This window comes from Aedes albopictus, chromosome 1 (assembly GCF_035046485.1).
Source record: "Aedes albopictus strain Foshan chromosome 1, AalbF5, whole genome shotgun sequence".
NCBI classification, from domain to species: Eukaryota; Metazoa; Arthropoda; class Insecta; order Diptera; family Culicidae; genus Aedes; species Aedes albopictus.
The window spans coordinates 313,009,286-313,081,374 of NC_085136.1; the positions used below are offsets into that span (position 1 = coordinate 313,009,286).

The 72,089-nt window shown below is 38.8% G+C and overlaps 2 protein-coding genes across 2 annotated transcripts; one reads left to right on the top strand and one right to left on the bottom strand.

The window, feature by feature from the left end:
* Positions 1-12,695: 12,695 nt before the first annotated feature.
* On the bottom strand, positions 12,696-15,721 carry LOC109423550 (phenoloxidase-activating factor 3). The gene is made up of 4 exons (XM_029867405.2): positions 15,523-15,721; positions 15,153-15,451; positions 14,325-14,406; positions 12,696-14,264 (listed from the first exon to the last, which is right to left on the bottom strand). The coding sequence occupies exons 1-4, from the start codon at positions 15,575-15,577 to the stop codon at positions 13,252-13,254; spliced, it is 1,449 nt and encodes a 482-aa protein (XP_029723265.2). The 5' UTR covers positions 15,578-15,721; the 3' UTR covers positions 12,696-13,251.
* A 33,433-nt stretch (positions 15,722-49,154) lies between these two features.
* On the top strand, positions 49,155-57,250 carry LOC109402468 (phenoloxidase-activating factor 3). Its single transcript, XM_029867404.2, has 4 exons — positions 49,155-49,450; positions 49,520-49,860; positions 55,982-56,075; positions 56,188-57,250. Exons 1-4 carry the CDS (start codon positions 49,393-49,395, stop codon positions 57,183-57,185), a joined length of 1,491 nt encoding a protein of 496 aa, XP_029723264.2. The 5' UTR covers positions 49,155-49,392; the 3' UTR covers positions 57,186-57,250.
* Positions 57,251-72,089: the final 14,839 nt, after the last annotated feature.

Genomic DNA, 72,089 nt, shown 5'->3' on the forward strand with positions numbered 1-72,089 from the left:
CACCAATGACTCATTATGGAAATGCTTTTTTCTATCCTTTTAAAAAATCCTTCATAAATTCCTCTCCAAGGGAATATTTCTGCAAGAATTTGCGGTGGATATTCCTACTGAAACATTCATCACTTAAGCGCCATAATACTACTGAACAACTTTGCAGAAGGAATATCATTAATTAATAATAATGAAATAAAACATGCCAAAAAACGCTTTAAACATTTAAATAAACGCTGGCGCAACTAGTGCTTAGTTACACACTTTTCACTATGTGAGAGACATTAGCTATCTGTTGGACTTAGTTAATAACACGAAGATATAATAGTAAGAAATCAAAGCTTGTTTTTCTCAGAGATGGCACCACCACATTAAAAGTAAAATCATTTTCCTTGTATGGACAAATCGCTGGCTTGCACTTGTTCCGCATCGCAACGATTTGTACCCTGGGGTAAAAAGTTGCAAATTAGAAACAAAATCATTATACCTATGCGTTTCTTCCGGATTCATTACAGTAACAGAGAATTTATTACGCCACCATACAAATTTCAAGTTGTTTACTTCTTTTTTCTGACTGGCATTTTCCACCCGTGCTGCGCATGATGTTTCCGAGTGGATAGGTGCAGGCGGCGCCGCTGTATATGTGAAAAACACGTGGAGCACGAGCGCCATCTACGATCGCATAGCGTAACCTTCGCCGTTACTTTACACTGTTATCACGTTTACCGCATTTATCAGAAAAGCGCCTCTACCGGCACTCTAGCAAAAACGCAGCTGATTGCTTCCTATTGCTATCAACTGCATTAAAAACAGTTTCGTGTGACGTCCATTCGCGTAGGTACAGCGATGTGGGCTCCAGCTCCGAAGTAGTGAACGCTGGCTCTAGTGCACAACGAGCGCACACGACATTGAAGCTGAGGGACTAAATGGGCTGTAGTAACGTGCATGGTGACGTCATAACTGGGTATGGTGACGTCATACTTTCCCTCTCCGCGGTATGTTGGATCAGCGAGTCTATTTATAGAGGAGCTACCAATATGAAGAACTATGTCAGCATATATTGCCCCTCACTTCAAGTGCTGCGATGGCCTCACTGGTAAAAACGACGAGCTCCTGTTTTAGGTTCTAGCCGTCCTAGGTTCGAATCCGTGGGTTTTATGTATACTATGTGGAGAAGTTTTTTAATGCCAGTAACTTTTTACTAAAAATAAAATTTCACTCTAATAATTGATTATCCAAAACTGAGTTAATTTTTACACTACTTATTTTTTACCCAATATATTTATAACTGCTTTATAACAACATGTGCTATAATTTGATTGATTTTTTATATCTCATTTTGTTATAAGCTTGTTATAATTGTATCAAGACCTGTTATAATTATGTTATGACTAGAGCAATTTTAGTTCTAATTTTTGTTATTTTAACAAAAATCTTTGAAATAAATAACTTAGGGCCGATTTCTTCACCTCGGCTTAGCTGGTAAGCCAGGCTTACCCATATAGTTAAACCTGGTTTAACTCTTAAGCCAGGGTGAAGAAATCGCCCCTTAATCGGTTATAATTTTGTTATGCCTTTCTGATCGGGTTGATGATTGGTAATTGCGAGTTATAGTTGTTTGCCGTCCGTCAACCATACCATGGTTCTACCGTTTCGGAACGAATGGCAATGATGCTTGGTCATTGGCGTATCTAGGATTTTTTCCTAGGGGGTGCCTAGAGGGTACCAGTTTCAGGTTGCTTTTTTTGAAAAAAAAAAAAGAAATACCGATCCACCCTCAATTTCTTAGTATAATGATATACAGCGTCGCGGGAAAAATGAAATAGATGGAATTTGTATCTTCAGTTTGAACTTAACTACTTAACAATTATCGCGACAACCCCTGTTTTGTGGATTGAAAACAATCAAACACATTTTCGAAGCAATTATTAGACGTGTAAATCTCGGAAACTATAAAATATCCACAAATTTGCGTGTAACATGTATTCATCGTGACATCCTCTTTGTTTCATTGCATAATAAAAACCCTTACAAAAATAGTTTTTAAGAAATACTTAAAAATGAAAAATCAGGATACATATTTGCATTTTTGGTTTGGCAACAACATTAATAGCTAAAAAGCGTTTTTTTTTAATTAGTTGAATAGTACCACGTGGACATGACAGAAAAATTGTGAGTATAATTCACAAAACTACAAAATTCGCACTCAGTTATCCTGAGTTCCGTTCAGAGATTCTGTCACATTCGCCCGAAAACCATTCGCCCGAATCACAAACGCCCGAATGACAAACGCCCGAATTCCAATCGCCCGAATAGACCATTCGCCCGAAAAGACCATTCGCCCGAAAAGACCATTCACCCGAATGACCATTCGCCCGAAAAGACCATTCGCCCGAAAGTCATCCGCCGATTTCATGCAATTTCTTTGAACAAGTTTTTTTTCCTAGTTTGCCATGATGAAAGTTTAAGGACAGACGCATGGTGTACTTAGTATCCGACCAATCGCAAGAACAGCTGGACTAGCGCCAATAATAATCATATAAGCTTAGTTTGAAAGAACGGCCTATGTTTTGAAGAAGGCCTAATTTCTTGGGAAAATGTTACATAATAGCTCATAAATTGTTATAGCATTATTGAACGAGAGGATAGCGCCAAAACTTAATCACAGAGTAGTCAATACTTTTAAGTTAATAGTGTTCACGATTGATCTACTCGGAATAACTACGTTAAAATGAACAATAGTTCATAAAAATTAAAACGTGTGAGCTAACGGATGCAGAAAAAAACACCAAAATCGCGAGGATGTAGCATTCTTATTTGAACAAGCTGTTCTTTTGAAACCATGTTTTGAATCCAGAAATTGTAAAAACAACAACAATTGTAAGAACAGCCCATGACTGAAAGAAGGACAAATTTATGGTAAAAAATTACATCAAATTGAATTTAATTTCCTTGAAGGTAGAACTAGAAAGAAAAGCCTATTAACAAAAGAAGGAACAATTCCAATAAATGTTGTCACAGCTATATTGCTGAAAATGTTTTTAACAGTATGAGTCTTATATCAGACTGTGTTCAAAGAAAGCAATACGCGTGTACGACGCCTAAATTGATTTCAGAAAAGTATTTTCAAGATTATCATAGTTTTCGGGCGATTGGTCTTTCGGGTGAATGGTCTTTTCGGGTGAATGGTGTTTCGGGCGAATGGTCTTTTCGGGCGAATGGTCTATTCGGGCGAATGACTTTCGGGCGTTTGTTACATTCGGGCGTTTGTCATTCGGGCATTTGGAATTCGGGCGAATGGTTTTCGGGCGAATGTGACAGAACCCCGTTCAGAAGCTTCACTAACATATTATCAATCCAGTTGGAAACCCGGAATTTGGTGCGAGCAAACTTCGTTTTTTCTCATCGGGATTCTGATGCTCGCACCAACTTCTTATTTCGACTGTTTTGGTATTATATCTGATGAATGGAATGCTTTATAAAGCTTTTTTTTTATTGTCATTTGTCTTTAAAAAAAATCCCAATTACTCTTCAGGCAATTTCTGAGAATTCTTTTAGTGAAGCCTTTGGTCACAGACAAACAGACGTAACACTTGATAAATTTCCATCGACCACGCATTTAACGATCATTTTAAATTTTCATAGTTATGGCTTTCACAACCAGAGGCGCGCGCATCGTTTTTCTATGCGTTTGACGTTTCACACTAGCGCCTTCTGTTGATGATACTGCACAACACAGTGATTCGTGCAACTTTTCCACCAGGTGATGGTAGTGCGAACTGGGCGATGGATTTCCATGAAAATCGTTCAAGGTGTTACGTCTGTTTGTCTGTGCTTTGGTAATCCATTCAACAATGGCTGTGGGAACAGCCTCACATTTTTTTTTGGAAATACCTTCGGCAAGTCATTCTACTTTTATTTGTATTTTCGTCCATTTTTTGGACTTTTATTATATATTTTATTTGGTATGCCTTCGTCAATTTCTTCGGAAATTCTTTCATAAATCGCTTCTGCAGACAACTTCTTCTAGATTTCTTCACTTTTTATGTAAGGAATTCCTGCAGCAGATGATTTCGGAATACCTTCGGTAATTCTGATGTTACTTGCGTTGAACTTTTTTTTTTTGAATTTCATCAGCAATTCATTCGAAAATTTTGGAAACTTCGATTATTACTTTGGGAACTTCTTTGGTGATTCCTTTGAAAATTGATTCAGCAAATTTCTTAGAGATTTCCTCAGGGAATTTATTTGAAAAAAAAATCTTTGGCGATTCTTTAAAAATTATGTCAAGGTGATTCTAGGGCAATTACTTTTGGAGTTCTTTTTAAATTTTCTTTAAAAATTCCTTTGATGCTTATGGATAATTCTTTGAGAATTTCGTTCGAAATTTGTTTTGTTTTTTTTTATTGAAAATATTTCGAGAATTTATATTGAGATTGGATTTGACCATTTTATTTAAAACGTCGTAATATTTTCTTCAGGAATTCCTCTGATAATTCTTATATGAATTCTTTTGGCAACTACTTCGAAAGTTCTAAGGTAATTTTGATTGTTTTCCGGCAATTTCTTTGGGAATCTGTCAGTAGGCTTTTCGTGAATTTCATAGGATTATGTTTGACCAAGACTAGTTGAGAATTTCTGATCAGCATTTTTTGGAAGCAATAAATATAAAAACAAATAAATCATAAATAATTTCAAAAACAATCACGATAAAATTTCCTTATAAATTTGCAAAATAACTGAAATAATTTCAGAGGAATGTCCATTGAAATTATAGAGAAAAAATCCAAAGAAATTGCTGATGATATTCTAATGAATCTTCCGTAGAAATTTTCTAAAAAAAACAACCATGCCGAAGGAATCCTCAAAGAAATGGCCATACTATGGTCTAGCGAATACGGAGTCGTAGGTTCAAACGCGAACTGAACGCGAATTTTTTTTTCGCAAATTCTCTCAATTTGTCAATTCTGTGCCTTCTAAGTAATTATAAGTTTTTTCCGTACATTCCTATAGGATTTCACTAGAGATTCCTCTAGTAGCACCTCCTAGAATTTCTGTGGAATATCTAACTATTCCCGAAATTCGAAAGATTTCTACTGGAGTTCCTTGAAGAAGCCCAAAAGGATTTCCAGGAGAAATACCGTGATTAATTTCTATAGTAATCCACGAATAAAAACTCTAGTGGAAATCCTGGATGAGTTTTTAGAAAAATCCCTGGAAGTATCCCTGGAAAACTGTCTAGAAGAATCCTAGCAAGAATGCCAGGAGAAATCCCTAGAGGGATTCCTGCAGGTATCACAGTGAGAATTTCTGGAGGAGACCTAGGAGGCATTCCTGAAACATGAGAAGCAGCAGGAATCGCTTATGGAATCCCAGGAGGAGTTCCTGGATGAAAGTCAAGAGGAGTTTCTGGAGGAATCCAATGAGTAATATTTGGAGAAATCCCAGGAAAAAAAAAACCTTTCGGATTTCTAGGAGGAAACACCGAGGGTACTTCTGCAAGGCTCCTAGAAAGATTACCCAGAACAATCCCAGCAAGTTTTTGAAGGAAATCCTGGAGAAGAATTTTGGGAGGTATTAGTGTAAGAAATTCTGGAGGAATCCTAGGAGGCATTGCTGGAAGAACCCATGAGAAATTTATGAGAGAATCCTTGGATAAAATATCTTCGATAAAAATTCCTGGAGTAATCACCGGAAAGGTTCTCAAAAAGTCATAGGAAAAATCTCAAGAGGTATTCTTAAAAGGACTCTGGGGTGTGTCATTGTAGAAATCGCAGCGGATATCCTAGGAGGAATGGCTGGAGGAAATTATACAGGAATTTATAGAGAAACCCCATCAGTAATGCCTGGGGGAATCCAAAGAAAAAATCTTTGGAATGTCTAGAGAAGTCCCTGAAAGAACCGGTAGAGGTATTCTGGAAGAATCTTTAGAGAAGGCCCTGAAGGAATCGCAGGAGGAATTTCTGAAGAAATGTGAGGAAGATTTCGCGGAAGAATTCCAGCTATAATGCTAGGATAAATTCGTAATGGAATCACTAGAAGAGTTTCTGGACGTATCATAGTAAGAATTTATGAAGGAATTGCTGGAAGAACCGTAGGAGGAGTTGTTTGAGGTATTATTGGAGGAAGACCCAAGGGAGTTTCTGCAGGGATTCCATGAGAAATTTCTGGAGGAATCCTTGGAGAAATCGCTGGTATGACAACCAAAGAAATTTCTGCAGGAATTCCTGAAAGATTACCTGGCAAGATCCAGCAAAAATCCAGGAGAAAGCTTTAGAAGATTCCTTAGCATAATTTCTGAACTACCACAGTTAGAATTTATTAAGGATGAATAGCTGAAGGACCGCAGGAATTACTAAAGGAATCCCAGCTGGAATATCTGGAGCAGCGCTTCCCAAAATCAGTTTTCTTGGCGCCCCCACCTGTCGCAGGCTCGCTTTTTCTACTCCTAAGGAATCTCAGGAAGATTTCCCGAAAGTATTGCAGCAAGTAAGTATGCCAGGTGAAATCCCTGGAAGTATTTCTGAAGGAGTCCTAATGGGAATTTCTTGAACAATTCCAGCTGTAATTCATGAAGGAAGGCCAATAGAAGTTCTTGGAGAAATCCCCCGTGGACTTTCGGGAAGAACCTCTGGAGGAAGTCCTGGTTAAATTCTTGAAGAAATCTCTAGAAGAATCACCGAAGGGATTTTTAGAGAAATCCCTGAATGATTTTCTGGAAGAATTTTTGAAAGAACTTCCCTAGTAGAATTTCTGAAGGTACCATAGTGAGAAATTTTGGAGGAGTTCTAAGAGAAATTGCTGGAATCCTAGCCACAGTTCCCAGAGGAAGGTCAATATAAGCTCCTGGGGGAATTTCATGAGAAATTTCTGGAAGAATCTCTGAATAAAATCTTTGAAGGAATTCCTGAAAGAATCAACGGAGGAACTTCTGAAAGGATCCAGGAAGGTTGTCGTAGATAATCCCACCAGGAATTCCTGAAAATATCCCAAGAAAATTTTCTAGAAGAATCCCTAGAAGAATTCCAAGAAGTACCATAGTAAGATTTTTCGAAAGAAATACTACAAGAAAATGCTGGATCAATCCCTACAGAAATTTCTAGAATGTACAATCCCATCAGAACTGTCTGGAGAATCCTGAGGGAAGTTTATTGAAGAAATATCGGGAGGAATCCATAAAGAAAGCCTAGAGAAATCACTGTATGAATAGATAAAGCACAGAGAACAGACGTCCAAGCTCATGTAGTGCTATTGTGTAAAGCATTGCAACGGTTGTTTTGAAATAACTGGGAATGTGGCCATTACGCGGCGCTATCACATTTCGAATCGGGGTACAAATTTGCCGTTGTTTTACCTTTTGGCGCTAGTGTCACCAAGTGTGCACCCTAGTATAGTTCCACCAAGAGAATGTGGTGGTTTTACTTGGAAAACAAAAGTTGAATTATTGTTCAACTTGTTTCTAATTGAAAATAATGAAACTAATTATCAATGGGTTGCTAAAATTTTGTAGCTGGATTAGTGAAATAACCATAAACATCTTGTTATTTGAGCAAATACAGCTCAGAATCTGGGTAGGAAAATTTAAAGATGCGCTAGTGAAATATTTCTTTAGAAAACGCCATCATGGTGTCGAAACAAGTTTTTGAGTGGGAAAGTCACCGTCGATGTCGCTACTGAGCTTGTTTTTTCCTTACACAAGATTTTCAAGCAATTTTGTTCGAGCATGTTCGTCTGTTCTCTGTGGTTGTGGCTTTCATAACCAGAAGAGCGCCCATCGCTTTTCTTTGCGTTTGACGTTTCACACTAGCGCCTTCTGATGACGATATTGCACAACGCAGTGTTTCGTGAAACATTTCCACCAGGTGGTGGTAGTGTGAACTGGGCGATGGATTTTCACGAAAATTGTTCTAGGCGTTTCGTCTGTTTGTCTGTGGTATGTACCTCTCATGCATTTGTTGTTGTTAAAGTTACTCGCATTCTTCCGATCATAAAGTCTGTTCTCTAAGAGGTTTTTTTTTGCAGATAAACTAGACGTATAGGGGCTGTCCATAAACCACGTGGTCATGAGGGGGGGGGGGGGGGGGGGGTTCGGCCAATGACCATTTTGTATGGATGAAAAAAAAAATTGTATGGACTAATGACCACGCGGGGGGGGGGGGGCTGAGAAGTCCCAAAAAAATGACCACGTGGTTTATGGACAGCCCCATACGCGTATATAAAACTTTTATTATACAGCTTTTGTCTTAAAAATAAGTTTAATTCCATTTTCCTTATAATCAACAGCTTTTCAAAACTATCAAGCGATTTTTTCACCAGTCACGTACAATAAAAAGTATGACACTCTCAATATTTGTGATCACAACACTGGATCGCGTCTAACTTTCAAATAGATACTATAGTAATTATGAATAATCAAACAAAAATATCATGAAAACAATTTGTTTAATTCAGGCGGTAGCCTTTACAATAAAATCAGCATCAAAATATAATTCTCGAAATAATTTACACAGAAAAAAATTTTTTTTTTGTTATCATATGTAAAAATTGTGAAATGTTTGAAATATCATAACTTTTTTGTTTATCAGTTTACCATCACCAAAATTTTATGGTAGATAGCTGATATAATGGGCCATTTTCCCTAAAAAATTGACGTTGGTAAAAAGATAGGGTTTTGAGATATTTGAGTTTTTGTTACAAAGATCATATTTTTTTTAAGTTAAAAAAGATTTTTTTTACAGTGTATATTTTCTAAGGAATCATCATTTAGTTATCTAACTTTGCTGAAAAATTCATAACAATCGAACAATCCGTTTATGCTGTACAGCTTTTAGAATATTTTTGAACTATTTTCGCATACACCCTTTTGAAAAGTTAGTCGTGAGTGAATATGGAGGTTTAATATCGAAAAATGGCGATTTAGATGAAATTGAAAAACTGTGCAAAGTTTCAGATATTTTTGAAATGGTCGCACAGGATCGACTGACATGACTCCGTGGAATTCCTCTTGTAGTTTGTGGCATGTAACTTGCATGTAACTTTTCCTGTGATAATTTTAATACATTTTAGCTTTGAATACACCACAGAGAACAGACATTTAAGCTCGAACAAAAATACGTCGAAATCGTGTGTAAAAGATTTAAGTGAACCTCAACGCCTCCAACGGAAATTGCCCCACTTATAAAGTCGATTTGACCCCACGATGGCAGTGTTCATCGTTAAAATACACTACACGGAGAAAACAAAGTACTCAAATATGAGTTTATTTCACCCAACTTCGGGGTTGCGTGCGGGAACCCATATTTGAGTTCGTGGAAGCGATGTTGAAGTGGGTTTTTTACATTTGATCCCGTGCGGCAAAGTACCTATCGGCTAAGTTTTTTTCACCCAACTGCTAGTTCAAAGTACTCAAATTTGAATTCATGCTGTCGTCAAAGTACTCAAATTTGAATTCATGCATGTCATTCAATGCTGTTTACTAAATTTTGGCTTCCCGCACTGAACTGTCAAAGTTGAGTTGTTTTGCTCTTCGCTCTCTGACAACAACAAAGAGAGTGGATGAGAGAGAAGACAAAAAAAACTCAAAAGTGAGTTTAAAAATACTCAAATTTAGGTACTTGAGTTTCTCCGTGTAGCCCACAAAACGACACGAGCGCTCAAATGCCAGAAACGGTGAGCACTGGAAACAAATATGCCCATTTGATTTTGCTGGGAACAGCTGATCTTTGTTTACTATTTTCAACCAGTAACTCAGGTGGTGTTCATGTAATGCAGCGTGTATGTACACGCAACACCACTAAAAGCAGAAACCACTATGCGAGATACTTAATAATAGCATACATAACGGAAAACTGAAATTATATCCTGCTATATATTGGGCAAATAACCCTTTTTTTATAGAAGCCCATTTGGTAAAGTTTGTTATTGAAAGACTTGCATCATATGGGCTCAACGGCGGGCGCTCTGATATGCAGAGCACTGCATGCTCGATGATCTTGCCGAACGCTCCTCGGCGGCAGGTCTTACCATCAACGGCAACAAAACCAGATCGTTAGATGTGAACATGGTCAACCCTTCCAGTTTTAAGTCAGCCGTGCAAGCAGTGGAGAATGTTGAAAGTTTTCAATATATTGGTTGTAGGAATAAGGTATCTGTATTAAACATTATTTGATTTGTGATTACAACATCAGTAGTTTTATATCCAACAATAAATATTTATGTCTAACAAAAAATTGTCTGAACAATTCTTCCCGTGTTTGCCAATAATATACCTAAAGCGATCTAAGAGTGTAGATTTGGAGAATCCATCTCAATCGCGAGAATGAAGGCGTCGGGCTTGGCGTCGGGTAAGCGAGACGAGCGAGACCAAAAACGAGATCGTCGGCGGGAGGTGTCAGTTTTGTGACGATTGAAATGGTGAACGGATGTGTTCGATCGTGTGTGTGCGAGCAAAAGGTCATTTTGAAATAATAAAAAAAAAAAATTGGAATCGAAATACCTAGTTGTTACGCATTTATTTAATAATATTAAGGGAAATCCGACAATGGCACAGTCGGTAGTGCAGTGATAATTGTGTAATTTAGTGATTTTTTGAAAGAGGCGGAAATTATTGAAAAAGAAAATGGCTGCATATTGAACCGGATGCAAGTGGAGGTGGAGGATGGATGTGTAGTAAGTACCAAACATTATTGAAGCGTGGATGGAACATGGATGAAGATCAAATCAAGTAAGTGTTTATGTTTTGCTGTTTTTGGATTTCTACCAGTGGAAACCGGTGAGCACCCAGTAGGATTGCTGTCGCTGGATGCTCATGAATGTGGCATTTTGGGTAAACTTGTTCTTTACCGCATTTGAAGAGGAAAGGAGCCAATCTGGTGAATATGGAAGATGATGAATGGGTCAGTGTTGGTTTTGAAATCGCTTGCGATACGCTTAAGTTTTTGTTGCACACATGAGACAGCAGACAGGTTTGAATTAATTTTACTCACTAATATGAGCGGTTGTCAGAAAGTTTATTTTTAGGATTTGGTGGATTAGATTGAAGCATTGGAAAAAGCATTGTCCTGTGTTATTGATGTTGAGAAATTTGGGAAAGCAGAAGATTCGGTTTAAATTAATGACTGATATTTGGTCTCAATTGATTTTGGCCACGACATGAGATTTTATTCAATTTATATCTGTGAAAAAGCACAATAATTGATGTGAGGCGACAATGGGTAAAGTGATTTTTACGGTTAACAAAAGAAGTGTCATTACTCCTGAATGAAACTATGAAATATGTTTTGGTGTTGATGCTTTATTAGAAATATTAAGCTTGAAAACCTCAATCCAAGAAAGTTTTGGATCGGAGATTGAGACGGACCGAACTTGTGACAAGGAATACTGAATGAAGCAATGAAATATTTTCTGGTTTTGATGCTTTATTGGAAACATTGAGCTTGAAAACCTCAATCCAAGAAAGTTTAAGGATCGGAGATTGAGACGGACCGAACTTGTGACAAGAAATACTGAATGAAACAATGGAATATTTTCTGGTTTTGATGCTTTATTGGAAACATTGAGCTTCAAAACCTCAATCCAAGAAAGTTTTGAGATCGGAGATTGAGATTGACCGAACTTGTGGCAAGATAAACTGAATGAAACAATGGAATATTTTCTGGTTTTGATGCTTTATTGGAAACATTGAGCTTGAAAACCTCAATCCAAGAAAGTTTTAGGATCGGAGATTTAGACAGACAGAACTTGTGACAAGATAAACTAAATGAAACAATGAAATATTTTCTGGTTTTGATGCTTTATTGAAAACATTGAGCTTGAAAACCTCAATCCAAGAAAGTTTTAGGATCGGAGATTGAGACGGACCGAACTTGTGACAAGGAATACTGAATGAAACGATGGAATATTTTCTGGTTTTGATGCTTTATTGGAAACATTGAGCTTGAAAACCTCAATCCAAGAAAGTTTTAGGATCGGAGATTGAGACAGACCGAACTTTGACAAGGAATACTGAATGAAACATTGGAAAATTTTCTGGTTTTGATGCTTTATTGGAAACATTGAGCTTGAAAACCTCAATCCAAGAAAGTTTTAGGATCGGAGATTGAGAAGGACCGAACTTGTGACAGTGAGTACTGAATGAAACAATGGAATATTTTCTGGTTTTGATGCTTTATTGGAAACATTGAGCTTGAAAACCTCAATCCAAGAAAGTTTTGAGATCGGAGATTGAGATTGACCGAACTTGTGGCAAGATAAACTGAATGAAACAATGGAATATTTTCTGGTTTTGATGCTTTATTGGAAACATTGAGCTTGAAAACCTCAATCCAAGAAAGTTTTAGGATCGGAGATTTAGACAGACAGAACTTGTGACAAGATAAACTAAATAAAACAATGGAATATTTTCTGGTTTTGATGCTTTATTGGAAACATTGAGCTTGAAAACCTCAATCCAAGAAAGTTTTAGGATCGGAGATTGAGACAGACCGAACTTGTGACAAGGAATACTGAATGAAACAATGGAAAATTTTCTGGTTTTGATGCTTTATTGGAAACATTGAGCTTGAAAACCTCAATCCAAGAAAGTTTTAGGATCGGAGATTGAGAAGGACCGAACTTGTGACAAGGAGTACTGAATGAAACAATGGAATATTTTCTGGTTTTGATGCTTTATGGAAACATTGAGCTTCAATAATAGCCAAATGGCGACCGATGGCGGCAACAAGTTCGATATAGGTGTACGCATCACGAAGGCGAGGGCTGCTTTTGCGAGCTTAAGAAATGTAGGGTGAAACGACCAGATTAGTCGACGCACCCAAATCCTAATTTCTAACCCGAACGTGAAATGGGTGCTGCTGTACGCCCGTGAAACATGGTGTGTTGTCAGTGGAGAACATCCAACAGCTGCAGGTCTTCATCAATAGATGCCGGCGGTTTATAATTCGGGCATGGTGGCCTCACACTTGGATCTCTAGCGTCGATGTCATCTAGAGCCGATAGCAACAGAAATTCGACTGCAACCGTGGAGGTGTGTCGGCAAGCGAGCGTTAGATTGGAACACAACAGAATTTCACATCAGAGGCAAACCCTCTACATGGAAATGAAGGAAGTCGACAAAAATTTGTCCTGGTAATCGCACAGGATAGAGATCTTTCAATTCGGCCCTCTGCACCACCATGAGCGCCCAGAACTTAAAGTAAGCATGTAATCAGTTAACGCTTAGTTCTTATACGGTCGTGTATTTAACTCAATTTCCATATGAAACTAAATGTCCATGTTATCCAATATCCACTTAATATGATATGCCACCGAAACCGACACTCCCACACTTTTGTCTTCCACACTGCACTCGTTTACTCCTCCAGAGATCACTCCAAAAAGTACCATTCGGTACCGATCCCCGTAGGGAACAGCCCGTTGCAAGGGTCCTCCGGAGTCACCTCTACAATGTGTTTCCCCTTTGGATCCACGTGCGCAAATCATTTGCTCTTTCTTACAATAGTACGGCCGGTCCTTCAAAGTGTGCATGGTGGTAAACCTCAGGACATCCGGATACCGTCCACTCTCCGTAAGACCCCAGCCTGACGCAATCAGATCAGAGGGCTTCATCATCAACCACTGAGTCGTTACGGGCAGACAAATCGGGTAGATTCGATCCACAATGATCTCCGCCGTGCCATTCAAGTGAACCAAGGCTATGTCATACTGTCCTTTCAATCCCCTATACTTTTCATGCGCGACCCAGTTTTTGATCACATATTCAATGTACTCAACGCATTCATTTTCTACGCAGTCTTTTTCTCTACTCAGGTCATGTTCTCCCAGTCGGACAAAAGTGGGCTTAAATTCTAGTTTAAAACAATGCGCAGCCGTCAGAACGTACTGAGCGTGGATCAACGTACCGCTGCAGACCGTTGTTTTTATAGATTTTGAATTTTTCAACCAAAAAAACATCAGATTGGCCATCCATGGAAACTCCCCGACGTCAGCTTCTTCACCGGCCAGCACTCGATGCGGCATCCCAATCAGGCCACATTTGTCCAGACGTAGCTTCCAGGCCTTCGCGTATCTGATCAAACCGTGAGGCGTTTCCGGATGGGCACAACACATGGAAGTGCTGTCGGAGGTATCCGAAGGACATTTGTAAGCGTCCGGAAGAGATCCGTTGTACTTGAAGTTTGGGTTTCTATCTAGCACGAGGTCACCAAATCTATCGCAAAGGCTCATTGGTACGCAACGGCCGGATACATTATCTGCTCGTGTGCAGCTAGGAAATGCTGTAGGAAAAAGAGATTGATGTATTGCGAATGTAGTTCACTCGTCACAACCAGACTTACCGTTTTCCAATGGTTTAACTTGCCTCGGTGAATGATCCAATGTTATATTCCTCTGTAAGTTTCTTGGACAGCAGTAGTATTTCTGAAATAATGACATTTTTATCAGTTAATTATTGATGGTATAGCTTATCTTGTTTTCAGTCTTGTTGGAAATCGAAGTTTCAATTTTCCTTCAAATGCATGCTTCGGCACTCTCTGCGTAGTCGTCTCACTTGCTCCGTCTAACCACGTGCTTCTTCTTCTTTATGTTTCATCTTCGTGCTTAACAGAGAACCGTTGTTTGTTTTTATATTTTAATGTTCTTTCGTTGAAGTAACACGTATGAAAACAGAAAGAAAAGAATGTATAGATTACCCGCAGGGAGTGCGTTCAATGTTGGTCAGCAGGAGTAAAATCATTTTATTTTGTATGGCGAAAAGCATCTTAACTCGAATTTCTCGAAATGAAAAGCATTAACCGAAAAAATATTTGGTAGGCACCGTACCGAACCAGTCATCATTGCCCAACGAACAATTTTGCTCTACAACAGTGGAACTAACCAATCTTAAGTAAACTTTAGCTTAAGAAACTGTTTTACAGCTAGTTCTGTTTCTTGGGTTGTGCACAACCGCTACCAAATATTTTTTCGAATAATGTGTTCCACTTCGGGAAATACGCCTTTAGATGCTATTCGCCATACACAATTTTTGGGATTTACTTTTAGAGATTTTTCGCGCATAGAAGCTGGCGCCAAATTGGTCGATGCGGAGAGTAGGAAAACAGCCAAACCAGTTAATTCATTTCTAATGGCACTGTGAGCCTATCCATCTTTCGCCGACACCGACATACCGTTTGCTCATCTTCGAAGCACACATTTGATGAGCGCCTCCAGCTATCATCATCCGGAATTTCGAACAGAAAGTCCCTCGTGTAGCCTCCGCACTGGTCTTCCGCCATGCACAAACCCGAAACCCTCGTAGACGTAGTACAGGTTTTGCCCAGGGTAATTTGATCCCTATCGCAACAAATTCCGTGCTTGCCATTCTCCAGCACACACTTGTGTGTGTGGCGCGTCGTCCTTCGGCAGTACCGATTCTGAACGCAGACGCCTTTCCCCCAGGGACAGCTTCGACCGTTTACAGCGCCAACTACAACATGAACAGGAAACATATTAAAACACTTCTGAGAGGCGTTTTTTTTCAACTTCCGTTTAACAAACCAAAACACACCAAAAGCGCCAGAGCGAGCAGCGGCTTCAACGGCGATAATTCCATGATGAAGCGATAACAAAGGTTTTCCCCGAAGAATTCTTACTCTTTTTTTATGCGAATCTGTAGCACGCGCAAAATGTTTGATTGGCCTATAACACTCGCGTACACTACCGTCAACCGCAACGGTGTGAGCAGCTGCTGCGTGATAAGCAGTGCAATCTGTTTGAATTTCTGCGCAAAACTGAGCCAAGAGCGAACCAATCGGGTGCCATTTATTAGCCGGAAAGTCAGAGATGCACAGAAGAAGAGATAATGATTCGATGATTCTGAGAGCCCAAAAAGTATCACGGTTACTAAAATCTAAGGGTATGCGGTATGGGATTTTTTCAAGGCGAAACGAAACGAAACGAAATATAAAATTGTTGATATGATGCGGTACGAAACGAAACGAAATTCAAAAATGTTTCGTTATGTCGATACGAAATCTAAATTCACTCGGTATTTTTCGAAACGAAACGAAAAAGTTCCGCGGAATTTTGCAGTTACATCAATTTTGTGCGAATGGACTACCAGCTTGGCGCGCGCCCACAGTTGATCAGCAGGAGTAAATTCATTTTATTTTATATGGCGAAAAGCATCTAAATTCGAATTTCTCGAAATGGAAAGCTTTTACCGAAAAAATATTTGGTAGGCACCAAACCGTTTATCATTGTGCACAACCGCTACCAAATATTTTTTCGAATAATGTGTTCCACTTCGAGAAATACGCCATTAGATGCTATTCGCCATACAATATTTTTGCGATTTACTTTTAGCGATTTTTCGCGCATAGAAGCTAGCGCCACATTGGTCAATGCGGAGAGTAGGAAAACAGCCAAAGCATTTAATTCATTGAAACTGCGTGTTTGCATTCCCATAAAGATCTCCTCCCATAGCCTGTTTTTCTACCGTGCCATTTTTATATATTTTTTAATTTTTCGCGACCTATATTGAAAATTTAAATAATTACACCAGTAACCTAATAAGATTGATCGAATGACCTAATAAAAGCACACCAACAATGCGTTATACCATTGGGACTATGCTATGCGATGCTCTAATGCCGATTGTTTATCAGAACCCAAGCAGAAGGGAATAACAACAACATAAGGAGCTGTGTTATTTAGGCAAAATAACTGAATAAGACCAAGCCCACCCGTGGGCTTAATACTACACACGCAACAGCACGTCGTTAACGATTTTTAATTTCGTTATCAACCCATTTTCGCACTGGTCGTCAGGCTTGATAATCCTCCTCGAAATCAAAAGAGTTTTGCAACATGCTCTAGAGCGGTGTTTTGCTTTTGCCTCGTCGCGAGTGAGCGAACGAACCCCAAACAGAGAGGCAATAAAAACTGAGCGAGGAAGAGAGGAACGAAAAAAGAGCCGATGATTATTTCGGGTTTTTGAGTGCGATTTTCGCCTCGAGAGTCTTTCTTTGTATGGGAGTGGAACTCGCGAGAGCTTTTTGAGTGTGAGTGGACGTGAGAATCACAACAAGCAATTATGAGTGTTGGACGAACTCCTCGCTGCGCGGCAAACTCGCGCTCGGTGCTGTTGAGGATTTGCGTTGTGATTTTTGTGTTTTATTTTCACTCCTCAGAAAATCGCCGAAATCGCTTCCTCATTTTCTCGCGAGGGAGTTTCTGTCAAGCCTGCTGGTCGTTCGTTTCCATGTGTGTAAAATAATGATCGGTCGCCTTTGCGCACCGGTGGTCTCTATTCTCTCCGTACCATCGGTTTTTTGCACATCTGTAAATCATCGCAATATTTTGTGTATTTCTATGGGGTTATTGCAAATCTTATTCAGTATAATAATTTGTGCTCATATTATGAAAGATGGGGTTTTGGATAAGACTGAAAACTGTTAGTAAAAATTGAATTCAAATAAATAATTCCCTTGTAGATTTGTACCAGTTTTGGTGCGTTTAGGGATATCATTTTCTCAATATTTTATGATTGTATTTAATCCCGGAATTCAAGCAATCTTTTTTTAAATTATATGTTTGTTGCTTACTGTATGACTTGTAGGTTGAATTTTTATCTAAAATAATATCCATCTCTTCAATATTCATGTTGCCTTTCTCGCAAGAAATTTATCTGAATTTGAGATTATGAGCATTTTTTTAATAATTAGGTTTATTCAATAATTACATCCCTTGCATTTCCAACACATTTATAACGTAGTTGTCTCCTTTACAACTTCGAGTAGGTCAAGATTCTTGAATCCTGGTCATAGTAGAAGCTGTCTTCTAACAGTCTGCGATAAGTTTGCGCAACGTTTTTTCATTAACGTGTATTTTAACATCAGCAAAGCATCACTCGCAAATTTTAATATATATTGCGATCTTTTGGATACTGGTATATGAATATTTTGTTGGAAGCAGATTCTATGCGCTTGAAGTAGACTGCGTATTTGTCAAAGTACATAATGAGCCCACTCTCCTTTTTGGCACTTCATACAACAATTGTTGTATTTTAACATCCAACGCCTTGCTTTTTCTATAACGAGGAACCTACAATATGGCAGTCCTGCACACCGCCTATTTTAATTGGTGAAACTTGGCAGCACGACTTTATTTTTAAAGATTTTTATCGGTATGATTTAGTTTTTACAAAAAGAAGTAACTGTAGTGTTTCTATGATATCTGAGTTTAGTTAGGTACAGTCAATGCATCTTTGAAAAATCGTAATTACTCTTATCTAATCTCATACATACGCGGAATCACCCTGGAAAGCAATCATGTTACTTTTCTTGTCAAAACTGATGCTTGAAGCATATCAGAGATATGACACATGCATCAAAGCGGCCTGGTCTACTGCGTTGTATTTACGCGCAAAGATGATTCTTCGAAATACTTGGAGTACAGAATATTTTATTTCGGCAAGGTACTTCTCGAATTTACAGGGGAGGAAGGATGTGTGGACGGTGAAGTTACCCATTTCGCACACTTTCTTCCTAATGTCTCGTTTATTTAATTTATATTTTTAAATTTATATTTAACCCTAAAAGGGATACCTGGGTTCCATTGGACCCCAGGCGCCTTTCAGAGCTCGTCTTTGATGGAACACACTCACTGAGGTGACGAAACTGAGGCCATGAAGGTATCCCTTTTAGGGTTAATAAACCACCCACTGACGACCACCATTTTCAAAAACAGCAATCAAACCAAAACTCTTTTGCCTTTTTGAAATATACACGACAAAACGAAACGCGAGGCACAGCTCTTTCAAAGCGGAGGATCTCAGCCCGGAAAGTGAAGAAAGAAAACCTTGTGGTCACTTTTTACCGTCAAATGGTATCTTTTCGGGTTAGAAAATACGCACATCTTCTCACCGGAATCTGCGATGGATGACGATAATTTTGGAACTTGTCGGAACGAACTTCGCGAGTTATTTATTTGGTCATTTTTCTAAATGTGCAAAACTAAGCTTTACTTGCTGCGTAGAAAACCCGGCTCAAACATGTACGTGTTAAAACAGCAAAACTCACTGAATCACTATACATTTCTTCAAATATTATTTTCGAAACGATCGGCCGAATCAAAAACTAAAGGTTCGCACTAGGTTCGTAACTATTTTTAAGAGAAAATCAATACATTTTCGATATGCATGATCCTAAAATTGGCGAAGAAGCGAAAACTTTATTCATAACATACTTAAGCAAAGCTTGTCAATTTAAACCTATTATTTTTCTGCGTTTGTATTGTCACTCTATCACAATTCTATGTCAGACAATTTGTTGTGTTATTCGTGTAACGATCTATGATATTGATTGGTTGAAAATTTCAAATATTTGATGCAAACTAAAATAAATTCCTACCTATACAAAACAAGAAAATCATTCTCTAGAAACTATATACTTGGCAACAAATCCATACTCATGTTCTTTCGTCTCCTCTTAACGCTACCCAGAGAGCTAAACGCGAGAGAGCGCACGAGCCTACGGATAGAGACCGTACTTTGCGTGTCTCTATATTCTAAGCCCTGCTACGAACCATACGTAAACTTTTCGCTTTCGAGCCCTACTTAGCAGCGACCGGTGCGGTTCGCTTCTTTGTTCGGGACTCTACTTAACGTTAAAACGCTTGATTGAGCCCATGAGTGGGCTTGGTCTAACAGAGTCGATTATTTTTAAGTTATTAACATAACATATTATGTTATAAACTTGTCTGTCATAAGCGGCAAAATAACAATAGTAGTTTACGCAACAAGGTGCAGAATGACGATTTTTACAGCACGAGTCGTACATTTATCCAACGAGGCTTGCCGAGTTGGATAATTACGACGAGTGCTGGAAAAATCGAGTTCTGCACCGAGTTGCGTACAACGTTTTTTGCAATTTCATAAATTACCCTTGAGGATAGTTTTCAACAAAACTTTTTCATCAAATGCACATTGATGTTCATAGCCAATGCTAAAGAAAATCTGATCATAACAGGTTATACTGTGCAGTTGTCACAATTTTTCAAAACTGCGTCCAGAAAGCATCAAGAAGTTGACCAAAACTAAAAACAGTGCTGTAATGGTTCATTACGCAACGCAAATCAGTGCTGTAATGAACCATTACAGCACTGTTAATTTGGTGTGGGAAAGTAGGCCTTTTCCTGTCAGATTTGCGTGGGGTAAAACAGCCTATTACGATGAGAAATTGCAAAAAATTCATAACAAAATAATGTTCCTGTAAAACCATTTCAATAACTTGTTTTGTGAGTTTCAATAACAACTTAATAACAGTAATTTCGGAAAATATTTCAATAACAAATTTTGATATTAATATGTTATTGATAATAATGGGTGAGCAAAATTTATTATGATATCAAATTCGTAACATAGTAATTTATAATTCTTTATCTCGCAAACCCGCCAATAACACGAGTTCCATCACTCTGACGTAAGAAATAATATCAAATGATCGAAAAATACTAGGTATATTCAGTTTTAAATTCATTCTAAGAGATTTAAAGTTTGTTCACTACAACTCAAGATAATTGAACTTTAGTAATTTCTATATTACCAAGTAATACGAACTTATACTTCCAGCTGTAATTTTTAAACTGATCTTTAATTGTTTTCGAAGCACGGTTTTGAAATAAACGTGTATTTTTGAAAAAGTTTGGTCGTCGAGTACAATTTTTAACTTGTTTAACTCGTTTTTTTTTGCGGCACTGAAATTGATGGTTTTACAGAATGCTTAACAGTTTTGCAGAACATTTCTGGGATATTGGAAATATTTTACACATTATTAATTTTTTTCTGGAAACTTCGATTTAACTGCTCCGGTTTTTCCTGGATTCATGAATAATGTTGAAAATTCATCCTGCATTTTACAAGGATTCCTCCAAAAATTTTGCTAAAATTTCTCCTGAACTTCCTCTAACGATTCCACCATAAATTTCTGCACGATTTTTACTAAAATTCCTCCGTCGATCTCTTCTGACATTCTGTCAGAAATTCCTTCTATGTTTATCAAGGGACTTCTCTGAAGATTTTATCGGGAATTTGTATGTTTGATTTCAAAACTTGTTACTGTTGTGTTATTGTTGATAAGCTGATCAATAGTACAATAATAGCAAAACTTGTACTTCAACAAAACATGTTATTGAAATGTAATTTAATGAATGTATATCAATAGCTTGATTATTACAAAATAAGATTGTCCAACAAAATTTGTTATGGAAAAGCTATGCGTTGATAACACAAGTTTACAAAATAAAACGAAAGTCGTGAACTTCTGTCAACGACCAAAATTTTTGAAGCACAATTTAGTGCTGATTTCGAAACCGACCTTCAAAAAATTTTAAGTAGAACAGTTTTTGAGTTTTAGCTCAATATCGAGTTTTATAACTTTTCAAAATATGTAATTTACTAAAATGCAAATAACTTGCGTTTTGTTCAACCAATTTCAAATCTTTTTTTACCAATTGAAAGCTGAATACAATACCATTCGATCATCTGAATACAGGTTTTGCTCAGATTGATGAAATTCAAGATATTGGCGAGCTTTAGGAACGATCTTCTTAAATTTTGACCAAATTCCCAAAATTTTTTGAAGAAATGTATTTTTTTTTCAATAAGAAAAAAACAACTTAAAAATTCTTTCTCGACATATCATATGTAGGCGAATTACAGTAAAAATTTCAGCTCAATCGAAGCATTGATTACGGAGAATTAGATGTTTGAAGTGAGCGACTTTGCTTAAAAATAGAACAAAAATCGATTTTAAATCATCAACCTTGTATGGAAAGTCGAAAAAATTTCCGCTCTACTGTAATTTTTTTCTTTCGCGTTTTCGAACTCAGGGCATGATTCTACACCAAAAATGATCATCAGCTTACCGAGTTCAAAAATGCTGTAAACTAGTGTAATTTAATAATAACACAATAAGATATAAAAACACGTTATGTGATTTCGTAGTTATCAATTTGATATTCTCCTCTGCTCGGGAAACCTGAAGCAATAATATGGAAACATCAGCCAGATGTTTACCGATCAAGTTTTGTTGAATAGCGTAACTTCTGAAGAATGCCTAAAATTGATAGAAAATACTCAGTAAAACGCATATATAAATGTAAAAAGATACTTAAGAAATGTATGCGCACTTATTAAGTATGAAGGCATCCGCAAACTTGAAATTTGAAAAATATAACACAATCATCTCTAGGCATTAGGCCAAAAATTCCACCAGATAGATCTGGACTATAGCGGACCTGGTGTGATGGTCAAAGTTCATGCCCTTTTAGCCGAGGTCCTGGGATCAAATAACACTCCCAAAAGACTTGCAAAATGTGAGTTCTACCTTCGGGTCTTTCGATTCGATACTGTGGGTTCTAGACGTGTGCGCCGAAGCAGTTTTCATCGGCGGCGGCGTGTATAGTAATTTGAGGCAGCGGCGGCGGCGTCGTCGGCGTCACGCCGTACGTCCTATTCGGCGGCGGCGGCGGCGGCGGCGTAATCGGCGTGACCAAATTTTTTATTATATTTTTCAATGAAGTGCAATTTGTAGTCATTGAAAAACGTCAATACAGAATTATTTGTTTCTTGTACCCAATGTTGGTAAAATCACACTCAAAGCAGACTCATGAACCGCTCTCGCGTGAGCAAACTCGCGCGCGATTCTGTATCATTTTCTCACGCGCGAGATTTCCATGCAAAATTTCGCTCTCATGAGTCAAGCGCCGAAATCTCGTTCGCTTGTAAAACGAATCCAAATCAATTTGAACGGCATTCAATGTTATTGTACGCTAGGTTTGCTTTTGTTCTATCATGTAATCCTAAAAACTTCGATGTAAATAATAAGAACACCAAGAAATAAAGCAATGAGTGAAATCGCGAGTCAACTCATGCATGATTTTTTCAGCGGTGAGTTTGGCGAGTCAAGAATCGCGCGTGAAACAACTCAACCATGAGATTTGAGAATTTGAGTTTTTACCAACACTGCTTGTACCTAAATTACAATTTTCATCTATTTTTTTGTGAAAGGTTTAAACGTATGTAAATCAGTGGTTTTAATAAAAACTATCCTTATCCTTATAAACTATAAATTTTAGAGATAATCCTTGAGGACGTTTACCAGGAAATTTATGAAGTATTCCTCTAGATAGACATTCACAACGTCGCACGTCTCGTCTAAGGATATTGTTTTCTGAGACTCAATTTAGACCAGTGTTGTCATGTTAAAATACGAAATTTTTGATGGAGTTCTGTTAAAGTTCTTTTCAGGAATTACTCCAGGGATTCTTTCAGGTGGTTCTTCAGAAATTTCTCCAGAAAATTCTCAACAGATTCTTCTGGAAGTTCCTTCAGATATTCATCCACAAGTGGGATTCTCTAGAGATTTTAAAAAACTTTCTTTCAGGTATTCTTTCAGATGTTTTTGTTTTAGAGTAGTACCATTAGAAATCACTTCAGGATTTATTTATCAACGTTTCTCCAGGAATATCTCAAGAAATTCCTATTGGAATTACTGCACAGCATTTTACAGATTTCCGCGCATTGCTTCACATTTATATATATATATATATATATATATATATATATATATATATATATATATATATATATATTTTTGACGATTCCTTTAAGAATAGGCTTAGTGTACCAGTTATGGCTATAGTACCTCAAATTCTTCATAGTTGATTTTCACCATTTAACGATAAAAATCAACAAGAAAAAATTTGTGAACAAAAGATCACACTCACAAAGTATGATTGCAATCAGTTTGCTAAAATTAATCTAGAAATAAATAATTTTCCTTATAATTTTGGCTGTGGAGTGCAAACTCTATTCAACCATAGTATACCAGTTGTGGTCAATTCATAACTGGTACAGGGTTCCCATCATAGGCACACGTCATAATAAATACTAAAAGTAGTTTTGGCTCCTTTTGGCTCCTTTTGTTTTGTTTGCCATATCGACGACATTCATCGGTCTTCTTCTTATTTTTGTATGAATAGTTTTCCTTAGGTTGTGCGATAACTGATACAGGCACCCTACTTCATAAGTTCCTCTAGAGAAATTGTATAAGGGAATTTCATCCGCTAATATCATTCAGACATTGCGCAAGAAATTCTTTCAAGAATCCAGAAGTATGTCAAAAAATCATTAAGATATTTATTCAAGTAATCTTCCACATAGTATCTTTGTTTGCAACATCTGCACGAATTTCTGAAGATTTTTTTTTTCAAGGACTCCATCAAAACTTCTTCATGATTTTTGAAATTTCTCAAAGATGTCCTTCAGAAATGCCTTCAAGGATTTTCTCAGAAACTTCTCCAGGATTTTTTTTTAATTTTTCCAAAAATGTGTCATAAAATTCTACTAAAAATCCTCCAATACCATTTCAGGAGTTTTTTTTTTCTACCCCTCTGTTGGGGAAATTTAGCCACTGCATCCAATTAACTGATTTTTTGTGACAAACCTCAGGAATCCAGGTATTCCACAGAGACTTCTCCAGGAGCTCATCCAATGAGTGTTACTGAAATAATTTCAATACAATTAAATCTCTTCAGGAAATTTTGAAACATTTCTTTAAAAATTTCTTCAGGTAACCTTCGAAGAGTAACTCCAACATGGTATATGTTATTTCATAAAATACTTCTGTAAATATCTGTGGAGGAATATCTCAAAGGAACCGAAAGAACCGCTGAAAATTCTCTGAAAGTTACGGAAATAACTTACTAACAACCATGACATACTTTGAAGGAGTCTTAAGTGATATTTTAGAAGGAATTTCTTAGTATGATTTAGATAACACCCACGGAAAAATTTCTATGAAAAAACACCTTGGAGGAATTTATGAATAAATTGTCTTTCCAATTCCTGAAGAAATCCCTGGAGTTATTAATGAACGATTCCTTGAAAAATTATGTGAAAGTATCCCAGGGAAATAGTTCTAGAATGAATTGCTGAAAACTGTACCTTAGAAACCCTTGATTGAATCCCTACAAGGATTTATAAATAAATATTTAGATCTCTTGGCGGATCGACTGAGAAGTTTACTGCAGGAATTAAACGGCTACGCAGTCTTCAATACGGAAAACGAAGTTTATTGTTTGCCCGATGTTTCTACACTGGGGTTTTGTGTCATCTTCAGGGGTAACTAATTGTTCGACCAAAAACGAACAATTAGTTACCCCTGAAGATGTCACAAAATCCCAGTGTGAAACGTCGGGCAAACAATAAACTTCGTTTAACGTAATGAAGACTGCGTAGCCGTTTAATTCCTGCAATATTTAGAAAAAATCCTAGAGGTATCTCTTACCAAAATTCATGGAGGATGTTCTGAAATAATTCCAGGAGGAATTCATGAACATATTTTTGAAGGAATCCCTGAAAGAATGTCTGGAGAAATACTTTAACTGCAAAAGCTCCTAGAAATATCCGGAGAAATATAGGGTGACCAAGGGTGTTATCGACAGGATTGTTCTCTTCGTCATGAGGGGTTTTTTATCGGCCAAAATGCTTGAAACTTTCAGCTTGATTTGGAATGATTTGAGGCCAATTTTGAGTTCAATAGGTTTAAAAAAAACTCTATGATGAAGAGAACAAAACAACCGAAAATAGGTGAGTTCCCCTGTGTTAAACTTTCTAGGAATTGTTACTGAAGATGTTTTCAAATTTCTTAAAGAATCCGTGTAAAACATTTTAATGGTTTCTCTGGAAGAATTTCAGGAGGAAATTCTGGTAAAATACATGGAGGAATATCCGGAGGAACTCATGAAGGAATCTCTATATGATTTTGTTCACAAAGAATATCTACTGAAATCACTAAACAAAATTATGGAATGGACTTCTGTAGAGTTTCCTGGAGACACTCCATGGAGAAATTTATAGAAGAATCTCTGGAGGAATGGACCTTTTTTACGTGAAATTTCTCATAAATCCTCTATAGAAATTGTTTGAAAAATTTATGGAGCAACTTAAGGAATCTCTGAAAATATGTCTAAAGGAACATTCGGATTTTTTCTCAAGAATCCTTGGAGAAACTTCTGAAAGAAGTCTGGAAATTTTTCTAAAAGAATTCTTGGTGAAATTTCTGGAGGGGCCTGCATAGGCATATCTTAGGATTTCATAGAATATATGCCTCAAAGAATGTCATTCATAAACTGCCATGAAAAACTTCCAAGAGATATACGGGGAATATGTAGGAGAATGTTTTTAGGGACCTAATGAGAATATCGCCAAGAATTTTGTTTATAATCCATTATGGTTTTCAAAAGAGTAATGTTAAGAACTTTAAAAAGAATAAATGAGGATCTTCACAGTATTGCTGTAAGAAATCATAAAATAAAATCACAAAAAAAATAAAAAGATTCACAAGAAGAACTTCAGAAAAATATGCCTGATATGCAGAAAGAAAAAAATAGAAACTGTTTAAATTTACCACTGTTATAGATATCATATTTAAACAGGTTGGTGAGAAAAAAATCTTTGTCGTTTTCTCTTCGGCGTGGGAAATTCTGTTCGGCGGCGTGGAAAAATATGAACGGCGGCGCGCCGGGTCAATTTAGCTGGCGGCGGCGGCGTGAAAAAATCGTCGGCGACGGCGGCGCGGCGCGGCGGCGCACACGTCTAGTGGGTTCCGAAATCAATAAACCTAGGGCTAAACATATTGTTACAATAGTTGAAGAAACAAAAAATAAAAAAGATTTTTCAGAACTTATGTATGTACTTGAAAAAAAAAATCTCACCTTATATCACCAGCCCTGAGTATGTTGGTGAATAATCTGATAAAATCCAGCCACAAACGTTTTCACCAAAATTTAGTATTAAAGTTGGCTGCGCACTAGGCCGTCCCTATTTTTGCAAAAGTTGGAAATATTAAAAATTCAATATTGCAAAACGATCGTTTTAGCTAAAAAATCATCATGCCAAAATTTGAAGTCTGTATCTCAAGGCTAAGTGGTCCCCCACGGGGCCTGAAGTTCGCAAAAATGGGGTAAAAAAAATCATGAATTTTTTTCAACGAAGAAAATACCCTATTCTACTAGAATTGGTGATTTTAGGACCCTAAAGGGCCAAAAATGTGCTCAGAATTGCAATATCTCTCTTCGTTTCTGAGTTATTGACGAAAAACTATTTAAAATTGAACATTTTGACCATTTTTTAAGATCCCTGGGGAAACCTGCCATATTTTGTCCGATAACTCAAAAACGAAAAGAGATATGGCAAATCTGAGCACATTTTCCCTATAGGGTCCTAAAATCACCGATTCTGGTAGAATAGGGTATTTTTTTCGTCGAAAAAATTTCACGATTTTTTTGACCCCATACAATTTGTGAGAAAGGGGAGCGGACCTGGTGTGATGGTTAGAACACTTGACTATCACGCCGAGGACCTGGGATCGAATCCCACTCCCGACAAACTCACAAAATGTGGGTTCTTCCTTCGGAAGGGAAGTAAAGCGTGGGTCCCGAGATGAACTAGCCTAGGGCTAAAAATCTCGTTAATACAGATAAAAAAAAAAAAAAAAAAAAAAATTTGTGAGAACTTTGAGCCCCGTGGGGGACCACTTAGCCTTGAGATACGGACTTCAAATTTTGGCATGATGGTTTTTTAGCTAAAACGATCGTTTTGCAATATTGAACTTTTAACATTTCCAACTTTTGCAAAAATAGGGACGGCCTACTGCGCACCCACCAATGTTAGAGCTTGTCGAGTAGATGAGCTTTTGACCTTTTGACATTTTCAATTAACTCTTGAAGGTATTTGAAGAAATTTTTCAAAAAAATATCGGTATGAATCACTACGATCACATACTTTCCACTTGAAATACATCAAGAATTTTGCTAACCCCTACATCGAAGTCCACTCCTGAACATATTTTAAAAATTTAACAATTAAAAAAAAATGATTTAGGATTTCCCTAACATTTTTTTACAGTATTTTATTAAATTCATTTTACGGAATTTCTTATCACCAGCAAAAGAAATAAGAGTTTAACCGTGTATAACGCTTCATCATACAGATTTGATGTGGCACTCTTTCAAAAGTTCCACTGGAAATTTCCTGGAAAAGGCTTTCTTCAGAAACTTTTCCATGTACCAAACCTTCTACCGAATTTGTTTTATTCGATTTCTCCTGGGATTTTCATTATTTATTTTTTCTAGGAACACATTTTGGGAAGCTTCCATGTTTTCTAGTGTATTCCACACCCTATACCATCCTATTCAGTGCCGGATTTAGGCTTCGTTGGGCCCGGGGAAAACTTTATAAAGTGGGCCTCTAAAAACAACTATAAAAATAAAAATAAATATATTTGACTTTTAAATTGTAATAATGTAAGTTGGAAAAGTGAGAATCAATAAACTGCGCGCCAATTGTCATTACACAAAATGGCTAATATCCTACATTTTTTAAATATAATGAGATGAAAACCCAAGCCATACTAATCCAGAGCCATGTAGTTTCATTGAAATTAGCACATACATTTGATGATATTATGGTTTGAAAACGATGATTGTCTTCAGTTTCAAGCGCTGTCTTGTAAAGGTAGTGACAGAAACGAAAAAAAAAACAAAAAAATTTCAGAAAATTAGGCTGTTGGAGATCATTGAACATTAAAACAGAGATTGATTAGCGTCAAATAGACGAAAATGAGGTTTGCAGTTGAAAAACACCTTCGCATTTTTTCCTGCCACATAGGGTACTGGTTAACTTCCTAAGCATGTGGCTCTCATTTTCATCCCACGAAAAACAAAGGATTCAATCCTGTTTGTTTTGTTTCTTATTTTTGTATTTTTTGTTGGAAATGAGCACGCATGAAAACAAAAAGAACGGAATCAATCGGTGCCGTAATCGCTTGTTTTCGAATAGGATGAATATGGGAGCGTGAGATTAACGATGGCACTCATACCCTACTATAATCGAAAGAGCAAAATATGTTTGCACCAAACATTATGAAACATAGGATTTTGATATAAAATTATCAAAAATTTTGAAACTTTTCAAGTGAAAATTTAGGTTATGAAATAATCTGAATGCCTTAAAAGAACCCATTTATAACAGCTCTAGGACATCTATAAAATTTAATCGTCTATTGAAGTGCATTTTATATAATTTTGTTGAACAAAATATATAGTGCTTCAGGATTCTTGAGGGGCCCGGCTCTACCCCATTTGGCATAAAAGCCATTTGGCATAACGGCCATTTGGCATAATGGCCATTTGGCATAATGGCCGTTTGGCATAACAAATATTATGTACATTCTTACCAAGAAGGCTGTTTTTCGTGTTATGCCAAACGGCATTATGCCAAATAACCATTATGCCAAATGGCCTTTATGCCAAATGGCTTTTATGCCAAATGGCGTTATGCCAAATGGCATTATGCCAAATGGGGTAGAGCCGAGGGGCCCCCCTAATCAGGGGGCCCGGGACATTTGCCCCCTTTGCCCCCCCCCCTTAAATCCGGGCCTAATCCTATCCTAATATTGTTTATTACTCTGCTAAAACATCCTGTTGGGAATCTAAACTGAAGACATAAACTAAACTCGTGTTTTTTTTTGCATTTGGTTCAATCAGAAAATATAACCCAAATATTAAATATGACTCCGCATACCGCAATAGTAAGAAATCAAAGCTTGTTTTTCTCAGAGATGGCGCCACCACATTAAAAGTAAAATCATTTTTCTTGTATGGACAAATCGCTGGCTTGCACTTGTTCCGCATCGCAGCGATTTGTACCCTGGGGCAAAAAGTTGCAAATTAGAAACTAAATCATTATACCTATGCGTTTCTTCCGGATTCATTACAGTAACAGAGAATTTATTACGCCACCATACAAATTTGAAGCTGTTTACTTCTTTTTTTCTGATTGGCATTTTCCACCCGTGCTGCGCATGATGTTTCCGAGTGGATAGGTGCAGGCGGCGCCGCTGTATATGTGAAAAACACGTGGAGCACGAGCGCCGTCTACGATCGCTTAGCGTAACCTTCGCCTTTACTTTACACTGTTATCACGTTTACCGCATTTATCAGAAAAGCGCCTCTACCGGCACTCTAGCAAAAACGCAGCTGATTGCTTCCCATTGTTGAAAGCATACCAAGCAAGATCTATATGGTACACGCTAAGAAAATGTTACTCTAAAATGAGTAAGATTCACACAAAACTGAGCTAAACTGGAACAGCTCAAAAAATGAGTAAATTGCATTTCCAGCGATAGCGCTGGCCCAAGTGCAAAAATCCAACTGGTTTTAGCCGTATAATATTCTTCGCATCATCAAGAATATTATACGGCTTAAACTGATGAGATTTTCGCACTTGGGCCAGCGCTATCGCTGGAAAAAAAATTTACTCAATTTTGAGTTGTCCCACTTTAGCTCGAAAATGAGTGAATTTCCTGACCGTGTAGGTCCAAGATAAGATGTTTTTCGAGATTTTTCTGTCTTTATTATTGAACCTGGTAAAGGGTGATACGGTCAAAATTTGGTCACACAATTTGTTTCATAACTTGAGACTGCGTACACCAAAACAGCTAATTTTTAGACCAGTAATGGTACATTATATCACAGAGAACAGACGTCTATCTTTGCTTTCTGCCTTGTGTAAAACTTTGTAACGGTCATATTAAAGTATGTGGTTATGCTCCCGTTGCGTGGCGCTAGCGTCCCATCAGCTACATTGTTGTGTTGTCATTTTTGTTTCCAGTGCTCGCCGTTTTTGGCCGTTTGGCGCTCGTGTCGCTTTGTGGGCTAGTATATTTTATCGATGAACACTGCCATCGTGGGGTCAAATCGACTTTCTATGTGGGGCAGTCTCCGTTGGTGGCGTTGAGGTACACTTAAATCCTTTACACACGATTTCGACGTAATTTTGTTCGAGCTTAAATGTCTGTTCTCTGTGATTATATGAAGCTTATACCATAAAATTTTCATCAAAATCGGTTTAGTATTTGCGGAGATATTGTGAATCCTGAAAACTGCAATTTTAAAATTTTGTACAAAGAGGATAAAAAAATAAGAACACATTTTTACACTTTTATTTACAGAGCCAGAAATACTGAACCAATTTCAATTAAAAATTTTTCTGTATGTAAAGTATACATATCAAAATTTTGTGTAAAAATTTCATTCAATTTGATCCAGCAGTTACAAAATTATATTTGTTTAGGTGGTCAAATTTTGTCAAGTCAAGTCAAATTTTTTGAATCTAAATTTCTGTCAGAAAAAAACTTCCTGGGATTTCTCTGTGAGAACCTTTCAGGAATTTTCTCCAGGGATTCCTATAGAAACTACCCTGGAAGTTCCATCACAAATATTTCGAGGGGATCTTTCAGATAATCTCCCATGGCTTTTATTATAAATTCGACTAATAATTTCTTCCAAAATATCTCTAGATTTTTCTCCATGGATTTCTTTACAAATTTCTCCAAAGGTGACTTAGAACAAACTTCTACAGATTTTCCGATAATACTTTCATGGACTCTTGCTAAAACCCATCCTAGGGTTGGTTAAAAAATATCTTTCATGAGTTCCTGAAAAAATCATCCAGGTATTCTTAAAGGAACCCTTTCAGGGACTTCTTTGGAAACTGTTCGTAGATTTAGTTCAAAAAATCATCCAGGAAATCTTAAAGAAATTCTTTCAGAATTTGTTTTCACAAAATTTTCTAGGGATTCCTCTAGGCTTTTGAATGTTATTTAGAAATTTTTCCAAGAACACCTTAAGAAAGTCTTTTACGGATAGCATCCAAAAATGTTGCATGGGATCAAAAAATCTTGCATAGATTGTTCCATAAATTTATCTATGAATTCCTTCGGATTTCTTCAATAGAGATTCCTCCAGAGTTTTTTTTCAGCATTTATCTAAAAACCCTTCCATGAAGTTTCTCAAAAATACTCCATGAACTTTAGAATATTATTCACGGATACATTGCGAATCAGAACCTCAAAACTCCTTCAAAATTTTCTCAGAAGCTTTCTAAAGAACTGTCTCTAAGGATTGCTTCAGGAATGCTACAAGATATTATTAGGGAAATTTCCAAAATTTATTCACATTCTTTCAAGACATTTCTGTTCCAGAAATTTTTCCAAGGATTCCTTAAGAAAGTCTTTGGAAATCATCCAAGATTACTTCAGAAATTTATCAACAGATTTTGCAGACTTCTACAGAGGATTGCTATGAAAAGGTTGAATAATATTCTTGCAGAAATTCCGCCGGGTATTCCTCTATGTATTTTCTCAGAAATTCATCCGGGATTTCCTCCAAGCATACTAATTCTAAGAATTTCTCAAGAAATTCGTTAAAAAAATGTTTAGTATTTTTATTTGGGGATTTCTCCAAGATTTTTTTTTTCAAAAATATCAAGAGGTTTTTAAGCTTTTCATCAAAACGTTCTAGTTATGCCTTCCGGAACTTCTCCGAAATTCATCTATTCTAAAAATATTCCTTGTTTTCAGAAATTTATATGGAATTTGCTTCAGATTTTTTTAAATTTCATCAGCGATACTTTAGAGACTTCTTGATTATTACTTGAATTATTTCAGAAATTTCAGCAGGGATTTCTTCAAAAGTTGTTCCATGGATTATTTCAGAAGTTGTTAAAGCAGCTCCTTCAGGAATTGCTCAAGCGGATCCTTCAAGGATTTCTTGAGGAATTTATCCTTGGGAATGTACACGTGAAAAAAACGCTGGAATCGGGGAACCTTGACTAACTAGCTCTGATTCTACCATGACAGAACTAGAAATAATTTATCACACATCTTGTCAGTAATCTGGCGAAGCATTACAATGACCTTTTTATGGAATTTGCTACAAATTTAGGAATTCAATCGGCAGGCATGTACCAAAACTATCAGGAATATAATAAAATTCTCGGTGATGAAGTCATAAGAAATGTTGAAAAAAGTTTGTTAGAAAACTTTGAGGAAAAGTCTGGCGAATGAGCAGTTTGCATGCATCCACCAAAAATGTGGTCATTGCTAAGGAATCTGTAAAAAATGTAGCCAGAAATTCGCTCATCGTAATCATCGACAATGCCAGGGATATTTATAAAAAAATGAAGTCAGATGGGGAAGTATGAGATTACGAGAGAATGAGATTAGAACTAAGCTGGTGAGGTAAGCTTTCTCGCTAATATGGGTGCTCCACAAACAATGTATTGATATGAAGTGCTCCGCATGTCAAAAGGGCTGAAAACCCCTGTATTATAAGTCATCATAATACAAACTGCACTATTAAACTGATCCAGTATTAAAAATCTTACCATTAAAAAAATGTACATAAAATCGAGGTAAAATGTACATAAAATCGAGGTTCTATATAATCGAGGGTCCACTAAATCGAGGAATACCTGTATAAAAGGAGTAAATTGCATTTCCAGCGCTTGCGCTGGCCTTAGTGCGAAAATCTCTTCAGTTTAAGCCGTATAATATTCTTGGTGCTGTGGCCGAATTCCGGCGCACAGTTTCTTCGAAGAGAAGAAATTTTCTTCCATTGCCCACAAGCAAGAAAATTTTCTTCTCTTCGAAGAAACTGTGCGCCGGAATTCACCTACTGCATAGAATATTTTACGGCCTAAAACTGATTGAATTTTACACATTGGCGTAAATAGGGAGTGGCCAGGGGGAGGGGGCTAGGCCCCTCCAGAATAATCCATTCCGGAAAACAAATCACTTGACTCAAGCAATAAGTAGGTATCTGTTAGATCATTAGCGTTGAGTTATCTATCTATCTATCTATCTATCTATATATATATATATATATATATATCTATATATATAAAAATGAATTTCTGTCTGTCTGTCTGTCTGTCTGTCTGTCTGTCTGTCTGTCTGTCTGTCTGTCTGTCTGTCTGACCGCTATGCATTCGGAAACTACTGAACCGATCGGTGTGAAATTTTGTATGTGGGTACTTTTGGGGCCGGAGAAGGTTCTTAGCATACACAGCAAAAAAATATGAAAGTTAAACAGCACGTAAATTGAAGATCAACTGAAATTTGCGGCAGAAAAATGTAAATCACCAACAGTTAACGTCAGCCGAGCAGCCCGCTGCTGGTCAGACGGCTTGTTTACAGATTTTAAAGCATATTCGCTTTAAATTCACATGCATCTGCTAGAAATCATGCCAGCCACTCTCCGACATCAGCTAAACGAACGGCTGCTCGCAGCTGTGGCGGTTTCTCCGTTGTCTCTCTCAGTACTCTCTACTGCAGCCGCAGCATGTCGGGAATGCGTGCATTATGGTAGAAGCAGTTTAACTTTGGCTGTCTGTTATTCATCAAGCTGAGATAGCCGAGAGAGCTCGGGCGTGCTACTCACACCCTAAAGATCTGAGTTCAATTCTCGCTCGGAGCTCAATTTTACTTTATATTTTCTAACAAATATCTGCAATGTAATTTTAGGATCGCACAAAAATTTCCATCATATATGACGGGGTCCTTTTGTTACATTCGATCCGTCATAAATTTACAGGTTTTTTTCGAACTGTGTAGTGTGAGAACCCTCCCCCCACTGGAAAGGGGGGCTCCCATACAAATGAAACAAAAATGTGCTGAGAGAAAAGTTCAACAGTCAAAAGCAACATATCCAATCTAGAGTGCGGTGCTCCAGTCACCTCAACAATTGTCAAATTTGGATTGTTTGATACAGTTTGTTTTGATACAAGTTTTTATCTCCGGTATCGCCCGCACTAACCCAGAAGGGGACGGCTCTAAGCCTCAAATTGCAAATCAGGCCAACGGCTGCTGCCGGGACAGGCACAAAAGGACACTTCCTACTCCAGGATATCAAGGCGTTTTTCAACGGGTGAACTATGAAGGAATTAATTAAATACCATATAGAACCCTCACTTTTGGCCAAATCCCCGGCCAAATCCCCAGGCTGCTGGTTCAAGCCGACGTCAGCCTCCGGGGTCTTTTGGGAACCGGGTCTCAACGCGAATGAAGTGGGAGCTTTCGGAGGCGAGAATCCAACGTTTTACAAGGTATTTACGGTCATAACTTCTCAAAGGAAGACTTATGAAAGACTCTATGTTGTAACATCAGAATCTGAAAGTATGCATATCAGAATCTTTGAGGAAATCCTGATCAACACATCTAAAAAATCACCGGGGGAATTGCCTTTAACTGCCATTTGGATGTAAACTGGGTTTGTCTTAAAATAACATAAAACTCCTGTTTTCATTTAAAAGTCCATTCAATTGTTCCTTTAATTATTCGTCTAGAAATTATTGCAGACATGGATTTCTTCAGATTTTTTTTATCCAGCGATTCCTATAGAAATTCTTCCGAGAATTCGCTAAGAAAACTCTCCTGTGATTCCCTTAGGAAATCCTCATGGGGGTTCTTCAGAAATTAACCCGGGAATTCCATCTGTTATTTTTCCAAGAACAACTTTCGGAATTATTAAAAAAAATACTCCAAACACTCTTTTTGAGATTCCTCCAGAAATTCCTTCAGGAGTTGTTCCAGGATTCCTCTGTGAACTTCTTCAGGGATTCGTCTAAAAAATCCTACAGGGATTCTTCCAGGAATTCCTCTATATAGTCCTCCAGAGATTCCTCTAGAAATTCCTCCAGGTATTCCAGCAATTCCTCTAGAGAATCCACCAGGAACTCCTCCAGGAATTCTTTCAGGGATTTGTCCCTGAATTCCTCCAGGGATTCTTCCTGAAAGTTCTCCAGTGATTCTTCAAGAAAATACTCCAGAAATTCCTCTAAGGATTACTCTAGAAAATTCCTCCAGGAGTTCCTTTGAAAATAGCTCAAGGAATTTCTCTAGAGATTTCTCCAGAAAATCTCTCAGGTATTTCTACTGAAATTCCTCCAGGCATTCCTTCAGGAGTTCCTCTAGGGATTGCTCTTGGATTTCCTCCACGAAGTCTTTTGAGAATTCCTCCAGGAATTCTTTTAGAAATACTTCCAGGCATTCCTCCAGGGGTTAATCCAGGCATTCCTTCAAGATTTAATTCTGGGACTCCTCCAGGAATATCTTTAAGAATTCCACCAGGTATTACCCCAGGAAATCCTGCAGAATTTATCTCAAGAATTCTGAGTTTCATCCAGGCATTTCCTCCAGGATTGCCACCAAGAGTACCTCCAGGAATTACCCCAAGAATTGATCCAGAAAATCCTCCAAGGATTCATTTTTGAAATTTTTTCAAGAATTTCTTCAGTAATTCCTCCATGACTTTTTCAAGGGATTCCTCCGGGAATTCATCCAGAGTTTCCTTGAGGATTTTTTTCCAGAAATCTCTCCTCCAGATATTCCTCCAAGGATTCCTCCAGAGATTTCTCCAGGAATTGGTTCAAGAGATCCCTCCAGAAATATCACCAGCATTTCCTCCAGCATTTCTTCCAGGAATTCCTTCAGGAATTAGTCCAGGAATTTACCAGAAATTCCAGACCAGATAATCCTCCAGGAATTCCTATGATGATTCCTCCAATAATTCATCCAAATTTCCTCCAAGAATTTTTACTAGAATTCCACCAAAAATTCCTCTGGAAATTTCCAATGGAATTTCTGCAGGGATTCCTCCAGTAGTTTCTCTGGAGATTTCTTAAGAATTCCTCGAGGAATTTCTCCAGAAATTCTTCCTCCAGGGATTCTACCTGAAAGTTTTCCAGAGAATCCTCAAGAAAATTTTCCAGAAATTCCTCCAGGAGTTCCTTTGAAGATTTCATAATGAATTTCTCTAGATATTCCTCCAGGAATTCGCACAGGCATGTCTCCAGGCATTCCTTCGGGAGCTTCGCTAGGGAATCTTCTAGGGATCGCTCTAGGATTTCCTCCAGGAATTCTTTTAGGAATACCTCCAGGAGTTCCTCCAGGGATTTTCATGGGGATTCCTCCAAGGATTCATTCAGGCATTTCTTCAGAATTTGATTCTAGGACTCCTCCAGGAATACCTTTAAGAATTCCACTAGGTATTCTAGGAACTCCTGTAGGAATTACCTCAGGAAATCTTGCAAAAATTGATCCAGTTAATCGTTCAGGAATTACAACGGCAATTTATTTAGGAATTTCTCCAGGAAATCATCCTCCCGGAGTTTATACACTAATTGTTCCAAGAATCCAGGGATTACTCCAAGGATTTCTCCAGGAATTGTACACTGTTATGAAAGGGTGGAATTCTCTTTGCAAAAATGAAACCATAGATAAAATTTGTTCGGAAAATTCAAACACAAACTGTTTATTTCTCAGGTAAAAAGCATGTTCTGTTAGAAGTTCTGTTCTATTATATTCTATACCTACACGATGTTCTATTAAATATACAACTGACTTTGCATACCATTTGTAGTCGATGAAATATTAGAACGGTCGGCATGATTTTACACGGTTCAATTCGACTTCTGGATGGTTTTGCTTAGATGTAGAAAAAGTTGGGAAAATCAACTACATAATTTATTTAAAAAAAACTGTGACATTACTAAAATATGCTTGAGGTGCGAAGAATTTCAATAACAACACAATAAAATTAATATTAAATGCGGTAGATAATTGTAAAAAAAAACTACACCAGCACATTTAAAATGGGCAATACAAGGTTTGTCGGGTCAGCTAGTGTATGAATAAAACATCATTTGTTACTTGCACTCTAACTTGACGGCACTCAGCCAAATAAACCCAACTTATGAAATGACTTCATAATGATCCGAATGAATTTCATAAGGTCGCTCTGTGACGTAAAATCGTCTCACAGTTTGGCTGTTATATATGTTTAGCAACATCGTGTTCCCAAACGTCGATAGCCGGTTGGATAAGACACAAGCTCAGTAAATTGTCATAAGGGGCTGTCCATAAACCACGTGGTCATTTTTTGGGAGATTCTGAAACCGCCCCCCCCCGCGTAGTATTTCGTTCATACAAAAAAAAATATGTATAAACCGTATCAGATATCAGAAGGCCGGCTCCAGAGCCACGTTATCCTCCATTTGGGACATTTGTGCCATCGCCAAAATAATAGTCTATTTCATCATCTACCTGAGGGAAAAGGAAGGAAATAAGGATAGGAATGGGGTTAAGGACAGGTGGGGAAATAGGAAAAATACCCTGGGAGAGGGTACTAACGCATAAGCGTACCACAATGGGTTCAAACAGCGCCCTGAAAAGGACACTGTAGTAACGCATAAAGCGAAAGAAAGCCTATAGCTCTTTACCACAGCGGGTTAAGAACAACAGAATATCCTGAATATTCAGGTCTCTGAAGCCAGTTTCACTTAATAAGTGTTTACCGAATACTCGGAAACGTAGTTGCGCAAAAACTGGACAGTTACATATCAAATGATACGAAGTTTCATAATCGGATTCACAGTTATCACATGCAAATGAATCAGCTTGCTGAATATTCGCCATGTGATAGCTGAGTCGGCAGAGTCCAGTCAATGCTTTGACCAGAATGCTGTAATTCTGTTTTGACAGATTTGTTAGATACTTCGCAACCCTTGGAGATGGTTCAGTACAATACAATTTGGTTTGACGACATGACTCCAAACTATTCCAGTATTGTTTGTGCTGAGTGACAGCCCAGGTGTGAATCTGAAGCTTTACCCAACACTTCGATATCGGAATAGCAGGCTCAGGGCCAATGAAGTCATGTGATGCTGCAGTGCGAGCTAACTCATCAGCCAATTCATTTCCAGCGATGGAAGAATGGCCAGGTACCCATACAAGGTGAACAGCGTTTGCTGAATTCAGCTCCTCGATTTGAGTTCGACAAGCGATAACTATCTTCGACCTGGAGTTGGCCGAAGCAAGTGCTTTAATAGCAGCCTGGCTATCTGAACAGAAGTATATTACTTTGCCCATTACGTGCTGCTGAAGTGCTGATTGCCTCCGCACACAAGAGCAAAGATTTCGGCCTGAAAAACGGTGCAGTGTCTACCAAGTGAGTAAGACTGATACAGCCTTAGCTCACGAGAATAAACACCAGCACCTGCTCGACCTTCGAGAAGGGAGCCATCAGTGTAACATACGATGCCGTCTGAAATACTTCTCTCCAGATATCCAGATGTCCACTCTTTCCGGGAAGGGAATTTCGTGGAAAATGTCCTATATGGAAAATTACAAGCAATTGTAAGATCACTTGGAGCAAGGACAACTTTGTCCCAATTCACCAAAAGTGGAAACAACGAGGTGTGTGTTGAACTGCGGTTCACAGGAGTATCCTCTAGTAAACCGAGTACCCACAAGCGGTAAGTACAAGAAAGTGCTTCTTGTTTGAGATGAATGTGTAGTGGGGAAACGTCAAAGAGAACTTCAAGCGCTGCCGTGGGAGTTGAAGAGAACGCTCTAGACATCGCCATTAAGCACATCCTTTGGAGATGGCCAAACTTTGATTGAACCGTTCTCATATCGCCCTTTTGCCACCACACAAGACATTCATAGGCCAATATTGGCCGAACAACAGTTGTGTAGATCCATTTGATATACTTGGGTTTTAGACCCCAAGTTGTACCAAAGGTTCGCCGGCATTGCCCGAAGGCCATACAAGCTTTCGTGATTCTGAACTCAATGTGAGGTGTCCAGGAAAGCTTGGAATCAAGAATGACTCCAACGTACTTTACTTGTTCAGTCACATCGATTTCAGAATCCAAGAGACGCAAAGGTCGAATGCCATTGCGGTTTCGCCTTTCCGTAAAATGCACAATAGATGTTTTACTCGGATTAACCGAAAGGCCATATTGGCGACACCAAACCTCAACCACCAGAAGGGCGCTTTTCATCAGGTCGAAAAGAGTGCTGATGCACATACCGACTAACATTGTTAGGTAGTCGTCGGCAAAACCATAAGTAGGAAAACCGCTATTATTGAGTTGCCTCAATAGCGTATCTGCTACGAGATTCCACAAAAGTGGTGATAAGACTCCCCCTTGGGGGCATCCACAAACACTCAATTTCCTAATCGCCGCTTGACGCAATGTCGCGAAGAGATGTCGGTTTTTGAGCATTTGATGAATCCAATTGAAAATCATTGGAGATATACCATGACTCCGTACGGCTTCCAATATCGTATCGAAAGGCACATTGTCAAAGGCACTCTCGATATCTAAGAAAACACCCAAACAAGATTGCTTTTGAGCGAATGCCTTCTCGATATCGTAAACAACCTTGTGTAGAAGAGTCACAGTGGACTTTCCAGATTGGTAAGCATGTTGGTTCACATGAAGAGGCACATTGGCCAGATGAACATCACGGATGTGATGATCGACAATGCGTTCTAAGCATTTCAGAAGAAAAGAGGTCAAACTGATAGGTCTGAAACTCTTTGCTTCTTCATACGACGCACGACCCACTTTCGGAATAAACTTTACAGTAATATCCCGCCAGGATTTGGGAATATACCCTGTAGCAAAACTGCAAACAAGTAGTTGTTTCAAAACATGTTTAAAATGATCAAATCCCTTCTGAAGCAAAATAGGATAAATCCCATCTGCCCCAGGAGATTTGAAAGGAGCAAAGCTATTAAGTGCCCATTCAATCGATTCTAAAGTTATAATACTCCGAGCCGAAGTTAAAGAATCATAACTACAAGAAAATACATCGGGTTCATCCGAAGATGTAATATCCACACATCCGGGGAAGTGTGTGCTGAATAAGCATTCCAAAACTTCCTCATCAGAGGAAGTGAAATCATCATTTGGCAAACGAAGTTTGTTCACTTGAAAATCCTTAGATTTTGCAAGGATTTTGTTCAACCGACTGGCTTTACTCAAACTGTAAACATTTGTACAAAGGTTTTTCCAGCCGCATCGTTCAGCAGACCGGAGAGCTTTCCTGTAGGCCTTGCGAGCCAACCAGAAAGCCTCCGAACCAGCCGAACGTCGTCTGTTCCAACTCTTTCTACATTGTTTCCTGAGCTTCGCCAGATCAGAGTTCCACCAAGGGGTTCCTCTTGTGATCTTCACAGACCGTAGAGGGCATGCTTCTTCAAAAGCTTCCATGATGAAGGCCGTTGTAGTATCAACGGCATCATCTAAATCACTTGGAGTGCCAATTGATGGTGAGTATCCATGAAATTTGGCTGCAACCAAATCGGTAAAGAGATCCCAGTTGGTTGACCGGGGGTTCCTGAAACGCAAAGTTTGCGAAGTAACATTCACATGTTCAAAAAAGATGTAGCGATGGTCAGATAAAGATTCTCCATCTTACACATGTCAATTGGTCAGCTTGTGACTAATTCTGCTAGAGCAAAGCGTTATGTTTTACACTTCCTCTCTAGCAGATACCATGAAGGTTGGGCGGTTTCCTATGTTAAGTAATCCAAGATCTGTACTACTTAAGTATTCCATCAAACTGAGCCTCTCATATTGTTGTCTGAGCTGCCCCAGATTATATGGTGAGCATTAGCAGCATCACTACCAACAATTAGCGGAAGGCCTTTTGAAGTGCAGTATGCAATGACTTGCTTGAAACCATCCGTAGGGGATGATTCATCATGCGATAAATAAACCGAACAATAAACGTAATTCCTGTTGAGGTTTCCAACAGATACATCGATTGTGATAGCACATACAACTCTAGTAGTAAGTTCAGAGATGAGTCTAGCAACAATTGCGTTGTTTACAAGCACACATGCTCGAGGCATGACACGTGAGTTTGTCATTTCATTTTTACCGAAAGTAGCAAACACCGGATTCACAAGGTTTCCTAGTTAGAAATTCCTCTTACGAAAGTAAGGTTCTTGGACTAACGCCACTTGCGCTGTACCATTTTGCATAAGTCTACAAAGATTGATCGTTGCTGTTCTGTTGTGCTGAAGATTGATCTGAGCTATCCTAACCGTAGCCACTACCCAAACTAGGCAAGATTAAACTCTTAACAATCACAGCACGAAAAAGAACAGCAACTATAAAGCCAGATCGGTATCGATTTGAGTGCGCCAAAGGCGAGGATGCACAGAATACACTATGTAAAACGCATAATGCGAAACCATATAGGTGAAAATTTCAACTAATTAACAACATCTTCATAATCCCGCCCTTATTCAGCCTCAAGTATGAAATTGAAGAAGGGCAGCTGAATGTCTCGGAGAAACACAAGGTCCACCGCACTATTGCTCCGGTTAGCGCAGTAAGGACAAAATACTGTGGAGGGTGCCCTGGTACTCCACAGGCTCCGTTTGCGATTAGGTTTTTATAAGACCCCCCTAACCATTAGGCCGTCCCTTATTTTGCAAAAATTGGAAATGTTATAAGTTCGTTAGTGGAAAATGATCGTTTTAGCTAAGAAATGATCGTGTCAAAATTTGAAGTCCATATCTCAAGGCTGGTCCCTCAAGGTAGACCTGTGCGCCGATTTTATTTTGCTCGGCGGCGGCGTGAGGGCCATTTTTGGCCGGCGGCGGCGGCGTCATCGGCGTCACGCCGGTGGAAACTTTCGGCGGCGGCGGCGGCGGCGGCGTGAATCGGCGTGACCAAAATTTGACCGTAATGTCAACATTGGCAAAACGAAGAATGAATTTCAAATAACTCAACGTACATATGTACAGATAGGTAAATTATTGGTTAAATTGGGAGAAACGAAAGAAGTTGTCTTTACGCTGTAGAATTTGTAGTCCAGTCTTTGCTTTTTCATAACCATTGATGACATGAATTATTATTATGCTAGTACACAAGATGAAGAATTTGACCAAAAAGAAACCAATGCTCAAACATCTTGTTTGACTCCATCGAATTTTCATTAATGTCAAACAGATGTTTTTTCTTGAGTTCATTTGTCAAATATTTGACCCTGTGTTCTTATAACCTTACGTTTGAATGAAAACCTTTTTTATTCCTGTTCGGGTTCGTCACTGTGGCCAGTAATAAGACCTATTGTGACATTACCCGTATCCGTATTAGTGCATGTTGCATTACTCCATTGCAAATTAGGGGAAAAAATATAGATCTTGCTGCAGTTTTCATTTTGTTTTCTTAGAACCTTCAGAAGCTATCACATTTGATAATAAGGTCGTACTATTTACAAGGAATCCTCGAATGATTTCCGGGAATAATCTCCGAAAGAATTCCAGGAGGAGCCCTAAAGAATCTCCTGGGGGAATCCATGAAGAAACTTCTGAAATAATCCCTATAAGAACTGCTTTATGAAACCCTTAACGAACTTCTGCTGGAATCACTGATAAGTAGTTCAAGAATCTGTCTTAGAGAGAACCCTGGGAAAACTTATAAAGAATTTCCGAAGGAATTCCTAGAGGATTCCCCAGAAGAATTCCAGCAGGAATCCGCGGAGGAATTTAAAAAGGAATCCTCAATGGAATTTAGGAGTAATCCCGGAAGGAATTCCAGGTGGAATGCTCTTAGAATTTCCATGAGGGAGTCCTGAAAGAATTCTAAAAGAAATTCCCGCAGAATCTGCACGATGAAATCCTAAAAGAATTCAAGCACGAGTTCCAAGCAAATTCCATCAGTAATCCCCAAAGAAATCTTAACAGGAATTACAGAAAGAATCCTCGAAAGTATTCCAGTGGGAATTTCTAAGTTAATTCGAGAAATAATCCCCTAAGGATTTCTAGGAGGAATCAATGAAAAATATCCAAGAGGAATCTCTGAAGCAATTCCAGGAGACATCCCTGAGAGATTTCTAGGAGGAATTGCCGAACGAATTCCAAGAGGAATCCGCGAAGGAGTTTCAGGAGGAATCCCTGAAAAAATCCCCGAAAGAACTCTGTGAGGAATTCCCGCAAGAATTCCAAGAGAAAATCCCGAAAGAATACCAGCGCGTATCTCATAGGAATTCAAGCAGTACACCAAAGAAATTCCAGCAAAAATCCTTAAAATAATATCAGTGGGAATTTTTCAAGGAGGATTCAAGAAATAATCCCCAAAGAATTTTGAGGACGAACCAACGAAATTTATCCAGGAGGACCGAAGGAATTCCAAGAGGAGTCCCCGAAAGAATTCCAGGAGAACTCAGGAAGGAGGAATCCCCGAAAGAATTCTAGGAAGACTCACCGCAGGAATTCCAGAAGAAAACCCCGAAGAAATTCTAGGAGGAATTCCATGAGAAATCTCCGAAGAAATTGGAAGGGAAAGCTCCAAAGGAATTCCAAGGGGAAACTCCGAAGATATTACAGAAGCAACTCTAGGAGGAATCTCTGAAGAATTCTAGGAGGAATATCCGAAGGAATTCAAGGAAGAATTCTAGGAGGAATCTTCGAAGGAATTCTAGAAGGAATCTTCGAAGGAATCCAGGACAAATCTCCGGAGGAATTCAAGGAGGAATCCTTGAAAGAAGTCCAGGAGGAATTTCCGAAGGAACTTTAGGAGGAATCTCTGGAGGAATTCTATGAAGAATCCCCGAAGAACTCCAGAAGGAATCTCCGAAGGATTTCAAACCGATATGCTCGATAGTTTTCAAGGTATATCAAGAGGAATCCACATAGAAATTCCAGCAGTAATTCCTGAAGGAATTCCCGAAGGAATCCCGAAGAAACTTTAGGTCGAATCTTCAAATTAATTCCAGGAGGAATCGCGAATAAATTTTAGGAGAAATAATCGGAGGAATTCCAGAAGGACTGCTGGAGGAATTCCATCAAAGAAATTCCAGGAGGAAACCTTGAAGAAATTCCAGGAGAAATCCACGATGGAGTATCAAATGAAATCTCTTGAAGAATTTCTGATGGAGTCCATGAAGTAAGTCTAGGACAAATCCTCGAAAGCATTCCAGAAGAAATCTCCAAAGGAATTTCAGGAAGATTTCCTGAAGGAACTCTAGGAGAGACCCCCGAAGAAATTGTACGAGGAATCCCCGGAAGAATTCCAAGAAGGAAGTTCAAGTTGTATCTTCGAAGGAATTTCAGAAGGAATCCCGAATGAATTCCAGGAGGAATCCTCAAAGGAAGTCCAGGAGGAATCCACGACGGAATATCAGGAGGAATCCTTGAAAGAATTTCAGGAGGAATCCACGACGAAATATCAGGAGGGATCCTTGAAAGAATTTCCGAATGATTTCTTTGAAGAATCTCTAAATAAATTCCAGGAGGAATTCCCGTAGGAATTTCAGGATGAATGCTCGAAGGAAGTCCAATTCTTGAAGGATTTTCAGCGGAATCTCCCGAGGGAATCTTTCTGGGTAGAGGGATCCTTGCAGAATTTCCAGGAGGAATCCCCAAAAGACTGTCAGGAGGAGTCCCCAAAACAATTCCTGGAGGAATTCCGGAAGGAAATGCTTGAGCCTTGAGTAATTCTTGTAGAAACTCCATGAGAGATCCCACAATAATATCCTTGAGATATGCCTGATTATATTCCTAAGGAAATTCTCGAAAAAAAATTAACAAGTTTCCCTGAAAGAATTCCTGTAGGAAACCTCTGATGTTACTCCTGGAGCATCCGTGGGTTCTTCTGGGAAAATCTCAGAAAGAACCCCAAGAGCGATCCCTTTAAGAACTCATGGATGAATTCCTAAATGAACTTCTCGAGGAATGCCTTATGGATATCCTGAAGGATTCTTAAAAGGAACTATTATACTAAATTTTGAATGGATTTCTGTAGGAATCCCTGAATAAACTTCTGGGGGAATCCTTGAATTCTCTTGGAGGTATCCTTGGATCCTCCAGTAAGATTATCGGAAGGAACTCCTGGAGAGATTACTGAATAAACTTCTCAAGGAATTCCTGAAGAAATTCAAGTGGAACCTCTGAAGAAACATCTGCATGAATCCCGGAAACTCCTGGAGGAATCTATGAAGGAACTCTTGGACTAATTTCTGTAAGAACTCCTGTATGAATTTCTATTTAATAAAATAGCTGTATTTGAATTTTGTGAAGACTAGAAAAGCTATTTCAAAGTTAAATTTTATCGCTGTCGAATCCAAAAATCGTTAACTGCTGTGAGAGAAAACTCAATCCGTTCGACAACCATTTTTCGACAGAGCACAACTGGATGAAAAATCGGCAATAATTGAGTCCCCGAGGAAGGTGCCAAATGTAACCGAAACGTCGGACAAGATTAAATAGCTGTATTTGTCAAGACTGGGAAAGCCATTACAAAGTCAAATGAACTTCAGATGAAATCCCTGCAGGAACTCCTAGACTAATTACTAAGACCGTTTGTTAGAATTCCTGAAAGAACTTCTAACGGAACTCTTGATGGATCTCCAGGAGGCATCAATGAATCCTCCTGAAAGAATCTCTGAAGGGATTTCTGAAAGAATACCCGAGCGAACTCTTGTTGAAATAGCTTAGAGAACCTCTGAAGGAATTCCTAATGAACACCTGGAGGCATCCCTGAATCCTTCTGGAGCATTGCTTGAAAGAACTACTGTACTGCATGAATGCTCGAAAATGCTCATGATTCAATCTTTGGAGGAACTTCTGTAGGAATATCTGAAGGAACTCCTAGATAAATCCCTAAAGAACTCCTGAAAGAATTTCTGAAAAATTTCCATGGAGCATACCGAGAGGAATCTCTGAAAGAATTTCATTAGGGATTGTTGAAAAAATTCTTGGAGTGATTTCCTGATGGAACCCTTGATGGAACTCCTGCAGTGATTTCTGAAGAACACAGAACGCCAGGAGAAACCCGTTGCTGGAATTCTAGAGGAATTCCTGAGAGATCTCCTAAAGGAATCTCTGAAGAACCTCCTGGAATAATTCCTGAAGAAACACCTGTATGAAATCCTGAAGGAACTTCAGAAGAAATCCCTGGAGAAACTCTCTGACTAATCTCTGAAGGACCTCCTATGGGAATCCCTGACGAATCTTCTGGAGATCTTCCTGAGAGATCTTCTGAAAAAAAAAATGCATATTGAAACTCCTAGAGGCATCCCAGAATCTCTGAAGGAACTACTGGAGACATCTTTGAAGAAACTCCTGAAGAGATCTCTGAATTTCAGAGGAATCTTCGAAAGAATTTTAGTATTTTATCTCAACTTAATGTAAACAAAATTTTGTTCGTGCACTGATTATCGGCGTGAAAAATGAATATCGGCGGCGTGACAAACATCGGCGTATGGCGCGCCGCCGATATCACGGTCGGCGTCGGCGTGGGGCAAAAAGTGTCGGCGGTGGCGGCGTGGCGCGGCGGCGCACAGGTCTACCTCAAGGGGCCTAAAGTTGTCAAAATTGGTATGGGACCAAAAAACATGAAATTTTTTTCGACGAAATAATACGCTATTCTACTAAAATCAGTGATTTTAGGACCCTAAAGGGCGAAAAATGTGCTTAGATTTGCGATATCTCTACTCGTTTCTGAGTTATTGACAAAAAAAACAACCGAAAAATCAGCATTTTCGACCATTTTTAAAGATCCTGAAGGAAACCTACCCTATTTTGTTCATACCAATTTTGATAACTTCAGTCCCCTTGAGGGACCACTTAGCCTTGAGATATGGACTTCAAATTTTGACACGATCATTTCTTAGCTTAAACGATCATTTTCCACTAACGAACTTATAACATTTCCAAGTTCTGCAAAATAAGGGACGGCCTACTAACCATTCATTCCTAGGCACGGTAAGCGTAAAGCCGCATAACACCTTGAATTAGGGGTCACCTGATTAGTGGACTCCTACTAAGGTATGCACACAGCAAAATCTAGCCACCGCATTTTGGATAGAAATTTCCCTATTTTCAGCGAATCGTGGCAATCTCTGGCGCAAATGAAAGCTTATTGTGTAAGGAATCGAAAAATATTTACTTCGGGATATATTTTGACATTGTGTTTAAAATAGAGTCAAGGGAACAAGAAGTCCTCGAAAAGTTTTTGCACAAACGTGCTGAAAATCTGACAATGTACATTAAAGCGACCGTCCCCGCAGACCTAAGTTAGCTTTCAAGTATTCGGTTCTATACATCATTACAACCTGGAAAGGTTGCAGATCAACTTAAGAGCAAGAAAAAATCGAAGTTTGGCAAGAAATACATAGTTTGGTCAACAATATGAATTTGTGGTTTGAAAAACCGAACTTTTAGAAATACATGTACAGCAAATCATCTTTTTCACTACGGGAAATGTCGGGAAAAATGGCTGGCACCCCTTATTCAAAAGCTTAGATATTGTGTATTGATTTGAATTAATTTTTGTCCCCTGTTTTTGGCGGAGAATGCTTGCGTTTGTATGCAGAAAATTATGTAGAAATTGTACTGCATTTTTCCAAAAAACGTAAAATCTCATACACTTCAAAACTCAACCCAATTGAAAAATATTGAGTAACCGTGAATTGGAACCTTCAAAAAATGTCAAGAACGACAGCTTTCATCGAAAAATAAGATTGATTTTGACATAAAGGTGGTAAAAATTTCTTGGCATGCGCTCGAAGGTACTGTGCAAAACTTTACGGAAGGACTCAAGCTCAAAACTCGAGATGACGGATATAACAAGTCAAATCAGCAATGCCTTGATGTTGATTTAAAGTAAATTAATGCTTTTTTACGGTGAATTGCTTTTGGTTTGGGAACAAGTTGGAATGAATTATTACTGCTTGATTTTCATTGGCCAGATTTTGCTGTGCGCATACCTTACTGGAACAGGCGGTCCGTAGTGCTATTCTTAGCCAGTTGAACCAACCGCTACCGACACTTTCCCGATGACCGCAAGGACGTGGCCGGCGCCGTTATTGACTTTAAAATACTGAACTTTCGAATTGTGTACATTGAGAATGGTTAGCTAATCCCAAGTTTTCACATTGAAGCTACATTCAAACACAATTCAAGCTCCTGAACGTTACTACAATCATACAATAAACAATAAACATCATCATAAACCATCCGTTGCCGTTTATGCTGTGATGTTCAAGGGGTGCGTGGATGTAGCGGAGCGTAATCATCGCTCACCACACTCTTCCTCGATGTGCAGCCTCCGCAATCGATGTGTCTCTAATCCAAGAAGACCCCAGAAGCGGTCGTGCTTCGTCTGTCCCAACGGTTTAGTCAAAATATCTGCGGTCATCAGCTCAGTCGGACAGTATTCCAGCGCAACTTGATTGTTTTGGCATAGTTCTTGAACGAACTTCTCCCGCGTATCAATATGATTGGACCTTCGGCTGGATCTCTCTGTCCGGACAAACGCGAGTTTATTCTTGACTGTCACATCCTTGATCCATGGAAGATTTGGCCGGCTTCGCGTTGGGCTACGTTTGAATTGTGGCCATGTACGGTGACATACGTCACTTTTGAGAATAATCGGCAATATGCCCAATATGTGAGCAGAGCATAATCTCAGTAAATTCCGCTATGTATGCTATTATTATAACGCATAGGGAGAGAAATAAACGCGGGGAATCCCGAAGTCCCCCTCCCGTATTCACAAAGACGTGAGCAACTCAACGAATGCTTGAACAGAACTGATTAGATGAGGGCTTGTCTTCCCAACGGCGTACAACTTCATAAATAAACGGGTGCAGTCTCCAAGCAAAAGCAGTGTTGAAGTACCAGCCGTTTAGACTGTTTCGTGAAGACGGAATGATGGATCAAGTGAACAGAGTGATTTTTCTGCTACTAATGGTTCTAGTTCTGCAATGTGAGATGAAAAATTCTTCTGATTTCCTTCGCGTGTCTGTGATAATGATAGCTTCAAACTCCTTTTCAGGTTCTGCTATAAACTCTTGTTTTAGAGACGAAGTTTGCGTACCGGTGCGATACTGTCCGGATATTCGGGATGTCATACAGCCGGAACCTGTTTACCGAAAAAGAGCGTGGGAAGAGTATCGATGGTGCCACCAACAGTCGGGCGAAGAGCTGCGGGTTTGCTGCGGCCAGGAAAGCACCAGTGTTGGGAAGCGATGTTTCACAGCAAAATCGCGGAAAGGACGATGCGTGGATCCCGAACACTGTACTCTTGCTGGGCGTTTCTTGAGGGGAAGTATGCAACGCAACGCCTCCTATGCTTCGGATGAAGATGTTTGTTACCATAGCGATGCCGATGGAAAGGTGGGTTACTGCGTCTAGACAGTGGCGTAGCTAGGAATTTGGGGGCCCGGTGCGGAACAAAATTCATGGATCCCCTTAAAAATTACTGATCGAACTGTTGTATTTTGTACAAAACGATGAAAAAACCAATGAAATCCATCAATGAACGTAAGATTTTTTTCTAAGAATTATGTCGATTTTTTTTAACAAATTATTTGGAAATTGTACCAAGTAATCTTTAAGAAAATCCTTCAAAGATTGCTTTACCGTTTTCTTTAAAAAACATCTTTCTTGAAGAACAATTTGTCTACAAGAATCTTTCAAGTCGTTAATGCAAGGATGTCATTCAGTATTTCTATAAGCACTCCTTCAGGAGTTCTTACAGTGTTGTCTCCGAGGATGTTTTCAAAAATACTTCAAAGTACTTCAAAAGATTCTTGCAAAGGCTTCATCGAGTATTTCTCAAAACATTCAGGAAGTTCACCAGGGTTTCTATCAATAATATCTCTGAGGATTCATTTAGAAGATTCCAGAAAAAAATACTACAAAAAATTCTCCAAAGATTTTGTTGGAACCACATATTCTTCCGAAACAATAAAATCGGAATCGGTTTCTGTAGGGGTATCCCGATTATTTCATAACCGGAATCTCCGTCCAAAAAATAGTCGAAATCCAAAATTTCATCATTTTTGGTGCCCGGGAACTATTTTTAAAATCCATTTAAAGTTTGTATGGGGATTATTTTTTTTGTTCGGGGTGAACTGTCATTTTATCGATTGAATTTTCATTCTACCCACGGAAATTAAAACTGTTTAGTTAATTTAACCGGGAGCACAAAGTAATTGAAACGCAATAAAATCACGTCATGCTCACAAGGATTCCAAGGATTTCTTCAGATATTCCTCCAATGATTCCTTAAGGAACGCTTGTTTCGATTAAAATCTGCAAGGGTTCTTCAAGTCCCAAAGAATCCGTTGGATATTTTTTTTAAATCTCCAGGGATTCCTACAGAAGTTCCTCTAAGAATATTCTCAGAGGAACTTCGTAGAAGTTTTGCAGAAATTCTTTCGAGAAATCCTTCTGGAATTCCTCCAACGAACTCTTTAATATTCATCAAGGGGCTGTCCATTTATTACGTAAGGGATTTTTAACGATTTTTTGACACCCCCACTCCCCTTTGTAAGATTTTTTGTATGAGAACCAAAATATTTTTGTATGGCACGTAAGATTTCTCAAACCCCCCCTCCCCCCATAAACCCTTACGTAATTAATGGATAGCCCCCAACTCAAGGACATTTTCCAAGGATTCCTACAGGAATTTTTGCTAACATTTCTCTGGACATTATTTAAAAAAATCTAATGTGATTTTTCAAAATTCTTTCGAGACCTTCTTTTACCAGGTTATTAGTGGTTATTAATGATTAAATCTCTGAGAATTCCTGGTAGGGTCAACATGCCCTTAATAATCCTACAATCGCAAATAAATTCCATTCGAAAACAAAGCGATTACGGAACCGATGATTACGTAATTTTTGTTATCATTCGTGCTCACTTCTAACAAAAATACAAAAAAAGAAACAAGCCAAAAAGCGCTTCATTCCTTTGATTTAAAACGGATGAAAATTGGAGCGTATATGCTTAAGTAAAGGTAAAGGCTATAGTAAAGGAACAGATGCCCTATCCTATCAAATAAAAACAAAATTCTCATGTTACTCCAAGGATTCCTCCTAAGACTGTTTTGCTACTTTCTTCAGGAATTCTTTAAGAATGCCTAGAAGCATCTTTTAAGTGATTATTGCAAGATGAGGATTTCATAGAGGATATCCATAGGGAATTCTTCAGGAATCGCTTTTAGAATTCCTACGGGAATTTATCCAAGGATTTCTTAAATATTTCTCCAAAACAAAACTTTCGAAAATTATCAAAACATTCTTTCAGAATTCCTTCAACGATCTTGTTAGAAACTACTGTAAGGGTTTCATCAATCGGATAAAGCTTTCCTTGTTTAATTTATTTAACAATTTCTCCAAGAATTCTACCGAGGATTACTCTTGGGACTTTTCTAGGACTCGCTTTAGGAATTCTTCCAAGGGCTTTATTCAAAATTTTAAAGAAATTCCTTCAAAGAGGCCTTTAGAAATCCCTCCCAAACTTTCTTCGGGAATTTTTCTAAAGATGTCTTTAGTAGTTCATCCAATAAATGCTCTTACGATTTCTCCAAAGATTCGTTCAGAATTTATTAAAGTATTCTCTTAGAATTTCCTCAATTGATTTCATTCATTCTTACTTAAACTTCCAGGACGCGCGCCTGTTCGAGCCTAAAAATACACTGTGCTTGCGCTGTATACGACGAGTGAGGTTTTTTTTGGCATTGTTGTACTTTTTACAACGACGCGCGTCCTGAAGGGTTAAACTGATGTCCCCAAGTATTTCACAAATTATTTTTTTTTACAACAAATCTTTCATCTTTCATGCAAGGATTTTTTCATGTATTTATATAATTACTTCAGCAAGATTTTCTCGAAGATTTTTAAGAAATTCCTCCAATAATTTATTCAAGGATTCAAAAACTCCTCATTAGAAATTAAAAAAAAAAATGGGATTTTTTTTCAAGAAATAAAATTAAAAAAAAACATTTTTAGAAATTGCTTTGTGATTTTCTTAGGAAATTGTTTGTAAACTTCTCTGGTTATTTTTTTTTAATTCCTTAGGTAATTCCTTTAAATTCTTGGATTTTTTTTTTCAATTCGCAAGAGTGTATCTCATAGAACTGCAAAACCAGACAAAAACTTGCTGCAGAACAGACGTTATTCCGTAAAGAATTATGAAAAAAAAAATGCAGAGGAATTACCAAAGGAATTTTCTGAGGAATTACCGGAGTCAGTCAAACGAATTGACTAAGGAATTTTCAAAGTACCTGTCGAATGAATTTCTAAAGGAACTATTGAAATAAAAACAAACGCAATTTTCAGGCATATTAGCAAAGGGACTGCCGGTGAAACTTTCAATGAAATTGCTGAAATCCCGTAGGAGTTTCCTGATAAATTTCCAAAGCAATTGCCCAAAGAATATCGAAACTTCAAAAATAATAAATAAAATCAATTTCGAATATTATTGCCGAAAAATTATCAAAAGAGCTACCAAAACAAATTCCAAAGGAATTGCCGAAAAAAATGCCAAATGAAATAACCAATCAATTTCCATATGAATTGGCGAAGAAGTTTCCAAAAGAGTGTTAAAGTTATTCCCAAAGTAATTATCAGATGATTTTTCAAATGAATAGTAAAAAAACAGCAAAAAAGACAAAATTTTTAAAGAAATTTCCGTAGAGATAAGAATTTGAAGTTCGTAAAGTCATTGCTGAAGAATTGCCGAGAGTTCATTAAAGAAGTTTTCAAAGGCATTGGCTAACAATTTCTCAATAGATTTGCCGCAGAAATTTTCAATGATACTTCTAATCGAGATCCTAAAAAAAACGCTTGAGAATATTTACCAAAGGGATAGCACACTCAATTTAAAATAATAGTCACAGAAATTTTCTAGAAATAATGCAGAATGAAATCAGAATTCCCAAAGGAATTTCCGAAGAAAATTTTTAGAGCATTTGCTGAAGAGATTAAGATATTCCTTAACGAATTGCTGCACGGATTTTCAAAGTAATTGGTGAAAAAAAAATCCAAAAGAAATTTCCGAAGAAATGCATCAGAAATTCCAATAAAAAAAATAAATTTCCTTCCAGAATTCTCACAGAAATTCCTCCAGAAAATTCTACTGTGATTCTTTCAATGAATCCTTCAGGTATTCTTAAAAGGTTTCCATCAGGAACACCACTTTCGTCCAGATTCCCTTCACGAAACTTTTAAAAATGATTCTTACGATTTCATGATGCATTTGTTCCAAGTGAGGAAATGCAAGAACTTTTTCTTGAATATATTTTACGATTTATCTAGGAATTACTTCAAGGACTTCTTTACAAATTTCTCTAAGTTTTCCTTCGAAAGTTGCTACAAACTCCTACATGCGTTTCTGAAGCAATTTCTTCAATTATATGTATTCCCATGAATTCTATAAAATGTTTTTTTAAGATTTCCACAAATGATTCTTCACTTCAGCAATTTTGGAGAAGAATCCTTTAGGAATTCTTTTTTTAAGAAATTTCTCCAAGAATTTCTTTTTGCAATGCCTCAAATGGTTTTTCTTGAAGTCCTTCAAAGGATTTCTTAAGAATTTGTTCAAGCATTTCTTTAGTTCTACCTGCAGGGATTTCGTTAGAATTCCTCCAATAATTGCGGTAGAAAATCGACCAAAGATTCCTTATGCGAATTTTTCAAGTCCTTTTTCACAATTCGTTCAATAATCTTTTATTGAAGTTCAGTGAAGATTTAATCTTTTTCTCCAAGGATTTTTTTTCAAGCTACAATACAAAGATTCGTTGAAGGATTTTTTAAAGTTTTCCTTCAGATAATCCTACAAGTATGAACACATTCATCCCCAAAGGATTTATACAGAATTTCCCCCAAGGCCTCCTGCATAAATTCTCCAAATATACAGGATCTCTTTTATTTTTCGATTTACTCCAAAGAATTTGAGAGGAATTCATTGAGGTTCTCGCCATTGATTTCTTTGAGAATAGTCATGTCATCATTAGTTCTTCCAAAAATCTCTTTGCCTTCAAAATTTCTTCAGGAATTCTTTACCTAAATCCTCAAGCTACTCCTTGTACTGTAGTAATCCTTCAAGAATGTCATCAAAGATACCTGCAAAATCAATCCAATGATTCTTTCCGAATACGTCTTGGAATTCATCAATACAAAATTTCTATTAGAAATTCCTCCAAAAAATCTTGCAAACATTTCTACAAGAATTCCTTCGGGAATACCTCCACAATTTCTTTAGAAAATCGTCCAAGGATCCATTCAGGTATGGCTCCAAGCGTGATCTCCGAAATTCATGAAAAATATTTTCCATGAGGAACTCCTACAAGATTACTTCTTAAAGCTCATCTGAGGGATTCCTTGACTTCATGACATAATCCTTATAGGATTTTATGAAGGAATTCGAAGAGGTATTCCTGAACAAATGTCTGAAGAAATTCCTGGAAAAATCCTTGAAGGAATTCCTGAAGGATTTCTTGAGAGGTTCCTGTAGAAATGCTTGGAGAAGTTCCTGAAGGAATGCATCATTGTAAGCTTTCCTTAATCAATGCTTAGAGGAATTTCTGAAGTAGTCCCTGAAAAAAATTTCTGAAGTTAATCTTAGAGGATTGTTTGTAGAACTCCTGATGTAACTCCTGATAAATCTTAAAAGATATTCCCAGAGACAAGGACTCTAACTAAAGGAATTCCCGCAGATACTCTTCAAGGAATATGTAGAAAGAAATACTTGATGAAATAGTTGGAATAAGTTGATTGCATTTTTTATACGACAGTAAAACTTATCCACAAACTTTTGTTATTACAGTTTCGACGTGACATGTGTTCAGATCTTAACTTTAATAAATGAGACCTCTGAATTTCAACTGCTATCCTAAGCTAAGTAAACAGCTATGTTTGGTCCTGTGGTTGGGATAAGTATCAGGGACATTTTCATTATGCTCATGAATTTTACTTCCATATCGGTACTGAATTTCGTAAAATTATATTTTGATTTCTTGCACATTTTTTCTTGTATTTTGGGACCCCTGTAGGTACAAAGAGCAATCATCGAAAAAAAGGACTTCAAATAAGTCATCTGTGTGCCCATTTCAAAATCTCACGAAGGGGCCCCTACAAACCCTTCAGCAGATCTGCAAGTATTGAACTTATAATTGTAGCAAATTTTCGCTATTTAAAAAACTTTATTCAAACTAGTGTAAGAAACCTTCACTGATTTGGAGGCCCCTTGAACTCGGGGGCCCGGTGCGGACCGCACCTCCGCACCCCCCCTTGCTACGCCACTGCGTCTAGATAGTAAATTTTGGTATTTTAGTGTAAAGCTCTTTAAAAGGTCGAAAGGTCGTCAGCAAAAAATATGAAATATGAAATGGAATAGTTTTCAGTCAGTTGGCATCAGTTCACAGTCGTTAGTAGAACTGTTACTAAATGTACTGAACTACTTATTTTTGTTTAATTTAATCAATATAACAATAATATTGTTTGTGCAGGACTTCTACTGCTGTCCTGATGCCTATGTAAACGAGCCGCAGAAGGACCAAACACCTAGGGAAAGGGAAAAGCGAAGTTTGAAGGTTGAAAACGGTGAGTAGGTAGATATCAATGTACTGGAATATAAATTGCGTAGAAAACCGACCCACTGAATCGACACATTATCATCAGTCGCAGTCACTGATCTCAGTTCTCTTACTTACAGCACTTCCAAGCTGCAATCGAACGGATGGTTTTACCGGACACTGTGTGCCAATGAGCCTCTGCGACAGATTCGGCGCTCTCGTGTTAGACAGAATTCCAAACCTTAAGTACGAAACTCTTCCAGACGCTTATAAATGTCCTTCGGATGCCTCCGATAGCACTTCCATGTGCTGTGCGCATCCGGGTGCGCCTCACGATTTTATCAGACACGCCAAAGCCAAGAAATTACATCCGGAAAATTGTGGCCTGATTCGGACGCCCGATCTAGTGCTAGGCGGGGACGAAGCTGGCCTCGGGGAGTTTCCTTGGATGGCCAATTTGATGGGTCTTCGGGACTCTATCAAAACAGCGGTCTGCACTGGTACGTTGATCCACGCTCGATACATTCTGACGGCTGCGCATTGTTTCACACTACCAATTAAACCGATTTCGGTCCGACTGGGAGAGCACAACCTCAGTACAGAAGAAGATTGCGTAGAAAACGATTGTGTCAAGTACGTTGAGTATGCGATTGCAAACTGGACCAGTCATGCAAAGTTTAAGAGAACGCCAGGGCTGTATGATATCGCCTTGGTGAAGTTGGACAAGCCCGCTGAGATCATCATGGATCGAGTCTATCCAATTTGCCTTCCGGTCACGCAAGAATGGCTGATGATGAAACCCGCTGAACTGATTGCGCCCGCTTGGGGTCTTACGGAGGACGGACGGGATCCGGATGTCCTGAGGTTTACCACTATGCATACTTTGAGGGAACGCCCATACTACTGTAAGCAAGAGCAAATGATTTGCGCTCGTGGATCCAATGGGAAAACACATGGTAGAGGTGACGGCGGTGGACCCTTGCAACAGGCGGTACGCTACGGAGAGCAGTATCGAATGGTGCAGTTTGGGTTGATTTCTGGGGGAACTGGGAAGCGTACTGTGGATGATGAAGCCGTGGAAGTGTCCGTTTTGGTGGGATACCACATCAAGTGGATTTTGCATAATATGGATATTTAGATTGTGTGGCAATGAAATGGAGAATAAACGCAATAGATAGAACGACCATCGAAATCAAAAATCGATTTACTTCTGTGTATCACATTACGGTTTTATCTACCAAAATCGTATTATTCAATGCAATATTGCACATGGAGGTGGGCTTCGTGGCCGTGTGGTTAACGACGTCAGTCGTCTCGGAGTGTCGTAAGCCTCGGAGTGTGGAATCGATTCCCGCTCCAGCCAGTGAAAACTTTCCATCAAACAAAAAATTCTTCACCAGATCACTAGGTATTTCCTGGTATTACGTGTGTTGTCCGTTGTCTCATGTTTGTGATCGTTCAGTATGTGAAAGCTCTGATGGTTGGAGTCGATGTAGTGTCTTTTTACCAATAGAAAAAAGGCATATTTTTTGGATATTGCTTTAGCGCAATATACAAATGACTTCCAAGGTGCCTAGGCAAGCCGTCGAACGAAGTGCACAGCAGATAGATGCAGGCACCATACACTTTCATGGACGCATCACAGAACATATGGAGTTCTGCAGATATTGTTGCGCTTCCAAACGCAACCCAACGAGGAACGCGAAGCTGGGTTAAGTCCTCCAAACTTTCTCGAAATTCCCTCCACCAGTTTTGAAGCTCGTCAGGCACAGTTTTGTTCCAGCAATGCTTTGTTCTCCAAAGTCCTGGAGGAAAACCTTGGCTGGCACTGGACTAGGTCCAACCACGCCTGGCGGGTCGAAGAGCTTTGCGAAATCGGACAGGATGATTCTCTTGGTGATCTCAGTAGCAGGGTTCCACTGAGGAACAGTGAACCGAAAAATGTCCGATCGGGGTTCCCATTTGATTCCAAGGGTCTTAACGGTGGGGTTTGAGAGCTCGAAGTCCAACGAAGAGCTTTCGTCGCGCAGATACGGAGGAATTTGATCCAGCAGTTCTCGAGAATTTGTACTCAATTTTCTCAAAGTGAGTCCCGCTGTACCGAGAACGTGAATCAGGTCCTTAGATAGCTGAACTGTCTCTTCAACGCTGTCGACGCTCTTCAGCATATCGTCTACGTAGAATTCGTAGATTATCGTGTCTTCGGCGACAGGAAACTTAACTTTCTCATCTTCTGCCAGCTTTCGCAGGCAGCGGGTTGCCAAGTACGGCGCCGAAGACGTCCCATACGTGACGGTCGTCAGTACGAAGAATGGAATCGGCTTGATGGCGTCCTCTCGCCACAAAATGCATTGAAGCGAGTGGTCCATAGGGTGTATCATAATCATTCTGTACATCTTATCGATGTCGGCCGTCATTGCGTATTTCCGTAGACGAAAACGCAATGTAATCGTAGTGAGGTCCTCCTGGACTACAGGAGCCACAAGTAGAGCTTCGTTAAGCGAAACTCCAGAAGTACTTGCACACGACGCTGTTAATCTCTCTTAAGACTCCCACGCTCTAATTTGGGCTCCCTAGGGCTCTTGACAAGGGGGCGACTAGCTCAAGCTTGAGAGACTCAGCTCTCGAGGTCGGCTCCGGATACGGGTTTCGGCAACGAATCAGGAATACAAACGCACGTGGTCACTTTACTCACTAATTTATTGTTTTACATACATAGTGTGTGTTTGGCCGGCCGGCAACGCTGGGATCAAGCAGGAGCGGCGACGATGGAGACGGGAGGGCGGTGGCGGTGGGGATCGGGGCTGTAGCGTCGTCAGGTGGAGCAACGTGGCGACGGGGTGGCAGGGCGGTGGGGCGTATCTCACGGGGGTCACGGCGAGCGATCTCGCGAAGCGACTCGTTGGCACTCTTCGGTCCGAGGTTTCGTTTCGGAGGACGGACTTTCGACTCTCGGAGATCTCGTCGGGACTCGGTCGGGGTCAATCGTCCCTTTGCTTGACGAGGGGTGAGAGGTTCGAGTGGCCTCCCCAACACCAAAGGGGTCAACCACACCTCACGCCACAAGTAGGGCACACGTGGCGAAGGCTTAACTTATGTCCGCTTTCAGGAAAAATAACGCCAATGGGTCCTGAGCCCGCGTAGGAGGAAAGGGATTAGTGGGGATTGCTACCGTACTCCGGTTTAGTCTCAATTTACCTGATTCTGGCTTTGTGGATGCACCGTTGAAACTTTTCCACTTATCCGAGGTACTACTGTACCGATGACTTGGCACAAATGTTCACAAGGAGAATTACTAAACTTTGGCACGTCTTTCTGGCTTGGAAGTCCGTGTGGAAAAGGCCGGGTTTTCCGTTTTATAATAGTGGCAATCCCCCAAAATGCTCTTTTCCTCCTAAAATATCCCATCTATCCATTTCTTGATCAAAATGTCCCACCTATATCTCTTTCTTGATCCCGAACTTAATTGAATGGTAAGTGTATGAGTCAGTGTATAACAGCAATGTCTTATATCTTCGCCATGATTTCATTTATAAATGACGTCGTATCCAACCGAGTTGATTCACAGGAAATTTTATCAAAATTGAATTTTTATGCACCTACTCGTCAATTACGGAATCGCAGCATTTTTTCTACTAATCACTATCGTACTAATTATGCCATGTTTGGACCTATAAATCAAATGATGAGGTTATATAATGAACAATGTGAGTGCATTGACTTCGGTATGTCGAAAGCTAAGCTTAAGAGACAATTGAATGTAATTCGTTACTAAAAAAAATAATGTTAGGTTAAGAAAACATAGTTGTAACAAATGGTCTACATATGATTGACGACGAATAAATAAATAAATAAATAAATAAATAAAATAAATAAATAAATAAAGTTGATTTGACCGTTTAAATGAACTTTCTTAATTTGTTTTATCTCCTAATAGTTTTTACATATAGGAACATATAACAGTCAGGAAAGGGTTTAAATATTAACCCTCTAATGGATACCTGGGGTCCATTGGACCCCAGAGCCACTTTGAAGTGGTCGCAAAAAAGTTTGGATTGATATATTGGCCCCATTTTTACAGTACCTTTAAACTACACCGCGATGAGTTATTTGTGCAAAAATACCGATAGTTTCATGGCGTACTATGGATTATTTTGGATACCAAAGTTGAACCGGGCGATTTTGTACCCCTGGGGTCCATTGGACCCCACGGAACGAATGATTGTATCTTTTGATCGTGACTTGCTAGAATAATGCTGTCTTCGACAAAACTGTTCAATAGACCAAGGGCAACCTTAAGATAAATAAATTGAATCGAATTATCTCAATAGATGGCGCTAGTGTGTATTGAAATTACAGATTAAAAGTTATATTTAGTTCGAATATTTTTATATTCTGATTGTATAGAATATTCGTGTCTTCGGCAAAAATGTTTAATACATCAAGGACTATTGGTATTGACAGTTTATCTGCAAGCTGGCGCTAATAAATACATGTCCGCCCAGCATCCTAGATACCCCGATCGACAAATGTCCTCAAAAAAGGAAACTTCTTTTGAGGTGAATGTCTTGACACAATATATTAACAAACTGTTAACAATACCAACACCAATTTCCTATTTACATCAGAATTGCCTCACCAGGTGGCGCAAATGCAGCTGCAAAGATCACACATAAATTAGACTTTTGAACCATATTCCAAAAAATGTAATATACTTTTGTTACGTTGATATCTCGATCGAGAGAAAATATTCGGAGTTGATGCCTTCAACGGAATTATTCATATGAATGTAAGTTTTCAATTTCAATTAACTCTGATTCTCCAAAGGTTCCTCCAGGGCTTCATCTAGAAACTAGAAAATGCACTTGGAATCCGCATTTTTTTCCAGAAATTCCTCCCGGGATTCATTTAAGAATTGGTACCAGTAGCGCTCCCGGGATTCCTCTAAGAAATCCTTCGGCGGGCACAGACAAACAGACGTAACACTTGTGAAATTTCCATCGACCACGCTTTTAACGATAATTTTAAATTTTCATAGTTGTGGCTTTCACAACCAGAGGCGCGCGCATAGTTTTTCTATGCGTTTGACGTTTCACACTAGCGCCTTCTGTTGACGATATGGCACAACACAGTGATTCGTGCAACTTTTCCACCAGGTGATGGTAGTGTGAGCTGGGCGATGGATTTCCATGAAAATCGTTCAAGGTGTTACGTCTGCTTGTCTGTGCTTCGGGGTTCTTCCAGGAACCTCCCGCGTTCCCTACAATAATTCCTGCTGAGATTCCTCTTGGAATTTCTCCTGGGATTCTTCTAAGATTTTCTCCTAACATTCCCCCAGGAATTCTTACAGGAATTCCATCTGGGATTGCTCTAGGAATGCCTCTCGGGAATCTTCTAGAAATTTCTCCCGAGATTCTTCTAAAATATAAACTGTACATAACAATTTCATCACTTAATTATGTATGCGTAAGCCTGTCAATTCTATAGTGTCTATATATTTTAGCCCCATGCCTGCCAAAAACATTGCCGTAGACACCATCTCTGTAAATAATAAGTATTCCGATGTACAACAGATATAAAATGTAAAAAAATGTTCATTAGCACCAGCCTATGTCAAAGTTCCAAATCAAATAAATATTTGGCCTCCCGAACAACACTAACTTTCTAAGTAATCAGAATCCTGAGATATATGAGATACAAAATTTGTATACTCACTAACGCCCCTTCACCAATCAAACAACTTTGCCGAAGACACCAACTTTATAAGTAATCAGGACCTTGCGATATATGAGATGTTATTTGATCAATGATATGTCTGTTTGTCTGTGATGTCTCTTTGGGTTCATTCAAATAATACGTAACGCAAAATTTGACAATTTCAGAACTCCTCCCTACTCCACGTAACAACTTTTCCCAAGTAACACAGAAAACATCTTTAAAAATTAAAAATCCCAAATATGATTTATAAGTGTTATATATGCGTTTCACTGAACATCTTTAGTTATTATCAAGCTCTAGTTATGTTGACCGATAACAAGCAACAAGAATACATTTTTTTCCTTTCGCCGGTATTACTATGCATAAAATGCACTAATTATACAATTAAATAACATTAATACACCATCATAACACAAGGTTATCGTGAAAGCAACCAGTGTTTACATTCTTTAGATTAGACGCACTACTTAGGCCAGTAGTACACAGGGTCAAATATTTGACAAGGAAAGAACTCAAGAAACAACATCAGTTTGACACTAATGAAAATTTGATCGAGTCAAACAAGATGTTTGAGCATTGGTTTCTTTTCGGACAAATATTTGACCCTGTGTACTAGCAGCTTTACTTTACATCTTTGATTTTTGAAAATGATTTTGATTTTGATTTGAAAATGAGATTATTAATCAATCGTCTCACAAATAACCCAGTCCGACATGCTATTCATAGTTCCACAAAATTTCGCAATAAATATCAATTCCAGATAGCTTCCGCATTCATTGTATCGGGTGTGCTAAGTGTAGTATCGGTGCAATAATGTTTTATATAAATCTTGATTATTATGTATCTTGATTTCAGCGTACCTCTTGTTAAATAGACCTTGTGATAATATACCTTATTAATGTACACTAACGTTGAAAACAGAAATCAAAATAAAGCAGTTGAATTCTGACTACCACCGAGCGTACACGAACGTGTTATTCATTCCGAGATCCGAGAGACGCGACTTTACATTGGCTGACGAGGTGAAAACAAAGAGCGTGGCAATATCGGTAGCGATCAATTTCACATCCAATCTTAGTGGAAAAAGCAATTGTAGGTTTTGTTTTGTTGGAGAAGTGTTTGAAAAGTGCAGGAGGTAAATTTGGCCGGGAAAATTAGTGAAAATAAAAAAATTTTCTAAGGTGCATTTTGTGGCAGATTGTTATTCAAGATGGAGAATCTTTCAATGCGGGGTGATAAAGGCACAGCGCCAGTGTGAAAAAACTAAATTTAGAATAACAGCATAGTAGGGGTGCTGCTCCAGGAGTGCGCTTGGTTTTATTTGTTACTAGCTGTCCCGGCAAACGTCGTACTGCCTGCCTACTGTGTTTTTTGACATGCAACTCCATAGGGTCATCCCCCGCGAAGTCATCTGTATGGGAGCCCCCCGTTCCAGAGACCGGAGAGGTCTCACACCAGGCTAAGAACCTTCCCCGGTCCCAAACCCCGCTGCATACAAAATTTGAAGCCAATCGGTTTAGTAGTTTTCGAATCCATAGCGGTCAGACAGACAGACAGACATACAGACAGACAGACAGACAGACAGACAGACAGACAGACAGAAATTCATTTTTATATATATAGGCCAGTAGTACACAGGGTCAAATATTTGATAAGGAAAGAAATCAAGAAACAACATCAGTTTGACACTAATGAAAATTCGATCGAGTCAAACAAGATGTTTGAGCATTGGTTTCTTTTTGGACAAATATTTGACCCTGTGTACTAGCAGCTATAGATGGGAAGAATTTCGATGGAATGTGGAGTTGATTGGAGGTGGACAAAAGCAAAGATGTATTTACGAAAAAATCTGGCGGCAAAACACATGATGCGGCCACGGATGCGGCAAAGGAAGAAGAAAGAGTGGGGTATTGGATGTGGTTGTAAATGGAAAACAAGATGCCGACATTTGACAAAAGCATGGGGTGAAGCATTGTGTTGTAGCAGATTATTAACAGACGAATGATGTGCAAATGAAGATGAAATTGTTACATGGGGATGAAAATCGTTGAAAGAGTGTTCGATTAAGAGGATAATGTTTTACAAGAAGATCACTTGCCATGCGAGAAATTCATATAAGTTTTTTTATTGATTTTCTTCAACTGTTAACAACAAACGTGGTGGCTGGAAAAAAAAAGTTGCACGACTGTGAAAGAGGTATGCATGGTTTGTGTCAGAAAGATGTGTCGTCCGTCATCAGTCTGATGCACTAATGATTCTGCCCCTGGTGAACTCTGGTAAGTTTTTTTTAATGTATTTTCTACATGTGAATATGGATGCTTATTTCAACACTTTTAATGTGAGTATAGTACAGCATACATATAGTTGTAGCGCAGAACGTCAGCAGCAGCAGTAGGGTGCCTGTACCAGTTATGGACACATTTGTTAATTTGGGTTCCACTTCGCACTATTTGCAAGCATTCCTTATGGGATTGGCCATAACTGCTACACTATGGCGAAATATGGTGCAAGGAAGCCGAAAAGTTAAGGAAAATGATTTGTTTCTATCACAATTTGAGCAAATTGTGACGTTTGAATTATTGCAACCATCTTTTGAGAACGTGATCTGTTGTTCACGATTTTTTTTCTTGTTGAGTTGCATCATTAAAGGTTGAAACACAACTATGGCGAATTTAAGGTACTATAGCCATAACTGGTACACTGAGCCTAATTAAAATACAATAGAAACTTTTCTGACCTAGTAAGGGGAAATGAGTCGAAATTGGATTTATCTAAGATGTTGAATTGTTGTTTGTAATAATACACGTAATCCATTTAAAATCATGTTGATGGATGATAATGACCTGAGATGTTTATTGCTGCTATAGAAAGTGAAAATTTATTTATTGAATCGAGGTTTGAGGTGACAGTTGATTTAATTCTGGATGATCGGGAGTGAAATGAGTTGTGAACTGGATTCACTCGCCATGGTTATGAAATGCTGATGTGGAACATTATAATAATTTGATGTGAAATGAGTCGAGAACTGGATTCACATCATTTACTGCTGCTAAGCAAACGCAAATATTGATTGGTTGAAGCGAGGTTTGCAATTATACAGTCAAACCTCCATGAGTCGATGTTCCTTAACTCGATATCGACTCATGGAGGTAAATTTTTCGATACTAGAAAATAATTTCTGGGTTATTATGATGGGCCCAAAAAAAAAAGCTTCCCAAAGGATTTTTGTTCCACTACTCGATATTTCCTTGAGACGATGGTCCCTTAAGTATCGACTCATGGAGGTTTTACTCTAGCTGAAATGAGTTGCGTTACAAGTGAAATGAGTTGGGAACTTCATTCACTAGGTTGATCTAGAATGAGGATGATAACATATGAGGGGGAGTGAAATGAGTTGTGAACTGGATTCACTCCGTGGGGTTGAAAAAAAAATGTTGAAGTCAAAGTTGTTGTTGAGTATTTTAATCTGATGTGAAATGAGTCGAGAACTGGATTCACATCATTTATACCGAAATAGAATAGTTTCAAAATGAAAAGTGAAATTAGTAGAGCACTGCGCTTATTTGAAAACGAAAGGCAAGAGATGGAGTTAGTAGATTACTTGTTTTGTTTGTACCTGCATTAGTATTATCAAGTAAAACTTGGTATTTTTTAACATGTACGCGGCTGTAGTTATAGGTGATTATTGTGTTTGGTATGATGTGACATGTGATATTTTTATATGATTTCATTGCTGTCTCTGAGTAAAAATAGAAGGTTTGGAAGTGTCTTCGTTCATTTTTTCGTTCACAAGGTACTTACTTTTGGACAAATCTTGTAGCAATTGTTTATTTCGTGTGGTTTTGGATCGTCGTCAATTATTTGTTGTTTTTTAGGAACTGAGAGTTTTAACTATTTTTGTTCTTTACAATTAGAACATAGAGCCATAAAAATGCACTTTAGAAAATATTAAAAGAAAACACTAAAAAAAACTAAAAGTGAACATGAACACTTCTGAACAAACACTCATTTTGAAATATTTCCAAAGCAGATGGATTCCTTCAGACCAATCAAACCGTTTGATACGAAGACAGATCAGTCTCAACTCGCGACTGAATGGAGAAAATGGAAGCGCAGTTTGGAGTATTACTTAGCTGCAAGTGGCATTACCGGTCAACGCGAAAAGAGGAATCAACTCCTGCATCTTGGAGGGCCCGACCTCCAGGATATCTTCGATAATTTACCAGGTGTTCATGATGTTCCCCATGTTGCACCTGATCCGCCATTCTACGACGTTGCAATTTCGAAACTTGAAGCACATTTTCAGCCGTGTCGCAGACGCACGTATGAGAGGCATGTCTTCCGTCAAATCGCACAGCAACCTGGAGAACGGTTTGGAGACTTCGTGATGAAGCTGCGGGTTCAAGCAAGTCGCTGTGATTTCGATCTTGAAGGGACTTCAGTGGCGGATAGTATGATTATAGATCAGATAGCTGAAAAATGTCTTTCATCCGCTCTACGGAAGAAAATCTTGGAAAGGGACCGCGCTTTGGAGGAAATTGTCGTGATTGGTAAGACAATGGAGGATGTGGAACTTCAATGCAAGGAGATGGGTCAAAAGGAAAAAGGGACAACGCAGATGGAAACGGTCAACCAGGTCAATCCTCAAAACAGGTTTTCTCGGAAGATTTCACAACAACCCTCCGGATATCGTTCTTCTGGTATCGCGGGAGATTCGCGTCGGCAGTTTGTTCATCCGCAATCTCGTTTCCGTCCCGAGGGCAAAACAAATTGGAACGCGCAATCGAAGCCACGGTTTTCTGGTCAAGGTGGGGGTGATCGTCAACTCGCCACTGACAACAGGATCTGTTTTGGATGCGGTCGTCGAGGGCACCTGCGAGGAAGTTTTGCCTGCATTGCAAAGGACGCACAATGTCTAAAATGTCGGAGTGTTGGGCATTTCGCTAAATGGTGTACGAAGCGATCGAATGATGGCACAAACGAAACTATTCCGCCCACTAAGCGTATCAAGGCAGTATACGAGACAAGCGACCATAGCAAGCCAACCGATAGTAAATTGGAGGAAGAGATTTGCTACGTGATGGGTGAGAACGTATTCAGATTCAAGGTAGGGGGAATTGGAATTGAAATGACCATCGACTCGGGCGCAGCAGCCAATCTAATAGATTTTCGCACTTGGGAAAAGCTATGTGCCAAGGGTGCTAAACTGGCATTCAAGGCTCATGTAGACCGCTCTTTCAGAGCATATGGATCCCTTTCTCCACTCAACATTATTGGTATGTTCTCTGCGGAAATTGAAGCCGAAGACAACAAAGTTGAGGCAACCTTCTACGTCGCTCAAAACGGCGGTCAGAGCCTCCTAGGAGACGAGACAGCGAAAAGGCTTAAGGTGCTGAAAATTGGATACAACGTAGGATCTGTCCAACCGTGCGAAATATTTCCTAAGATCAAAGGAGTATTAGTGGAAATTCCTATTGATCCCAATGTGAAACCAGTCCAACAACCTTACAGACGTGCGCCATTTGCTTTGGAATCCAAAATTTCGGAAAAACTTCAAAGCCTGCTGGATCGAGATATCATTGAGAAAGTTGACCAGCCATCAGCTTGGGTGTCCCCCATAGTGCCGATTCTCAAGGATAATGGAGAGATTCGGTTGTGTGTTGATATGCGCAGAGTCAATAAAGCTGTTCTACGAGAAACTCATCCTCTGCCAATAGTTGAGGAACTCTTCGGCGGAATAAATGGAGCTATTCGTTTTTCGAAGCTAGATGTCAGGGAGGCGTATCATCAAGTGGAAATAGCTGAGCGTTCAAGGGAAGTCACTACTTTCATTGCGAAACAGGGCCTGTTCAGGTAAAACGTCTATTAATGTATACAAGTTCTAATGTTGTTTTGTCAATTTTCTCGAGAATAAAATAAAAAAAAAACAATTGTTGTTTCATACAGATTTAAACGTCTTATGTTCGGAATAAGCTGCGCTCCCGAGTTATTTCAGAAAGTGATGGAGTCGATTGTTGCTGGATTAGAAGGAGTTGTCGTTTATCTTGACGATGTGATGGTTTCGGGGCGAACACAAAAAGAACACGATGAGAGGTTGGCTCGGCTAATGGAGCGTATTCAAGAATACGGCATCCTGTTGAACGAGGAAAAATGTGTGTTCAATGTATGAGCTGTCTAGTGAGGGTATACGACCAATGGAAAGCAAGGTAGCTGCCATAGCATCGTTCAGAACACCAGTAAACGTATCCGAGCTGCGGAGTTTTTTGGGTTTGGTTACGTATGTCGGACGATTCATTCCCTATTTGGCGGATAAAACGGAAGTTCTACGGAGTTTGTTGCGTACTGGAGAAACATTTAATTGGCAAGATAAGCACTCGAAAGCTTTTGAGGAGATCAAAACAGCGATTTGCACCTCAAAATCTCTAGGCTACTATGACCCAGATGATCACTGCATTGTGGTAACAGATGCTAGTCCGGTGGGATTGGGAGCTGTACTCCTTCAACAGGACCAATCTGGTCAGAAGAGAATCATTGCCTTCGCAAGCAAAGCATTGACAGACACTGAACGGAAATACTTTCAAACAGAAAGAGAAGCATTAGCTATAGTCTGGGGCGTTGAAAAATTTCAACTCTACTTGCCGGGAAAGAAGTTCAAGCTGATCACCGACTGTAAACCTCTGCATTTCCTGTTCAAGGAACGAACTAAGCCATGTGCGCGAATCGAGAGATGGGTGCTACGACTGCAGACCTTTGATTATGACGTGATTTATGAACCAGGATCTAACAATTTGGCGGATGTTCTGTCCCGACTGTCCGTGTCTAAACCGACAGAACTCACTTTCAAGGATGAGAGCTGCATCTATCAATTGGCACTGGCCGACGTCCCTGATGCCATTACTGTTCAAAAAGTATCGGATGAAACATTAAAAGATGAGATTTTGCAACAAGTTATTGAAAGTCTGGAAAACGGAATTTGGCCTGAATCGGTTAAGGCCTTTGAAGTATTTGCATCTGAGCTATGTGTAGTACAGAATTTATTGCTGAGGGGTGACAGATTGGTTATTCCAGAATCATTAAAAAGACAGACACTTGAAATCGCTCACGAATCACATCCAGGGATGGTTGCGATGAAAAGGAGGCTGAGGCAAAAAGTTTGGTGGCCTCAGTTAGATAAGCAGGTTGAAGAATTCGTAAGGCGGTGCAAAGCATGTACGTTGGTTTCCACTCCTGATCATCCGGAACCATTAAGCCGAACCAAGATGCCTGAAAAAGCCTGGGCTGATCTGGCAATCGATTTCGTCGGACCTCTTCCATCTGGACATAATCTGCTCGTTGTGATTGACTATTTCAGTCGATTTACCGAAATAATCATCATGAAACAGATTACTGCTAGCTTGACGATAAAGGCGTTGCACGAGACCTTCTGCCGTTTCGGAATGCCGGAGTCTATCAAAACTGACAATGGCCCTCAGTTCATAAGTAGTGAACTACTAGAATTCTGCAATAAATTTGGCATCGAACATAGGAGAACTACTCCGTACTGGCCACAGGCAAACGGCGAGGTCGAGAGGATAAATCGATCAATCGGTAAGCGTTTGAAAATCAGCCAAGAGACAGCAGACTCGGATTGGAAGTGGGAACTCAGAAATTTTGTGCTGATGCACAACTCGACACCTCATTCAACGACAGGTGTGGCACCATCGTCGTTGATGTTTGGAAGGAGACTGAAGGATAAACTACCTGGCCTCATGCTTAAGGGAAATACGGTACTCGAGGAGGTTCAGGATCGTGATCACGTGAAGAAAATGAAGGAAGCGGAGTACGCGGATGAGCGACGAATGGCAAAGGTGGATGATCTCGCTGTAGGTGATACAGTTGTTTTGAAACGAGTTCAAAAGGACAATAAGCTTTCGACGACATTCGATTCCGAAGAATATGAAGTCATTGGTCGCAGGGGCTCCGATTGTACACTGCAGTCGACACAATCGGGGAGAACCGTTCATAGGAATGTGACACACGTGAAGAAACTAGTCACAGCAGCAGACGACAGATCGGAACAACAAAGAAGCTTAAGCTGTGGCGAACCTAGGCGAAATGAGGCAACTGTAAACTCGGAGACTGATGAATCGCGTTCTGGTGACACCAATGTTGAAATCCACGGAGCAGGCAACACACCGTGGATCGCGACGCCTGGATCAGATAACAAGAAGTTAAGGCCCCGAAGAGAATCTAAGAAACCGTTATATTTGAAAGATTTTGAAGTACGTCATGTTGAATAAACCGAAGAAAGGGAGGAATGTAGTATCGGTGCAATAATGTTTTATATAAATCTTGATTATTATGTATCTTGATTTCAGCGTACCTCTTGTTAAATAGACCTTGTGATAATATACCTTATTAATGTACACTAACGTTGAAAACAGAAATCAAAATACACTAAATTCTGTTTTTACGCGATTTTTTGTTCCGCGTAAAAAAAATCGTGTAAAAAAAGTTTTCAAAACTTTTTTTATCGGATCATCCTAAAATTTTGACAGGGTATCAAGGATGATAAGAGAGATCTCCGGTAGAAATTTGAGCCCTATCGGAAGTCAATTGCGATCAGGAGAGAAGAATCTTGCCAAAAACACATCGCGTAATTTCGAGAAAATCGTGTAAAAAAATCGTGTAAAATAAAACCGCGTAAAAAAAGGTCGTGTAAAAAAAGAATTTAGTGTAAAGCAGTTGAATTCTGACTACCACCGAGCGTACACGAACGTGTTATTCATTCCGAGATCCGAGAGACGCGACTTTACACTAAGCATCACGCTCCACCCGCTAGGCCAAATCGGTAGACCGATTCGGCGATGTACCAGTATAAACTTTCGGAATTCCATGATCTACCAGCGTACCTTCTAGTTACATCCACATCATACAGATTTCTCAGCTTCCTAGTGTGACTCTTTCTTCCACTTTACAACTTCTGGCACTGAGAAAAGCTGTGGACTGTGCAAAATATTCCGCCGGCGCAAGTGAACTGCACTATGACACTGACTGTCTTCACCATTATCTTCTTCCGCATGGATTTAAGTAAGCACTCGCGGAATCCGTCTAATAATAGATTGTTTCGGTCGCGTAGATCGGGTAAATTGGCGATAATCACGAAATTTATTCTTGAAATTCCGAGGGCCATAAACAAAACAAAAACAAATGACAACAACATTTTGACATTTGGCAGAGTTGGCCTTACAGGAGTATAAGTTATAATATAGTTATTTTAGTGTTATAATGAATGCAATAAAACAAACAAAGAATGTGCGTATGCTGAATAAATGCTACCAAGACGTATTATAAACGTAATTTGAAACCTCTCAACAATTGATTGTTGGATTTGCTGGTGCGAATACGAATTACCAAGCAGACTACAGTGCCGGTAATGCTTATGCATATAAGTTATTGCGTGAATAAAAATTTGAAACAAATTCATATTTTCATTTCCGCTGATTTTCCGATTTTTCTTAAAAACAAAATTACATACTTCAGTTTTGTTAGTACTATCATAATATTTACATCACTTAAATGGCGTCAAAATCATGATAATTTGAATCAGAGGTTCAATTAAATTTTTGATTAAAATTGTTCCAAAAAAAATTAACAGCACTGTAAGCCTTAGCAAGCTGCCATATTGCTTTTTCGCGTTGTTTTAAAATATGTCTTCATTAAGCGTAATATTTGGTAGATTCATGTTGCATTTTAAATTCGACTGGGTGGCGCTTGATTTATGGAGAAGTAAAAATAAATGTTTCGCTATAAATCTTAAAGCGCACGTAAAATATCACTACCTCCACTGAGTAAAATCTATTTCAGAATTTGTTATCTGAATAGTTTATGAAATGCAATTTTATCCATCACAAGATATCATTTTCGAGCTGGGAAATCCATCTGCGTTTCTTTACACAATTTGAAAAATTGAATTCGTTCTATTTTGTTTTCTGTCAGTTTATCTGCTTCGCATTAACTCACTTATTTGTTTGTTATATAAATGTTTTCTGCAAGTTATATCATTATCAAATATCAGAATAACAGCTTATGTATATGGTATGAAATATAAGTGTCGTCTGAAAGTTATATTACTTGAAAGCAACTAAATTCCAACCAACAATTGGGGTTGTATATTTTAAGTTTATTGCAAGTTTTATTTGATGGCAAACAACTAAACTATAACTGATAATGAACCGCAGACGACATTTTTAGTACTATAAATGTATTAAAATACATCTTTTATAACTTGTAAGATGTTTTATAAGCCGCCATTTTTTGCGCTGTTTTGATTATACAGTAATGT

What these genes read in the sequence shown, in the direction of transcription:
- LOC109402468 (XM_029867404.2), top strand. Translation starts at nt 49,393, where the DNA reads ATGATGGATCAAGTGAACAGAGTGATTTTTCTGCTACTAATGGTTCTA. An exon ending in ATAGCGATGCCGATGGAAAG is followed by an intron (nt 49,861 to 55,981) that starts GTGGGTTACTGC and finishes TTGTTTGTGCAG; the next exon opens with GACTTCTACTGCTGTCCTGA. An exon ending in AAGTTTGAAGGTTGAAAACG is followed by an intron (nt 56,076 to 56,187) that starts GTGAGTAGGTAG and finishes TCTTACTTACAG; the next exon opens with CACTTCCAAGCTGCAATCGA.
- LOC109423550 (XM_029867405.2), bottom strand. Translation starts at nt 15,577, where the DNA reads ATGGAATTATCGCCGTTGAAGCCGCTGCTCGCTCTGGCGCTTTTGGTG. An exon ending in GCTTCGAAGATGAGCAAACG is followed by an intron (nt 14,407 to 15,152) that starts GTATGTCGGTGT and finishes TCATTATTTCAG; the next exon opens with AAATACTACTGCTGTCCAAG. An exon ending in AGTTAAACCATTGGAAAACG is followed by an intron (nt 14,265 to 14,324) that starts GTAAGTCTGGTT and finishes TTTTTCCTACAG; the next exon opens with CATTTCCTAGCTGCACACGA.